This window comes from Rattus norvegicus, chromosome 2 (assembly GCF_036323735.1).
Source record: "Rattus norvegicus strain BN/NHsdMcwi chromosome 2, GRCr8, whole genome shotgun sequence".
Taxonomy (NCBI): Eukaryota; Metazoa; Chordata; class Mammalia; order Rodentia; family Muridae; genus Rattus; species Rattus norvegicus.
In genome coordinates this window covers 6,123,368-6,195,456 of record NC_086020.1, presented here as the reverse complement: position 1 = coordinate 6,195,456, position 72,089 = coordinate 6,123,368, and the positions used below count along the sequence as shown (strand labels likewise).

Below are 72,089 nucleotides of genomic sequence, written 5' to 3'. Positions count from 1 at the left end.
TGTTTCAGGAAGGTAGCTAGGAAACTTGCCCCCGGGCTAAACCCTTGCCATATTAGAATCCACCAATTATATCCCTGTAACCATGCATCTGCTTCTGTATGCTTGCTTCTGCTCCCCAAAATCCTATAAAAGCCCATCCTTGGTTCCGTGGGGCGCGCCAGTCCCCCGAGTGACTGAAGCGCCCGCAGGTGCCTGTGCCTGTGTATCCCGACAATAAACCAAATCCTCTTGCTGATTGCATCCTGTGGTGTCTCGGTCTGGTCTTTAAAGTTGGAGGGTCTCCATCCCGAGGGAAAGTTCTACCTGAGAGCTTTTCATTTGGTGCATTGGCCGGGAAAGGAGATCCTCCACCCAGGGACCACCGACCACCCACTGGGAGGTAAGCCAGCCGGCGTCTGTCTGATTCTGTCTCGTTCTGCCTTATTCTGTCTGTTCTGTGAGCGCTCAGCCAGGTCTGTTCTGTGAGCGCTCAGCCAGGTTGTTTGGAATTTGGGCGGGACGAAGAAGGAGCTGACGAGCTCGGACTTCTCGCCCCGCAGCCCTGGAAGACGTTCCAAGGGTGTTAGGGCCCGACTTTTCGGGGCCCAATCTGGGACTCTGGTTAGAGGAGAAAGATCCGGACTAACGGCACCTCTGTCTGTATTTTTGGCTTTCAGAGGGCCCCGGACCTTTGCCACCTCCATCTGACTTTTTGCTTTCAGTTTGGTACCAAAGCCATGCAGCACGCCTGTCTGTTGTTTGTTTGACTGTTGGTGTTGTTTGTTTTCTCTGTGTTCTAATCTTCCTTAGAACTAACATGGGACAGTCCCTAACAACGCCCCTAACTCTCACTCTTGATCATTGGAAAGACGTCCACGGCCGGGCACATAACCAGTCCGTCGAGGTTAAAAAAGGAAAATGACAGACTCTCTGCACATCCGAGTGGCCCACTTTTGGAGCGGGATGGCCAGTGAATGGCACATTTAATAAGATCATTATTTTACAGGTTAAAGATCGGGTCGTCCACGGACATCCTGACCAGGTTTCTTATATTATCACTTGAGAGAGTCTCACCTTAAACCACCCCCCCTGGGCGGAACCCTTCGTGGACCCGAATTGGCCTCCCCTCAACCCCCAGCCTGTCCCCTCGGCCCCGCCCGGTCCACTGGCCACGTCTTCCTCTCTCTACCTTTGTGAAATCAGAGCCTTCTAAAAAACCTGTCCTCCCGGCAGACCCAAACTCCCCTCTCATAGATCTTCTCTCTGACAGGCCCGGCTGAAACTGAGGAGGCAGAGCCGCTGGCCAGATCAGTTGCCGGGCCACAGTCTGATAAGGGTTTCTCCCCTGTCGCAGGGAGATTGCGCAATAAGCGCGAGGTGATGCCAGATTCAACCTCCCAGGCTTTCCCACTTAGACAGGGAACCGGTGGCCAGACCAAATACTGGCCGTTTCCAGCAGCTGACATTTACAATTGGAAACAACACAACCCTTCTTTCTCCAAAGATCCGGTGGCACTCACCGACCTAATAGAATCTGTTTTACTTACCCACCAGCCTACTTGGGATGACTGCCAACAGCTCTTACAGGCCCTCTTAACCTCAGAAAAAAAACAAAGAGTGTTCCTAGAGGCCAGAAAGCATGTTCTGGGAGATGATGCGCGTCCCACCCAGCTGCCTGAGGACCAAACTGGGATTTTAATACAGCTGAAGGTAAGGGACACCTACGCCTTTATCGCCAGTTGCTTCTAGCGCGTCTCCGAGGGGCTATATGACGCCCTACTAATTTGGCTCAGGTAAAACAGGTATTACAGGAAGCAGGTGAAACTCCCTCCGCCTTTCTAGAGAGATTTAAGGAGGCCTACCGTATGTACACTCCCTATGACCCAGATGACCCAGGACAAATGACGAGTGTCTCTATGTCCTTCATCTGGCAGGCTGCTCCAGATATCAGGACTAAGTTACAGAGGTTAGAAAATTTGCAGGGCTATACATTACAGGATTTACTTAAAGAAGCTGAAACGATTTTTAATAAGAGAGAGATAAAAAAAAAAAACAAAGAATTGAGTCGAATCTTGGCCGCCGTAGTACAGGGCCAAGAAAAGAAGGGAGATAGGGGGGAGCTCGAAAGGGGCTGAAGCTGGATAAAGATCAATGTGCCTATTACAAAGAGAAAGGGCACTGGGCCAGAGAGTGCCCCAAGAAGCCTGGCGGACCCCGAAAGCCTCGACCAAGAACCTCCCTCTTGGCTCTAGATAAAGATTAGGGAGGTCAGGGCCAGGAGCCCCCCCCCCCTGAGCCCAGGGTAACGCTTAAAGTTGGGGGGCAGCCGGTTACTTTCCTGGTAGACACAGGAGCCCAGCATTCAGTCCTCACTCAAGCTTCAGGACAACTCAGCGACCGGACGGCCTGGGTACAAGGAGCTACTGGTGAGAAACAATACCGATGGACTACGGACCGCCGGGTTCAGCTGGCTACTGGTAAGGTGACCCATTCCTTCTTACATGTTCCGGACTGCCCGTACCCTCTGCTGGGCCGTGACCTGCTCACCAAACTAAAAGCACAAATTCATTTTGAGGAAGGAGGGGCCCGAATAACTGGCCCCCACGGAACTCCCCTTCAAGTTCTAACCCTATGAACCAGGACAAGACACTGGCTTGGGCAGAGACTGGTGGGATGGGGTTGGCACTCCAACAGTCCCCCTTAATTATACAGTTAAAGGCCACTACAACTCCAGTCTCCATAAAACAATACCCCCTGTCACATGAAGCTTATCAAGGTATAAGGCCTCACATTACGAGGCTTCTAGATCAAGGCATCCTAGTCCCCTGCCGGTCGCCTTGGAATACGCCTCTTCTGCCTGTTAAGAAACCCAGCACTGGAGATTATAGGCCAATACAAGACTTGAGAAAGGTCAACAAGAGGATAAAAGATATTCATCCGACTGTTCCAAACCCTTACAATTTGCTCAGTAACTGTTCATCGATGAGAAACAGGGGTATGCTAAAGGGGTCCTAACACAAAGGTTGGGACCCTGAAAATGCCCTGTGGCCTAACTGTCTAAGAAATTGGACCCTGTGGCCTCCGGCTGGCCACTGTGTCTAAAGATGGTGGCTGCTATTGCTGTCCTGATCAAGGACGCTGGAAAATTGACTTTGGGACAGCCACTCACCATCCTAGCACCCCACGCAGTGGAGGCCTTGGTAAAGCAGCCCCCAGACCGCTGGCTCTCTAATTCTCGCACCAAGCCTTGTTACTGGATGCAGAACGGGTTCAGTTTGGGCCCGTAGTCGCCCTCAATCCTGCCACCTTGCTTCCTCTACCAGAGGAGACAAAACAGCATGACTGCCTACAAATCCTCGCAGAAGTACATGGAACCAGGCCGGACCTATCGGACCAGCCTCTTCAGAATGCTGACCACACATGGTACACGGATGACAACAGCTTCTTGGCAGAGGGAGAGCGAAAGGCTGGAGCTGCGGTCACTACAGAAGACAAAGTGATTTGGGCGAAAGCCCTGCCTGCTGGTACCTCCGCACAACGGGCTGAACTCATCGCCTTGACTCAGGTGCTCAAGATGACAAAAGGTAAGAGGCTAAATATATATACAGACAGCCGTTATGCCTTTGCCACGGCACACATCCACGGGGAGATCTACCGGAGGCGGGGGCTGCTCACATCTGAGGGTAAAGATATGGCTAAAATTCTGGCCCTCTTAGAAGCCCTATTCTTGCCCAAAAGACTGAGTATTATACATTGTCCAGGACACCAGAAAGGGCACAACCCAGAGGCACAAAAAAACCGGCTGGCCGATGCCACGGCGCGAGAAGCGGCCATGAACAAACAAATCTTGCCCTTAAATAGCCCAGACCAACCCACGCCCCCACCAGTGGTACAAACCAGTTGGATTTATGCCCATGAGGACATAGAGCTCCTAAAAAAATGGGGGCCATCTACCACCCTCAACTAAAACAGTGGGTCTACAAAGGACTTTTGAATTGATCTCCTTTTTACATAAGAAGATAAAAACCTTACTAGATCGAGAAGAGATAAATCTATGTTTTTTTTTTTTGAATTGGGACAAAGCGATACAAAAGGTGACTGAGAGTTACAAAGCGTGCGCTCAGGTTAACCCGGGAAGGACCATGATTGGACAAGGAGTTCGTCCTAGGGGACACCGTCCCGACATCCATTGACAAATTGATTTTACTAAAATTAAACCAGATATATGTGGATACAAGTATCTCCTAGTGTTTGTAGACACCTTCTCAGGATGGGTCAAAGCCTTCCCCACGAAGCACGAGACTACAAAAATGGTCACCAAGAAGCTCCTCGAGGAAATCTTTCCCAGGTATGACATGCTTCAAGCGTTGGGGTCGGACTCCCAAGTAAGTCAGTTGGTGGCCAAATTGCTGGGGATTGATTGGAAATTACATTGTGCCTATAGACCCCAGAGTTCAGGTCAAGTAGAACGCATGAATAGAACAAATAAGGAGACTTTATCCAAACTAACGCTTGCAACTGGCTCAAAGGATTGGGTGGCCCTCCTTCCCCTAGTTCTATATCGGGCCCGGAATACCCCGGGCCCCCATGGTCTAACTCCTTTTAAAATAATATATGGAGCACCACCCCCATTTGTCCATTTCTTTGATTCAAACATTGCTGATTTTGCTGACAGCCCTTCTCTGAGGGCCCATTTACAGGCCCTACAGATTGTGCAGAGAGAGGTCTGGAGACCTTTGGCCGCTGCTTACCAGGACAAGCTTGAACATCCGGTGGTGCCACACCCGTTCCAGATTGGAGACACCGTGTGGGTGCGCAGACACCAGACCAAGAATCTCGAGCCACGGTGGAAAGGACCCTGCACCGTCCTCCTGACTACCCCGACCGCCCTAAAGGTAGACGGATTCGAGGCTTAGATCCACACACCACACGTCAAGGCAGTCCGGTCTGAGGAATTGACTAATCACAACACTACACCCCAGACATGGAGAGTTCAGCGCACTCCAAACCCCTTAAAATTAAAACTCCTACGTGGCTCCTCCTAGTCCTTTTGTGGCCTAGAGTCAGTGGGGGAATAAGCCCCCACCAGACAGAAATTTCTTGACCAAGTCGAGTGAAAGATTTCACTCAAAGTTAGCAAAAAAAAAAATGGGGGAATGAAAGACCCCAGCTTAGCAGCAGTAACGCCATTTTGCAAGGCTGTACTTAAGATGACTGGTTCAGGGAAAGGTTAGAACACTGAGTACACAGCGGCTGCCAAGCAGGATGTGTTTGGTTGAAGGCCTGGCAACAGGACGACTTCGGTTGAGCACCTGACAATGAAAAAAAAGCCCCGGGAGAGGTCCCACACCCTGGTGGGGGGCCGAGTCAGTCGTTATGTTCCAAGAAGGTAGCTAAGAAACTTGCCCCCGGGCTGAACCCTTGGGGGGCCGAGTCAGCCGTTATGTTTCAGGAAGGTAGCTAGGAAAATTGCCCCTGGGCTAAACCCTTGCCATATTAGAATCCACCAATTATATCCCTGTAACCATGCATCTGCTTCTGTATGCTTGCTTCTGCTCCCCAAAATCCTATAAAAGCCCATCCTTGGTTCCGTGGGGCGCGCCAGTCCCCCGAGTGACTGAAGCGCCCGCAGGTGCCTGTGCCTGTGTATCCCGACAATAAACCAAATCCTCTTGCTGATTGCATCCTGTGGTGTCTCGGTCTGGTCTTTAAAGTTGGAGGGTCTCCATCCCGAGGGAAAGTTCTACCTGAGAGCTTTTCAGTATGTCTCATGCATTCACACCTATTAGCTGTGTGGTTTTGATTTTGTGTTATAGTTTCTTTCAGGAGCCTGATGTAGCTCTCAACTAAGAGGCTCTGTCAGAGCATGACAAATACAGAGGCCGATGCTTGCAGCCAACCATTGAACTGAGAGCGGGGTCCCCAATTGAGGAACTAACAAAAGCTGAAGGAGTTTGCAACCCTATAAGAAGAACAATATCAACCAATCAGACCCCCCCCCATATCCCGGGGACTAAACCACCAACACAAGAGTACACATGGAGGGACACATGGCTCCAGCCACATATGTAGCAGAGGATGGTCTTGTCAGGCATCAGTAGGAGGAGAGGCCTTTGGTCCTGTCAAGGCTTGATGCCTCAGTATAGAGGAATGCCAGGGCAGGGAGGAGAGAGGGAGTGAGTGGGTGGATGGGGGAATACCCTTATAGAATCAGGAAGAGGGGGAATGGGATAGGAGGTTTCTGGAGGGAAAACCAGAAAAGGGGATAACATTTGAAATGTAAATAAAAAATCCAATAAAAGAAAAAAAATTTAAAAATTAAAAAATAAAATGCAGACAATACCAAGTGTATCTTTACGACTGATAAAGGACAAGTGACACAGTCCACACAATGCTTCTGCATTCTGCTTACTCCCTTTGAATCTTCTATTAAAATCACCATTGGTATTTGCACACATTAGGGGAAAATAGAAATATGTATTAGTTAATTCAACAAACACACAATTGTTTAATGTCTATTAATTCATTCAGCAATTAAACCAGATAGATACAAACTATAGATCTAAGCTTACTTTGGCTCACCTTGGGAACATATGCTTAGAGCCAGTACTTATATTAAATCCCTAGGAAGAAATGCTCTGCTCAAATTACTAATTCATGCTACTTGAGATGGGTGAATTTTACTTTTAGGTTTCTAATTTACAAAGCAAATTAGCTTTCAGTGTTACGCTAAACAAGTGTTAAGCAAGCATTCTATAAAGTTTTGTTGTGGATTCACCTTTTCATATAAGTTACCTTGCTTTTCTTTATGATATAACAATTCATTTGAGATACAGTAATAGAGTTTGCATGCCAGCCAAACAGTTGTGTTTGTGTGATTAGACCTCTAATAAAGCTTAGATGGAAACATAAAGCAGAGACTCTTATCTAACCTGATCTAAGCTTCTGTAAGGCAAAGGACACAGTCAATAGGACAAAACAGTAACCAAGAGATAGGGAAAAGATCTTTACCAATCCTACATAGGATAGAGGGCTAATATTCAAAATATATAAAGAACTCAAGAAGGTAGACTCCAGAGAACCAATAGCCCTATTAAAAATGGAGTACAGAGCTAAAAAAAGAATTCTCAGCTGAAGAATATCAAATGACAGAGAAGTACCTAAAGAAATGCTCAACATCCTTAGTCATCAGAGAAATGCAAATCAAAACACTGAGATTCAGAACAGGACCCCCATTGAAGGAATCAGAGAAAGGACTGAAAGAGCTGAAGGGGCTTGAGACCACATATGAACAACAATGCCAACCAACCAGAGCTTCCAGGGACTAAGCCACTACCTGAAGACAATACATGGACTGACTCTGGGCTCCAATTGCATAGGTAGCAATGAGTAGCCTAGTAATGGTACCAATTGAAGAGGAAGTCCTTGGTTCTGCCAAAGCTGGACCCCCAGTGAATGGGATTCTTGGAGGGAGGGCGGAAATCGAGGGAGGATTGGGAGAGGAACACCCATATAGAAGGGATGGGGAGGGGCTAGGGGATGTTGGCATGGAAACTGGGAAAGGGAATAACATTTGAAATGTAAATAAGAAATAACCAATTTAATAAAGATGAAAAACAAAACAAAACAAAACAAAACAAAAAAAAAAACCCTGAGATTCTACCTCACACCAGTCAGAATAGCTAAGATCAAAAACTCAGATGATGTCCCCGCCAGCGGGGACCCAGTTATTCAGGATCCCGAAGAGGCCAAATCAGGGTGAAGAGAAGAAGGAGACCAAGCAAGAATCTGGTGTCAAGGTCTTGTTCATTGAGAGAAATGTACAGCATTTAGAGCTCTAGGGCAGGAATAGAAGCAGGAACTGAAGCTTAGGGTGGGGGAGTTTGGGAAGTGCCCAAAGATATAAGGTGAATCACTACACTGCAAGATATCCTCCTGTAGGGATTGGGGATTTAGCTCAGTGGTAGAGTGCTTGCCTAGGAAGCGCAAGGCCCTGGGTTCGGTTCCCAGCTCCAAAAAAAAAAAAAAAAAGAGAACCAAAAAAAAAAAAAAGATATCCTCTTGTAACAAAGAAGCAACAGTCTTCTGGGGACATGTTCTTTGAAAAGGTCAAACCCTTCTCAGGAATCTGCTCAGGGACATCCAGTGTTTTGCTCAGGCTGAAACATCCTGTCATTGCTCCAAGGGTCTTCCTGGGAGAGGCTTTAGTTCAACAATCTCATGTCTGTATGGCAGTCATTTCAAGGTTGAACCTCTGTGGCCATGCAGCCCAGAGTCCGTAGCCACCTTGAGCTATGCAGTCACAAAGCAGCCAGGCCCAAATCCAATATGGCTCACTACAAGATGACAACATATGCTGGCAAGGATGTGGAGAAAGAGGAACACTCCTCCATTGTTGGTGGGATTGCAAACTGGTACAACCACTCTGGAAATCAGTCTGGAGGTTCCTCAGAAAATTGGACATTGCACTACTTGAGGACCCAGCTATACCTCTCCTGGGCACTTACCCAAAAGATGCTCCAACATATAACAAGGACACATGCTCCATTATGTTCATAGCAGCCTTATTTATAATAGCCAGAAGAGCCCAGATCCCTTCAACAGAGGAATGGATACAGAAAATGTGGCACATCTACTCAGCTATTCAAAACAATGACTTCACAAAATTCATAGGAAATTGATTGAACTAGAAAATATCTTCCTGAGTAAGGTAACCTAATCACAGCAAAACACACATGGTATGCACTCACTGACAAGTGGATATTAGCCCAAAAGCTCAAATCACCTAAGATACAATCCACAGACCACATGAAGCTCAAGAAGGATAGCCAAAGTGCAGCTGCTTCACTCCTTTTTAAAAGGGGGAACAAAAATATTCATAGGAGGGGATATGGAGGCAGAGTTTGGAGCATAGACTGAAGGAATGTGCATTCAGAGCCTGCCTCACATGTGCCCCATACATATACAGTCACCAAGACTAGATTGATGAAGCTAAGAAGGGCATGCTGAGAGTAACAGGATATAGATGTCTCCTGAGGCACAGCCTAAGCATGTCAAATACAGAGCCGAATGCTAGCAGCAAACCACTGAAGAGAGAATGGGACCCCACCTGGAGGAGTTAGAGAAAGGATTGAAAGAGCTGAAGGGTCTTGCAACCCCGTAAGAATAACTATACCAACCAACCAGAGCTCTGAGGGACTAAACCACTACCCAAAGAATACATTGACAGACCCACGACTCTAACTGCATACGTAGCACAGGAAGGCTTTGTTGGTCACCAATGGAAAGAGAAGCCCTTAGTCCTGCCAAGGTTGGACCCCCAGTGTAGGGGAATGCTGGGAGGGGGTGGGAAAGGAGGGTGGATAGTGAGGGGAACACTCTTAGAAGAAGTGGAGAAGGATGGGATAGGGAGCTTATGTCCAGGAAACCAGGAAAGGGAATAATATTTAAAATGTAAATTAAAAATACAATTAAAAAACATGAATAGAAAAGAAATATCTAGAAAAATGTTTAACAAAACTGTCGGCAGTGTGTCCCCAAGAATGATATTCTGAGTAGCTGGAAAAAGATTAGTGTGTTAAACCCAAAGAGTGAACTGACTAATAAGAAGCATGAACAGCAGCCAGAATGATCGGCAAATTCTCCAGGGTTCCTAACCCAGATGAATCATTTGGTCTGATTCTAAGTTCATAGGACTTTCAAAAGGAGAGTTATATAATGGGATTGGTAACATCACAGATAAAAGTGGTCAGGAAGAACTTTGTCCGCAATAATGATTCTGAACACACAGTTTGAGCCAAATGATAGCTTTGATAATGGAGAAACTGGCAGGCTTGAAAGATTCATATACTTCATCGTTGAATGCAGAAAGATGAGAGGAAGGATGATCCAGGTTTTATTGGGACCTGAAACATGAAGTTAGGGATCTCTTTCAGAAATGGTTGTTGTCTTCAGTAAGGTCCTAGATGGCTGACATCTCATATAGACACAGAGTGGTAGAGATGAGGAAGAAGCAGTGTTTTCCTGTCTGTACCTCTCTATGAATGAGCAGCATCTCTCTCAAGTGTGAGAAACTTGGTTAAAAAATAGACAATTCTTTTTAATTCTGAGTCTCGATGATTGTAGTATTGACAAAACATTTCAAGAAGTGTTTCATTATCTGCAAGACAAGAAAGCCTCTAATCCTTGTTCTAATAACAGAACATAATTCTGTTATTTGTCAGGTCAGATATATCTGAAATCACAATTATGCTAATGTAACAAAAAATCAAGGATATCCTAAAGACATTGGTATAATACCTACTCTACAATCTCTCTCTCTCTCTCTCTCTCTCTCTCTCTCTCTCTCTCTCTCTCTCTCTCTCTCTCACACACACACACACACACACACACACACACACACACACACACACACACCTGAGCTCTCTCCCCTCAGAAAGCAGATTCCTCTCTCTTTCTCACTCCTGGTGGGCTCTGACTCATGCTCCTTATTGACCATAGTTGGCACCTGCTTTCTGTCAGCTGGTGCTGCATCATTTCTTACTGAGGCAAGGGAATGGCACGAGTTGTAATATCCCAGAAATAATCAGGCATGTGATGGCTGTAAGCCTTACTCACTCTTTGAACCTAGACTCAAGCTTGGGAGTTATTATCTGGACATGGTAGATCATGTCTCAGGTTGAAGGAATTCTGGCAGATGCTCCAAGAAAACTAATTTTGTCTAGAGACATGCTGAGGAAAGCAGTTGCATCTTAAATATTCACAGTGAACACCGGTTTATGAAATGGACTTCTGAGAACTCCTGCAGTGGAATAAAAATAAACAAGCATAAGACAAGAAACAGTGATAACAACAAACCCAGGAATAAAACAATCCCACAGGGCAATAACATAAAATATTCTATAAATGTAAAGAGTCAGTTATGTTCTGTGTGAACTGCACATAAACTGAAACAGAGTTAAGTTGTTCTGATTGTTTTTGTTTTTGTTTTTTGCTGTTGTGACAAGCATTATGACCAAAAGCAACTTGGGGAGAAAAAATTTTAGTTTGGCTCACAGGTTATTATACTCCATCACTAAGTGATGTCAAGGCAGGAGCTCAAGGCAAGAGCTTGAAGTAGAAGCCAAGAGGGAACACAACTTACTGGCTCATGACCACTAGTTTGCTCAACTAGCATTTTATACAATCTAGGCATACCTGCTTCGAGATGTACTGTTCACAGTGGGCTGAACCCTCCTATGCCAAATAACAGTTGAGAAAATGCCCTAGAGATACACTCAGAGGCCATTCCAATGGAGGTAACGAGACATCTGATTTTCTTTTAATTTTACTGAAATTAATAACTTTTGAATTAATGAAACAAGATAAAGTCTACCTAGTTGTTTTTAAAATCATGTAGTTATACACCAAGACAAAAAAGGAGAAGTAAGTCTCAACAGTACAGAGTCAGAGAGATCAGTTTAAATATATTTCCTTAGCTGTATGCTAAGTAACTTAGTCTTTCTCAGTTTCTGTATTTCAAAAACTCTTGTAGGATAGTACAAATGTTTTAAACACTATAACTTATTTTCAGGAATAATATGTAATCATTGTGAAAATGTGGACTTTGCATGCTTAGAACATGGCAAGTTCCATGGCAAATTTCCAAGACAATGTCATAGCTAGAGATATTTTACAATATTTATATTTTTACATTGATTGTGACATTTTATCCTTTGTTGGATTTCATTATCAATTCATTAGAGAAACAACCAAAACAAAACATCTGTGGAAATGCCACAATGTATTTGTGTGCTAACAACAACTACTAAAACAGGGAGCATTTTAAGTTTTCATTGGTTGGTTTATTTTAATCCTCTGAGTCCCGTTTAATACTGCTGACATGCACATGGGTTTGAGGTCATCAATGGTGCATGGGAAGTCTACCAGCAATTTTAATCCTAAATAAAAGTAACTGTCCCTTTCCATAATTAACATAGCTCTTCACGTGAGTCTTAGAGTGTTTGGAGCCCTGCTCCAACCCATGATGGAGGTTTTAACTGGATTGATCTTGTATTGATCTCCTCTCAGAATGCTATCCTCTGGTTGCGTTCATCTTTGCCACCCCCTCTTCCATGATATTTTCTGAGCCTTCAGAGGTGGGAGTTGACATAAATGTTCCACCCATGGCTGAGTACTCATAGGCAAATCTTTTCAGCACTTCAAATACGTCTCAAACATTTATCATTATACACTACAATTAACCACTTTTCTGACTGAGGTTAGTAGCAGCACAAATCTATGCATGTAAACATAAATATTTAGAAGGCAGTTTGACAATATGATCATGTAGAAAAAAATCAATAATTACTGCCTTAGGATTTATGGCTTCCCTAGCTATGGGTTTTGACCATATTTGTAGTATGAGAATTGAATTACCCAGTGGAGTAGGCCTTAAAGCCAATCAAGAGAATTGTTGACTACCCTATAAACAGTTTTGCTGCATCTTTGCTGGCAGGTCATTATTGTAGCATGCTAAATCAAGTACTTGAAAAGATCATTAATATTTTTCTTCCTTAGTAGCCTACAGAGTAAATACCTTCTAGCACTGTGAAAACTAGAAATGAGGGGACTTTCCTAGTCAGTTCAACATTAACTTTTCTGTGACCTGCAGTCAAAATATGTAGTGTCTTCAGAAATAGGGTTTTCCCCTCTAGTTACAGGGAAAAGGAAGAGCAACTGTATAGTTTATATTGTTTCAGCTGCCTCTGGGGCCTCTATAAAAAACATCTCAAAGGGAGGTGATCCATGTTATGCACTTAGATTTTCTTTTGATAACCTGTGTCTTCTGGGAGTTGTACGGTTCAACCATGTAGAGGACTTCTATTCAAACTCCTTTTTAAAAACTTTATATTTTTAATTAGCTTACAAACTGATGGTTTCATAAGACTTCTTCAGAAATGATTAGTGCTGATTAACTTACACCTTATCTTTTTCTTCCTCATGTTTTTCATATCATATTTCTTCTACTATTCATTTTATTGTACTTTTAAACTTGACTTACAAGAGCATAGTCCCCAAATACCTTCATGTACACCTTATTTTTATAAAGATTTATGCTTTTTTAAAAGTCTGTGTTTGTGTACGTGCCCTGTGAGGCCATAAGATTTGTGAGCTGCCTGTTGCAGGTGCTGGGTCAAATTCTGGTCCTCTAATACAACAATAAAACCTCTTAAATTATGAGTTATCTCTTCAACCCTATACTTCATTCTTTTAAGCTTTTACCTAGTCCCTCAGTTTCTCATCACTGTCATTACTCTACTCTCTAGTAGACCCCCTGTGACCATACTCCCAGTCTCTAGTTTCATTTCACTTATATTTTACTATCTTCTATCACATCAAATGCATTTCTCTGCCAATGTGTATTTCTTGATTCCCACCTTCCACATCTACTCCATGTTAAGTACACAATACCAAAAAAATAATAATAATAATTGAAGCTAGAACTGTCATATGAGAAAGAATATGAGACATTTGGCATTAGGGGCCTGGGTGACTTCACTCAGTATAATTTTTTTTCAGTTCCATTTCTACCCACATGAAAATATCATGACTTCAGTTTTGAAGGTGATCAATATCCCAGTTGTCTATAAATATTTTCATGATGCATTTATCAGTTGAAAGGCATCTGAGTTAATGACTAATACATGTCTAAAGACCATATTTACATACCTTATTTCATTTGTATACATAATGTTGTATATTGCAATTTTATTGTATTACTTACCATAGAGAAATTTTATTTAAACTCCTAACTATAGCTGGGAATTGCCTTGAACTGGGTTAGGGGGCTGATATCTGTCAAAGAACTGTCAGTTTTTATTGTTTATACTTCTGTATTTTAAAATTTATATGATAATGTTATGTTCATACATTATTTGTGTAGCTTTGAAAAATTAAATTGTCACTTAAAATTACAAAATATCCCCTAGGGTATAGTAATGGTACAACTGTTATAGGTATAACTAAACTCTTTAAGATAAATTAAGGCCTGCATCATGAGAAAAATACTTATTTGGTACTACAAATATGGTCAAAACTCAAGGTTGGAAGTCACAAATGAAGCACCTATATCATATCCCTCTCTTTAAGATTCAGAGTCATTATGGAAAAGGGGGTAGAAAGATTGTAAGATCCAGATGTTCTGGGGAACTAGAGTAAAACATTGTCTTTTGGACATGACAGGACTATTGCACCTATAAACTTACAGCTTTATGGGTAAACCGATTACTGTTGTTTTGCTAAATAGACATAATGGTATAAAACTCCCTTTAAATTAATATTTCTCTGCTTATATGCAGTACAGATCTTAGACCTCTTCAGAGAAGTGTCTTTGTGCAGTGATGGTGGTTAACATAGAAACTCACAACTGGCTGAGATGCAGAGAGTAAGTGCTTAGCCATAAATGAAATATCTATAATACAACTCTTTTCTTCAAGGTTTAGGAACAATTATGGAAAAAGAAATAAAAAGGTTGTAGGAAGCAAAAGTTAAGCAAGACTGGTGTGAAACAGTGTCTCCTAGATATGAGAGGCTTGTTGTATCCATAAACTCAGAGCAACTTTTGTGGCCTGCTCAGAACCTGCATAAAAATCAAGGCAGCATTATTGCGTGGAAGAAGAAGAAAAAGGAGGAGGAGGAAGGGAAGGAGGAGGAGGAAGGGAAGGAGGAGGAAGGGGAGGAGAGCCCTTATCACTATTTGAGGAACTATAGCTTCAGGGGAAGAGTCAACTTTCTATGAAGGTGTAGCTCCTAGGTAAATCCCACTCAGCGGATGTCTCTACACTAAGAGACACAACACAGATATAAACAACACAGATTGAAATGAATGAATTATTAAATTAAAAATGTAGTTTGGAGACTACAGGTAGAATAATTAATAACATTATTTTAAATATTTTAAATAAAAAACAAAGCTTTAAGTATTCTTACTACTTTTGTTTAGTTAAATTGGCATAATGTCAAACTGTCTTTCTAAGTATCTAAATTTATAATTTATACCCATAAATGAATAGGTATTTGAATGGACCTATTGGCCTCACTGAGAAGCTTCTTTTTTTTTTTTTTTTTTTTTTTTTTGCCGTGACCTGCAATGAATAAAGAGACTCACCCACAGAACTGAGAATAAGTGACATTTCTCAGTCACAAATAAGACATCTGAACAACCCAATCTAAGGTTCAGGAAATAATAATCCAAGAGCTGAAAAATAGGGAGCAAGGCTAAGAAATGTCATCCTTTAGATACACACAGTTCAGCCATTGGGATCTTGAGATGCTGTTGTTATCTGCATTGAGTCTGCACATGACGGGCCCTACCAGTAATCAGTTATTGGTTCTATTCATCTGTGATGGTTTGTATATGTGCCCAGGGAGTGGCACTATTAGAAGGTATTATCCTGCTCAAGTACACATGGCCTTTTTGGAGTAAGCATGGCACTATAGGTATGGGCTTTAAGAACCTCTTCCTAGCTGTCTGGAAGCCAGTATTCTGCTAGCAGCCTTAAAATGAAGATATAGAACTCTCAGCTCTGCCTGTACTGTGCCTGCCTAGAAGCTTCCATGCTTCTGCCTTGATAATGGACTAAACCTTTGAACCTGTAAGCCAGCCCAATTAAATGTTGTCCTTATAAGAGTTGCTTTGGTCATGGTGTCTGTTCACAGCAATAAAAGCTTAACTAAGACATCATCCCTGATGAATTACTCTCTCTGGAGAGGGGAAGTCACTACCTTCACCAAGTTCCAATGGATAATTTCAAACAAATGAGCACAGACAGTTCTGATTAAATACAGTGGATCATGAAACAAAACAAAATTTTATGAATATCAAGAATTTAGAAATAGTAGGGGACAATGGTGGGGTTAGAAAGTAAATAGTAAATAAATAATTCATTAATAAAATACAAACCAAAAATTACTTTCAAGATACAGTTTGTCTTCAGGTAATTGATCCATAGAGATACACCACTGGGCATGTGAAGGCAAACAAAATGTTTCCTGGTATCCCAGGTGTTGTCTGAGAGCTATAGACGTGGTAGAGACACCATGAATGGAGTCTCTCTTGGAAAATGGCATGAAAAATGATGCACATAAAATGTCCATAGTCATGTCCCTGTCTATGCATTGTTCAAGAGTAATGCTTACAAAATGACTTTATATAACAACATATAGGAAATGCACAAATTTCAAGCAAAAACTCAAGGTGAACACAAATTACTTGATATTTTTCACACCAGAATTTTCCCTCTGGTAATGGTTGTCTTTACTGTAAATATTGAGAACTTAGTCACTTTCAATCACATTTATCCCTCTACCTTAAGATTATAGCAAAATCTGACAGAAGCAAATGGAAATGCTAAGACAAGTTTGTTGGTTTAGTGTGTCTGTTCTGAGCTTGGCTACTGTCAGAATCAGCTGAGATATCTGTTCTAGACTTCTGTAAGTTTTATTTGTCTATATGCCTGTTAATCACACATCTGTATTAGTTTGAAGTATGTGTGAATCACTTTACAATGGATATTACATTATAAGTAATATATGCCATTGTCTGAGGTTCTATTTCAAGAAAAACTTAACTTGGATCTTTCTGTTTTTAATGAAAAATTTAAAGTAATGTTGGAGTCTTTGTTTAGCCATGATATAAGCATGGAAGATTTGGCTTTTTTAAAAAATATGTTTTGGGGGTATAGATTCAGCTTGACATGGGTAGCCTTCTGACTGCAAATAATTGTACCAGAGGAAGTCTGACCTGTTTTCTTGAGTAATATCCCTCAAACTATAAAAATCTGAAACCACTAGAATGATATATGGTGCTTCACAACCAAACGTTCACTCCTGGGATGTGCTTTCATATTAATCTAAGATAAATCAGGTACATTTCAGCTATGGCAAAGTCACATTTCTCTTAACTTCTACAGTCTTCACAAGGTTAATCAATATTTATGAAATGGACATTCAAAGAGAAACAAAAATCATTAAGAAAATAGATAAAAATCATAACATTCAAATTATATATAATGTATATAATATTTGACATACTAATGTAATTATGTATATATTAAAAATGAATATATTAAAAATCTTGCAAAAGCAAGATGAAATATTAAAGACAGTCATGCCTATAAGAAGAACACTAAGAGGCTAAGGCAGCAGGATTATGATTTTCAGGCCAGAATGAAGTATGTAGAAAGTATGTCCTTCTGGAGAGAAGAATAGGGTAACTTGATAGTTGAAACAAAATAATTCTAGTAGGAGGAGACCATTACACTAAGGGAAACAACTGAAACAGAAAGTCCAGCAATGACCTCATGTGTAAGCAGAATGTTTACAAAGATTGGAACAACAGTAGTTATAAAGAAGAAGGGAATTAGAACTAGGGAGATGGAAATACAAGATGAAAGGGTACAGAACTGCAGCCATGTAGGATAAACAAGTAAACCAGTATAGTCATATAATTTTTGGCATAAGAGCTACCACCAGTTCCAACTTATTGCCTGCAGTTAAATTAACCCTGTCAAAATCAAGAGAGGGTGATGACTAACTGAAGGGGCTGAGAGTTAATTTACTTCACCTCAGTAATATATATAGCCTCTGGCTCACACTAATGAAAAGACTTTGAGTATTTCTAAAATGAGAGGTCAAAGCCCAATTAGAAAATCCCTGTCGAATACTTGGAATATTATTTTAGTCCAGATGAATGACCACTTAGGAGAAGAAAATTGGTTGTCAGGGAAAACCCACACTCAGGGACATAAGAATCAGATTCTAAGCTGGTAGAAGTTCTAAGGGTGGTAGGTAGCTTGTGTAGTAGCAAGGTGTCCTGAAAATAGAAATTGGCTGTTCAATAAGTGTTCATCTTAGAAGGGGTCAACAGCTTTCTGCTGTACATTGGCTATAGACTGAACAGTCATAAATAATTTCTCTGAGACAGTGAGTCTTTTCCATTTTGCCTGCCCTTTTCGCCTCCTCCACACCTCAGTCAGATAGTTTCTTTGTATTGTCATGACCATGAAAGCCTGGGTTGGGTGGGCAGATCAAACATACCTGTTCAGTTAGGTACTTAATTTGTCTTTAAGGAAGCCTGGCTTCCTGAAAATGAATTACTCAACATTTTAACATAAACATTCTGCCTTTTGAAAGTCCATTGGGAAACATTTTATGAGAAAGAGGGAACCTGTGTTGGTCGGAAACATGAGGTTTTCCTTTTTGACTTAGTGAGGGACCATTTATTCTTCTGATTTATTTACATATTCTGGTTAATACAGCAAGTGTGTAATGTAAGAGTTCCATTAAGAATTCTAAGACCATGTTAGACTGTTAGATTGAGTTGTACATTGTATTAGGATATTAGATAAACATAACTTTTAGTATGACACTCATATGTCATATATATATGCTTTTTCATTTACAGGGGAACATGCCTATTAAAACTATTTTATTAGATGAAAAATTCTTATTCTCATGAAAGCTTTTGATTCTTTAATATAATTTATTATGCTTTTTAAAATTCTGTTGTTAAAAGCATTGGTACATTACAAATACTTGTAAAGAAAATATAGCTTAATATTCCAAGGGAAATATTATATAATTATCCTTTTTTAACATTTTCACAAAAATCCACATAGGCACTAAGAAAGGCTGACAAAAATATTCTTTTTATGTGTAGACAATATATACTCCAGGTTGGAAACATTCAAACATGGTATTGTCTAAATATTAAAGCTTACCCAAGTGAATATTTGGCTATAGCCCATGAATTGGTTAGGGTTCTTAGAGGGGAAATATATATTAGAAAGTGCTGAAGAAAAATCTCCATAAGTTAGAATAAGGACCAGAAAGGGTGGGGTTGACCTCCCACTCTTTCGTTTTTTAAAATCACATATTAATTGTCAGTTACTGATATTATTCTTTAGGTCTTTTCTAAGTAGCTGAAATTTAATGTTTTAACTCTTAAGTCCTTTTCAGTTGTAATGTGCTATAATAGTAAACATTTTATTTAAACCTTATAGTAAACACATTGCAAAACCTTCAAAATCAGAGGGATCAAGGGCAAGGCTCTGGAAAGGGCTTTGTTATGTACAAATGCAAATGATGAAACAGGAGGTGAAAATTTGTGCTACTAATCTCACTCAAAGCAAAGACAAATTAGCTGTCTTAGCAGTGGATGTAGACTGTGTAGGACATTTGCAAACAGAAACTCAGTTGGACAACACAGGCAGAGAGTTAACTAGAGTGTATGTTGGCATATTAAGAGAAGGAAATCTCTAGTTAATGAATAGTACATTTGAACATCCAGGTGAGATAAGATCAAGTGTTCATATTAAAGGAGACTTTAGAGGTATTTTGTGGGTCCGAAGTACTCACTGTTTTACTTATAAATGCAACAATTTAACTAGCTCATATCAAATTCAATTATTAACGGCAAAGACTGCTTGGAAATAATTGCAGGAAATACTTTTCCTAATGTATTTACACCGATATAGATTCACTTAGTATATGAGTAGGCAAAGTTACATGCATAGAAAGACAAACATCACATTTTCTCTTATATGTGGAATCTGAGTTAGATAAAAAGTCCTGAAAGTGGAAGTGGGAATACTTAGAAGAGCAAGAGGACAAGCAAGGAGAGACAGAAGAGATGCTGATGCGGGATGGACATTGTACAAATCATGAAATACGTGTATGAGAATGTCAAAATGAAATCTGACTCCCTGCAACTAATAGATGATAATTAAAAAGGAATAAATGGCTTGGATGCTGAGTAGTAACCAATTAACTGGCTATTGTAAAACAAAAAAATATATGGACCAGGGAAGGCTTGACTTTAAATTTTACTTGGAAGTTGCTATCTCTAGCTAGCTGTTGCTGTGATGGAAGATGGGTCCGAGAATCGGGTTTTATATGAGATCTACACTTCACACTTTCATCAGTCTTTCACACTTCTGAAATATTCTTCATAACTTACAGAGAATAAAAATAAGACCTAAGTGTTGTCTACCTGTTTTTGATTTGAAACATGGAAGCATTTTGTTAAGAATTTGAATACTGTTCTCTGAGACTACAGAAGACCTGTGGTGTCCAGAAATGACCATTCATATAGAGAACCAAAAGAAGCTGTCCTAGGAATACAGCTTGCAAAGGGAGTCTTGCTGCTTCTCTGCTTTGTGAACATTTTCCCTGTTATTATATTGGCTTTCTATATTTTTGAGTGACTCCTTGTTATTAAACAAAATTATGACTAGGAATTTGCCAAAATGAAGTATAACTTTGTTTTGAGAAAATCACATGAATTAGTTCTTTCTTTGAATTTTGAGTTTGCCACACAAAAAAGAAACATACAAGGCACAAAGGGGGAAATAGAAAGCCAGGTCTCATACAGCAAGGGTCACAGCCAACTTTCGACCCACAGAGACCTCTACATGGTACACCAATTGAGAGCAACTATTCTAGCTAATAAAAATCTTAAGCTCTGTTTCTGAATTTAAATAAAGCATTTTATTCCAGCTCCTCCAAAATGGTCAGTTTATCAGTCTCAGCATTAGTAATACATGTTACTTATGATCTGAACCTAGTTGTGAACTTTCTCACTAGATACTTTATAAATGCTTCCTTGTTATCAAAATTCAAAGAACCCCATTGCAAAAATAGGAAACAAGATAAGCTGTAGCCCTCAAACTACCATTGTTGATTACTTTTCTAAATCTCCCACTCTTTTCCTATTCTTGTGAGATATGAAATGGGGAGGCTTTAGGAGCTGTTCTACTGCAGCAAAGGGTTGTGTCCCAACAGCGACTTTAGAAAGAAGTTGCTTCACTTGTATAGACAGGGAAGACATATTCTTAAACACTGAGACCAATTATGAAGTTGGCTTTCATTTTGGAACTCACTCCAAAAGTACAGTTTGAGAAGAAAAAGTAAAATTACAATGAAGGACATTATAATCACAGGAAGCAGGGATACAACAACTCCAGACCCAGGAACATCTAAGGAAAAGGAGGGTACATAAGGATTTCTAACTCAGGCCATATACACTTATTTTAATTCTTCTCATTCAGAATGTCCATGAGTGCTTGCAGCAGCCTGTCATCTCTATGCTTATAAGGTTTTGTGTTATAGAAAACATCAACATAGTCGCTATACAGACTGTCTTCAGAGTCTTCAAGCTGGGAGGGCTTGTTGAGCTTTTCCAGGGCTTCATAGAGACCCTCATAAGGGACACTGAGCTTAGCACTTGGAATCTTTGATGATTGCTTTGAAGGTGTGTTCTTGCTGAAAGCACTTTGTAGGAGCCGTAGCATGGCCTTTGAAGGAGCTCCTTGTACCTGCTCATCTCTTCTGTCTTCCACACTGCTGCTGCTGGAGTTTTTGGGTACCAGGAGATTGCCATTCAGGCTGTTTTGTGTGGGCTTCTCCTGAAATACAAAAATGCCACCAGCAAAGGCAAAAGCTCATTATTTACAGCTGGAAACCCTAGCTGCAGCCTTAACACAATCCTAACAGATCCCCTGAGAAGCAATTTAAAGACTGGAGAAAAAGTAAGTCTTGGAGTTATATGGGTTCATATTTCAACATTTATTTTTCCACTTCCAGATTCAGCTTTGGTATCTTTTTTCATCTCCCAGAATTCCAGCTATAGAAATAGAACTCAGAACACTTTTATTTCTGGTAGTTTTGAAGATCGAGATTATGCAAGTATATACTCAGTGTGCTGTTTTCCTTCACTTTTAAGAGTAACATAATGGAATCCATTTGGAGAAATGACACTAAATATTTAACCACTCATTTGTAAAGCACAAGTTGGTTATTGTATACAAAAACAGCTGACTAGAGAATTCTTGCTTTTGCTCTTGTTAGAGTCTATTGAATTCTGAAAAACTCCTAGGGGAGAGAAGTCATGGGTCAGGAACTGGGAAATCTGAGAAGTTGCTATTTGTTGACCATTATGGTAATACAGTTGTTCTCTAGGATTTTCCATGGTACCAAAATCTATGGATGCCCAAGCCCTTTGTATAGAATGGAAGCTATTGCTAAACGATCCATACATATCCTCCAATATACACTATCATCTCTAAGACATCTGTTAATATTTAACATAATATAAATACTGCATATTTAAGGGAAATAATATATTTATATATTAATTATAGAAAATACATTCTAGATACAGGGAAGTAAGTCTTTACATGTTCAGTACAGAGGCAGTTGTTTCAAACACTTTTGATCCATACTTGACTTAGTGGACTGCAAGGATTTAGAGCCTACCATATAAAGAGATGATCATATTTCAATTCTTTAACAATGAAAAGTCTTGTTAATACTTAGAAAGGAATCTTGGGGAAACATTCATAATGTGGATTTTCCCCAGGCACTGTAGAGAAACTGTACCTGGATTCTGCCTAGTATAAGACAAATAGGACCAAAACCTTAGCTGAAGCTTTCTCAAATCTAGTTTATACATTCCTCATGTAAATGCCATGTCTTGCAACCTCCTCAAACATCTAGTTCAGAGATCTCCCATTTAGGACAGATCATTCCAGAGATCCTAAAATCCCTCCTACAATAGAGGCCCTGTGTTAGATGCTTCTGTGTGGGGAGACAGATACCATTATTTTTATGGCTTCTGAGAGGGACAAAACCAGTAATTCTTGAACCTAGGATCACAATTGGTTTTTCTTAGCTACCCTCTGAAATTTTCCAAGAGAAATATGACAAGGCATGTCACTTAAGCACCAATTTCTAAGCAGAAATTAGTAATTAGTAATAAGCTCACATGATGTGATTGTCTAAAGTTGGTTTCTTTACTTTATATGTCTCTTCTTAGCATCGAAGATTACAATTAAAATGAGGTAAGATTGAACATTGTTAATGTACACTGCATTATAATAATACAATATATATTATAAAATGTATATTGACAATCTAAAAGACAGTTTGATTTGCAATAAGCTGTCATACGCAGATATAATTCAAGTTATAGAATTTATCAATTTTAATTAATAATCTCAAGATTTAAGTACAAAAGAAAAAGAATGGCTAATTCAGTTGGAAACCAACAGTTTTTCTCTTCTAAGGCCTTTCACTCTATGCATATGTGAATTCTTCCCTTCCTAAAAATTAGATGCATTTCTTCTCACTTATTGCCCACTAGTGTCTAAAAAAGAACATGCTACACAAACCTCCACAACATTCACCATCTTTTCCACTCCTCTCCTGTCATTCTGGACAGTATTGTAGGACGTGTATACACGAGGCTGCTTCATGTGTTCTGGCTGAGAAGATGTGCCATGCAAAATCAACTTCCAGTTCACAATCCTTCCTTCATTTTGCATTCTTCCAGACTGGTTAAAACAAACAGTATTTATTTTAGTTCGTGTTTCAAACATAAAACAAACTCATTAAAATTGCCAAAAGAATATCATAGTTAAAATTTAATTTTAAGGCATTGTATATTTCATTTTCAAAGATTTATTTTAAAAGAAACAACTGGATAGATCCACTCCTTGGTTAAAAACCAATACTATAGAAGTCAAACAGTTTAAAAAAATGATTTATTGCCTCACAACCAAGATTCTAGGTTTAAAAAGCAGAGTTCTCTATGTAAGTCTATTGTGTCACATGGAGTCTATTCTTGAAAAGCTCTTAAACATCTATAAGTCAAAGTTCTAAAGGGGTGTAGTCAAATGTGTAGATTTGATATGAAGTGGCTCTGTCTTAGAAAGTAGAGTTATTTAGATTCTTGCAGTTGAAATTGAGCTAAAGAATTAAGGAGGGGCTGGAGAGGTGGCTCAGTGGTTAAAAGTAATGGCTGCTCCTCTAGAGGATCCCGGTTCAATTCCCAGCAGTCAAAACCCTCTGTAACTTCACTTCTAGGGGATCCAATGTCCTCTCTTGTTTACCAGCATAAATGTGGTATACATACATACATACATACATACATACATACATACATACATACAGGCAGAACATTCACCCACATGTAATATCTATGTTTTTTAAGAATTGTGGAAGGTAAAAAGAATAGTGCCAATAAGTAATAATATTACTCTCTTCTTATAACAGGACTTGCTTCAGTTTTCATTTTCTAAGCTATAATCAAGAATTAATTTCAAGTGTATGTCTGAGCATGTGAAATACATATGTGTGGAAGTCAGACACAATTTGTCTATATGGGGTCCAGGATCAAACTCAAGTTAGGCTCAGCTTGAAGGCAAGTGTCCTTACCCATTAAGTCATCTTACCAGCCCTATTTCAATCATCTGTAGAAAGTTATCATCTGAGAAAATGTAGAAAATATGTAATTTGAATTAATTGGTATCTTTAGAATTTAAACTGATTTATATTTTTAAAAAATTTATCAAGGCAACTGAGCAGTGATGCATATCTTTAATCCTAGCACTCTGGAGGCAGAGGTAGACAGAACCCTTGAGTTTAAGGCCAGCCTAGTCTACAAAGTGAGGTCTAGGACAGTCAAGGTCTCATAGACAAACCATGTCTAGAATAAAACAACAACAAAAATTATCTAGGCAATGAGATCTGCACTGATGGTTCTTACAGTTTTCTTACAGAACTCAAAGACAGAGCACTACCATTTATATCCTAACCTCAAAGAAGCAGGGGATTGGTGCACAAAGAGTTGAGCTACTTGACTTCATGTCAGACATAGTCCTGCCACTTCACCCTTGTAGCATTGTCCTTTAAAGCATTCCAGAGAGTGTTAGAACAGATCCAGTGTCTGAAATGCTGGGAATAAGAATTATTTCAGATTTCAAACCTTGCCAGTGTTAGAGTGTTTATACTAGCTTTACCACGTGAATGTCCCTGTTTCCCAAAGACCAGAATGCTTTACAATTTTAAGGTTTTTGAACTCTAGAAATCAAAAATTTTAAAAAAGTAGTGTGGTTTTTGAGTTTTTGTTTGTGTCTTCTCTCTCTCTCTCTCTCTCTCTCTCTCTCTCTCTCTCTCTCTCTCGCTGTCTCTCTCTCCCTCTGTGTGTGTGTGTATGTGTGTGTGTTGTGTGTGTGACTGAAAGTAGAAAAAAAGATATTAAAGAAGATGTCTTGTTTAGACTGAAACAGAAAGCTATTATACTAGTCAATGAGAAGAGTAGAGTAGTAGTAAGAATGTTTTCTTGTGACTCCAGCCAAGTATCATAGCAAATCTGGCCTCACACCTGCCTGTCTGTGAATATGGATATTTCCAGGGATGAAAGGTCATATGGCTGGCTGCATTTAGACTTGGACACTTTATTAGTGTATCTTTTCTCATCTCATATAACATGGCTGAGTTTAGTAGTCTTTTAAAAATTGCTGCCTATATAACGAAGTGTCTGGGCAAGACTACACTTTTATCTTTCTTCTGCTAAAAACTGAAGAGGTCAAGTTCATTAGGCCCTAACTTGTGATACCATCCACATTTTAAAGTACTTACAAGTGTTTGAAAATGATCTTTGTTTTTTATTTCTTTTTATTTATGCTTACCATGTCTGTAACTTTCAATGTCCAGGTGCCTACAGGATTCTCTCCCCATGTATGAACAGACATGAAGTCCCAATTCTTAAAGCCATTGGGGGATGTATCCCTTTCCCTTTCAGCCAACAGTACGGTGCTGGTTCCTATTTTCATACAACAAATATAAGTTAGTGAATATCTTAACATGACAGTCTCGTCATCGGATTCACTCTAGCATCTGATAACTTGTAATGAAAGGGGAGATTAGGTCTGGGAGGGGGTGAAAATCTCAGTAGTATTTTATAAAACTCCAGGGCATCTAGAAAGTATAACCCTGTAATCAATAGAGTCTAATCTAAAACTTCAAGATTTCACATGCTAGATAGAGAACATAAAGTTAGACAGCAGATCTTTCCTTGCCTACTATCAATAGAAACTGAAATTACTCCACTGAATCACTAAAATATTTCGTAGGAAGGTGTTAACTATATTTTCATTTATTCATTTGTATATGCTCATGTACTCATGTGCATGCACATGTGTGTTTCATGGCACATAGTGGAGTTAAGAGGATAACTTATGGGAGTCAATTATCTCCTATCACTTGGTCCTGGGGAAGGAACTCAGGCAATTAGGTTTAGCAGCAGATGCCTTTATCTGTTGCTTATCTTACTGCCCCATTATCATACTTACATATAGTAGGACAACTTCTGGTGGGTTGTAGTTTATGGCTCAATATTCCTTAACTCATCTTAACTAGAACTCTCTCAGCAAAATCTATACTATCATATATCTTTACTCATATGGCTGTGAACCATATGAATAACAACTATTCTCAACTTTGTGGATCACAATTCCTAACTTTTCCATCGATTTCTTTCAGTGTTCCAGACATATCAATAAGTTTTGAGAATTATTCAAAAGATTTTACTGTCACCTAAGAGAATCTTTTATTTTGGGAAATGAACAAAGATTGAAAATAGGTGATTTTAGAAAAGTTTATTAATCAGTATCATAATCATAATCATTAAGCAAAGAACCCTCGTCTATCTAGAAACCAGTGGAAATGAACAGGAAGAAGAAATATATCATCAACAAAAAGATCATGTTTTAAATACATGTAAATGCCTCTGAGGAAACTTAGTTCTATGATCATTGAGTGGTTGTTCAAGTTTACCAGCAGCAGAGGTAAGTGTGACATGAAGGTCTCCTCTACGAGAATATTCGATTGTTGCTTCAAATTGCACATGTTCCAGGGAATTGATAGCATTTTCTTGTCCTTCACAAGCTCTTGTAGGGATTTCAACAATCACTTCTCCATTAGCTTTCAGGGCTCTACATACATTAGAGAAGCAGAATTTTTTTTTAAGAAAGGTATTTCTCCTGCCATCCTTTTGTTTGTTTGTCACAGTTGCACATGGATGTCTTGGCCAGATAATCAGAAAGGCTTGCTATCACTAGAGTTCAATTCATAATTATCTATAGATGAATTTAATGTATAAGAAATTGATAAGAAACAAATATATAAGTATGATGCTATTTTCTATAGAATCAAATTCCTACAGCTTTGTCTGCAATCTAATAAAAGTGGTCCATGAAAAGGATATCAATAAGGTGCTCATGAAAAAAATAATTTTGTGTATAAGGACTTCCTGAGGCATGTTCCTGGGCTATTCAGGCTCTGGGGTTGTGTGGGAGTAGATTTTTAACACCATTATGGTTGCTTTGATAAAACTATAATAGTCATAGCAGATTCTGCTTTCATGACTATCTATGATGAGCCTGAATCCATTCAATGCTCAACTTAGAAGAAAATTTATCCTGCCCAGGCATAGAGAGACAGCCACAGAGAATACTGTTAATCTCTGTCTCCATCTATATAAGAAGAGCAAGTATATGAGAAAAATTTGGCTGACAATACTTACCTAGGCTCAAAGTTGTTGTCTTTTATGATACATTCTTTCTTCTCAGGCACGTTTCTCCAAGTTCTAGGATCAGCCAAATCCACCAGAGCTTTGGCATTTAGCAAGCCAAATCCAAATCGGCTGTTCACCATCAAGCCCGCTCCATTCTTTTTCCAACCTGGGTTATTGGCCAATGGGTCATACTCAGAGGTCCAGACAACCAGATGCTGCATATCTCGCCAGGTGAGATTTGGGCTAGAGGGAAAGTGACCCAAAGTATCTTTTAGGAACAAATTAAGTGTTAAAAGTAAGCATTCCCTTTCAGGGGTTATTAAGTGCGGCTTGTAAATATGTACTTTATTGCTTAATGTTATGTTCTTTTATTTAGAACTAACAATACAATATTAAAGTTTCTCACCTATAGCATATAAGTGAAACTCTTGTTATCAGTAAATCCGGCCTCAGCACTGTTGAAGTGTGAAATTTCATCCCTGACTCTAATTTTTATATTTATCTAAAGTCAGTTTTAAAAAACATAACATTTTGTTCGTGTCTCTAGTTCTGTTTATAGAATGCTTTAGCACCATTTATGAAACTTCACTGAAGCTTCGTTTTTATTATAGGAAATATCAGATGTGAAAGACAAGGATTTGTAACCTACTCACCACATCTTGCCTTTTTAAAAAAAATGTAGTCAGAGCTCCATATTCACAGGTTGCATATACTTAAGATTTAAGCAAATATAGATAAAGAATATTTGAAAGGAAAAATTTGCATCTATACCAGTGAGTATATACTTTTTCTTGTTACCATTCCTTAAGCAGTGCAATGTAACAAAATTTACATTGCATTATGTATTTTAAGTAATGTGTATATTACTACACCATTTCATATAAGAGACCTGGGCATCCACAGAACCTGGCCCTGGACCTGATTATTGGCAAATATTAAGGAAGGACAATAAACCACAGATCTCAAATTTTTGGCTTCATTGGTTTTCTCTTGAAAGACACTATGCTAAGTATTACTAGAATATTCAAGAAGGTGGCTCTGGTTCTTAAGGAACTTATGGTACAGTTAAAAATCTTTTATATAACTATATGTACTGAATGTTGCATTTTTAACTTAATATACTATGAAAGTCTGGGGAATGTCTTTACTGGGAAGATATGCATGAGGTGAATTTAAACAATTAGTAAAACTTCTAAAAGGGAGTATATAGCAACCAGAGCAGCAGATGCATGGGGGAGGAACATCTGGAGCTAGTTTACAATGTGTATGCTAGGGCCAGAAAGAGACAATGAAGAGAACCGAGCCATAAGTCTGAAGATGCTCAATATCACAAAATGAGCTTGACCTGTACTGTTTGGGCAGTGGAAATTGTTCTGGACTTTTGATTCAGAAAATTGTCTGAACCAGTTTTCTCCAACTTCTGAGCTCACATACTGCTCTGATCATTCTCTTTTCTCCACCTTATTAAATAACAGACGTGTGTGTGTGTGTGTGTGTGTGTGTGTGTGTGTGTGTGTTACTGTTTGCTTCTTAAACTAGAATTTAGCTACAAGGAATGAAAACTAACCTCACTCCCTAATGCTTAGCAAACATACAAGCACAAGATTATACAAGAGTATATATAAGTGGCTAGCAAGTAAAGGGGACCTTACATCAAGTCTGATGATTTGACTGCTATCCATAGCATTTTCTTGGTAGAAAGAGAGAACTGACTCTTGCAAGGTGTCCTCAAATATCTACATGTGTATCTTCTGTGACTCATATATGAACACAAACACACAAATGCCTTCTAAATGAATATAATATAAGTATTATCAATATTGCCTAAGCTATACTTATGTCTCACCAACATGACTACCTAAACATGAGCTGGACAAGGACAATAGACATGTCAAAGTGGACTAAAGAAAATTTGTAAGGCATCAGTCCTATATGAAGAACTGCAGGCAACTAAGGAATATTGAGAGTGAGAGAAAGAGTCCACCAATTCTGTATGTAATAGTAAATCATTTGCCTTAAAAACATGTAAAAGTGACATTATACAGACTGAAGAGGTTATATGTATATATACAGGAAGGGTTTATGTAAATAATGCTGATGAGTGATTGAAGGTTCCAGTGCATATACTTTTGAAGCTTACTGTTTTAGTCATTAGATTAATAACAGATTAAGTACATTTGTGATCTACTAATTTGTATAAAGAAATCATTAATTTAATAAGAAAGATCTTAAGCTTTTTATTGCTTTTTGAGATATGCATTATTTCTCTCTAGTCAAACCAAGCATTATTTAATAAACAATGCATATTTCTCAAATTTTCTACCTTACCATGAGACTGCAGAATCATGGAAATCTAGGTCAATTTCATGCCTTCTCCCCAGAGCTAAAAATATATCAGTTAATCAATTCCCTCTGCACTTGTTAAAGACCTGTGGGTGATTATACATATGTCCTCAAAGGCCTCCATTGATAAGATTTCTAAGGAATGTTAACTGTGTTTGAACCAGCTCCAATAAAGTGCCATTGTGCTATTGCCTTTGAAGGGAGCTGAAGTCAAGTCTTCAGCCCCCTTACCCCTCCCACACTTTCCATATGTTAATTCATAGCCCCTGAAGGCAAGGGCTTTAACTCCCAAGTTTCTCTGTTGGAGACCTTGTTCAGAAAATGTTTTTCAGGCACTCATGTCAGTATTTCCTATGGAAGAAGCAGGTAGAAAGCCTAAAGGCACTTTCATAATTTTATTTTTTATCAAGCTCCCAGTACACATGTAACTGCAAGGTTCATAAAACTGCTGGAACCTATTGTTTGGGCACCCCCAGAAATGATACAAGCCCATTTCTATGCTGGCCCACCTGACTGCTGGAATTAAAAAAACAGGAAAACCCGTTGAAGGAATCAGAGAAAGAACTGGAAGAGCTTGAAGGTGCTCGAGACCCCAAAAGTACAACAATGTCAAGCAACCAGAGCTTCCAGGGACTAAGCCACTACCTAAAGACTATACATAGACTGACCCTGGACTCTGTCCCCATAGGTAGCAATGAATATCCTAGTAAGAGCACCAGTGGAAGGGGAAGCCCTGGTTCCTGCTAAGACTGAACTCCCAGTGAACTAGACTATGCGGGGAGGGTGGCAATGGGGGGAGGTTTGGGAGGGGAACACCCACAAGGAAGGGGAGGGGGGAGGGTGATGTCTGTCCGGAAACCGGGAAAGGGAATAACACTTGAAATGTATATAAGAAATACTCAAGATAATAAAAAAAATAAAATAAAATAAAATAAAAAAAAACAGGAAAAAATCATTAAACCTTAATGTTTCATTTTGACTTGCTGTAATGGTCTACTCCATCAACACCTGACAGTTCCACTTATTCTCACTCTGCTGACTCAAGTTCTTGCCAGATATACTGTTAAACACCAGAGTGACAGGTGGAGGCTGGAAAAGGAGTCTAGTCTAGTGACTTCCAGTGTATCCCAGAATAGATACATCATAATCACTCACATACTGATTTCTGAGAAATACCCAACTCTCTCAATAAAAGTAGGTCAAGATGTTTATTTTTTAAAACCTTATCTATCCGGATTTCTATTTCACAAAAAAATAACAAAATAAGCATATGAACATTTAAGTCAATTACAAGACATTTTGAATCATGGCAACAAAGAGGGAGGAATAGAAAACGCATTATATAGTATTATGTTCCAATAAGTGTTTTGTACTCAGTCTGACTACTTTCTTTACTTAAGGCCTGCGTTGTCTCATCTGTCAAATAAGAAAGTTGTATATGATAATTTTCAGAATGCCTTATTATTCAGATCTTTTGTCAGTTTAACCTCTTGGCACTCATTGTCTTCTGCTTGTTTTTGTGACCATTACATATTCAGGAATCATTAGTCAGTTGAGCAGAAATGACTGTATTCTCAAGTACAAACTTCTGTCCTTAAAGCTTATTATTAAAATGTCTGCTTCATTCTGGTCTTCAAAATAAAATATCTTAAAGTAAAAACCACCTATCAAGGTGTCCAATGGGCAATGAGCAAATTTCCTGTTTGGGTGATCAGTGTTTGCAGGTATGTGCAAGGAAGAGAAAGATGGAGAATAAGGGGAATAAGGAATGTTTTGGTGATCACATTCAATGTATACATTGTTTACAGTCATATGACAGAGCATTTATTTTACATATAATTTTAGTGCTCTCTGTATTTTCAGATTTATACAAAATGTTTAGGAAATATTTAAGGAATTTCATTGTTAAGCAAATAAGAAAATTAAGTCTTATTTCTTAACAATTATTCCTCAGTTGTGTGCTTACATTGTATAAATGAAAAGGAGCTGCTAACAATAAAACTAATTCTGGACATCCTTCCTTTATTAATTAGTGCACAGCAACATCTGCACTAATTTAAAATATCAAGACTTCATTGTGGTACTAACCAGAAATATGTGTTCAAAAATTAGAGCTACAGAACTAAACATTGAAATTAAGCATTCTTTAATTAGAAAATGTGAGGATAAAAAAGTCTTGATACAAAATTATGTAGTGAAAATTCTTAGAGTATAAGTGGTTTACTCTCTATCTATTTGAATTTAAATGTTGAACAGTTTCTAACTTGAACTTTTCAAAAAAAAAAAAAACCTTTCTAAGAATTTTGTGGGAGGTTGTTCCCCTGAGGAGTTTGTGCAACACTGATGGCTTATCTGGACTTTATTATTATTTATTAGAAAGCCTACGGCTCATCTGTTTGTTGAATATCTCCACAGGTGTCATTGAATCCAATGGTTCACTTGAGAATTTTTTCCTTATTAAAAATTACCTGATTCTTCTGATCTTACCACTGAAGAGAGAGGTGATCTTCTGTAAGCTTCCTTAGATATACTTAATGCACACTTATGGTGCCACTGGTGTTTATGCAGAAAATTTCTTTCTCCAGAATTTGCCTATGTGGTACCCTATAGAACAGTCTCATAATGACAGCTGGGTGAATTTGTAAAAAACAGATTTTAAGGTTAATTGATTAAAGTGCTCCTAGCATTGAAATGCCTTGGATGCCAGCTTAAAAACTAGCTTTTAGGGCAGATACCTCAGAATCTGAGTCCTTAGCAATGGGATCTGGGAATATACATGGAAATCACCTCCCCTGGACCTTTACTGTATTCAACAGTTACTGACTATGATGGTTTGCATATGTTTGGTCCAGAGAGTTGCACTATTAGGAGGTATGGCTTTGTATAATAGGTGTGTCACTGTGGGCATGGGATTAAGACCTTCACCCTAGCTGCCTGGAAGTCAGTTTTCCATTAGCAGCCTTCAAATGAAAATGTAGAACTCTCAGCTCTGCCTGCATCATGCCTGCCTAGATGCTACCCTGCTTCCACCTTGATGCTGATGGACTGAACCCCTGAACCTGTAAGCAATCCCCAAGTAAATGTTGTCCTTATGAGAGTTCACAGTCATAAAAATCTAACTAAGACACTGGATAAGGGAGGAAACTTTTACTTTGTAGATGTTGCAGCCAGAAACTACTCATTCTCCTTCTCTTTGTTCATTCCAGTTTCCTACCCCCATCTCTTAGAAGCACTGTAAGGAATATGCCAGTGCAGTCTTTTCTGGAAAACTAGATGATATTTATATCAGTCTCAGTCTCTGGCCTCCTTTGTTTGGTGGGATGATTGATTGCTTCCATTCAGTAGCAACTCTTCTCCCTGTCAGAACTGTGGAGGCTGCACAAGGTAGCACCATTTCAGGGCAGACAGACCTGAATTTATATCTTTTTTTTTTTGAGATATTGGTCACACTTTTTGACCCCTCCACCCCTCACTTTCTTCATTTATAAAATGCAGTGTAACTACTACTTCAATATTATAAATCTGTCATAAGGATTAGAATTAATGTTGTATGTGAATATCTAGCACACTGTTTGGTCCAAAGTAAGAACATGATAAACACTGAATGTCATTCTTGACAAGTTTAGTCAAAGGTCCTTCAGTCTCTGTTGTTCTATAGCGAGAGAGGAGTGAATGATTCAGTTAAGTCTGGGGCAATTAGGCGTGAAGCTTAGGCTCCTATTTAGAAATTCTAGCATTCAGATGTCCTGATATATAATCTTAGTATAGAGCATTTTGAATAGGGTACAGAAAGCCATCCAACTGAGAACAAACATCTCAATAATTGTTATATATTTACTAGGATGGATATAAAGCTTTAGACGGGTTCAGTCCATTGTATTGGAAACAGATTAAGTCCATTGTATTGGAACCAGGCAACCAAGTGAGGTCTCTGGAGGAGTGATGAGCTGTGTCTGCTTCTATAGACAGACAGTCAGAGGTGTTTAGCTGGAATTAGATTCAACTAATTGACTAAAGTTAGGGCAGAAGGGAGGACTGGAGCTAGGAACAATCATAACAACACGTTTTCAAGCAGAAGATAGTAGTGCCCAGCAATTGTGCCAGAAAGGTAAGTTGAAAATGAACACCTGTGTGTGTCTCTCTCTTATCCATGGATTCAAGGGGTGCTGGAAAGGACCTGGCAGCAAGGCAACTTCCTGGAGCTAAGTTGGGTAGCATAAAGCTACATACAACAAACTATTAATTTAGTTTAAAATCATAAATAGGATAAGGGTCTTCTAGAACCCATAAGGCTGTCTCCAGAAAAAAATTTCATAAGTACTCCCTTAAGCAAGTCTTCATTTAGGAGCAAAAACATTCACTGACCTACTTAGAAATTTCACAGCAATAAGTCCTCTCCTTTAGATAAAGTTCATTAAGACAAACAAGATTAATTAGGCTACAACATTCTTAGATAATATCCCTCCTATGGAGGTACAAAGGGTCAGACTTTAAAATGTCTGTTCTGGGATTGGAGAGATGGCTATATGGGAGAATATGCTCAGGGAGAATATGTACATTTGATTGTCCACACCCCTGATCAGGCAGCTTGTAATTGCCTGTCACTCCAGTTCAATATGATTTGATGTTCTCTTTTGGCCCTTGGAAGCATTGCAGGCATGTAGTGTACATACAAGCAGGTACACATGAATATATATATATATATATATATATATATATATATATATATAAATTCTTAGATAACATTAACATTATGAATACTCCACTTAGTGGATACCTCTGATGTATTTGGTCACTAAACCAAAATGGCCCTGGCCTGGTTTCTTATGTTTATATGCATCTTACAGATAGTGAGAAGAAGCAAAAAGAAGCCCAACTTATTCAAACATCTCTGTAGTTCTTCTCAATAGGTAGACACTAGGTGAGAGCCTGGACAGGGGTTATGCAGGATCTCATTACTGATTTTCAAAAATCTCACCCTCATCTCTTCAGGGTACCCTAGAAATCTTAGGGCTTCACTGGACAAAGAGGTTAAGCCTCTCAGGACTTTTCCATAGGGCACAAAGAATAACATGTTCTGTTCTGTTCTGTTCTGTTCCAGTGAGTCTAGTCTACCATATATGTGGGAGGGCTTTATGCTGTCTTCCAGCTAGGTTAGCTTCTTGTCACCAAACATCAAAAGACAAAATTAAGAAAAGTGAGCTATGGAAGCAGGTGTGGGATACATGGGCTTTTTCCCCTTCTGTGTTGAGTGTTAGAATGTTGAACAGCTATTATGAAGTAAAAATGTTGCTAAATCCATTTTTAACATCATATACTAAAATAAAGCCCAGAGGTATTTAGAATTTAAGCATAGTAAGGAGCTACAGGAAAAACAAACAAACAAACAAAACAAAAACTCACAAAATTTAATCTAAATTACTTTGGGAGAATTTTCGAGAAAGAAGCTCTAGAGAAACAGAGTGGCAAACATTGCTGTATTCTTATTAGCTTCATTACACTAAAGTTACCTGTGAGTAAAACTGAAGGTAAATGTCAAACTGATAAAATTAATACATCTTTGAATCCAAGATTATAAAACTAGACCAGGCCCATAAAGAGGCTGTATCAGAGGGCAACTTGCCAAAGGACATAAATTCTGAGCCTCATCAGTAATGATCCCAAGTATTAATGAGACACCATTTCCTTCACACAGCAAACACTATAAAGGTAAACAGTGTCAGTACTTATTGTCAAAACTGGAGTTTTCACACATTTACTCCTGGTGAGAATATAACATGATGTGGCCTTCAAGGAAACAACTTGTCAATATGTGTCAAAATCATTAAAACACACCTCTCTTTGGCTCAGAACTCCCAATTCTGGGTGTTCATCCTGAGGAACATATAAGAGTTGTCAATACTTATAAGCAACATGATTTGATGACTTTTCCAAAATTTGAATTTATAATTTGAAATTGTGTGAAAAGATAAAAGTTCTGTTTTCAATTATCATGACTTATCTAGTTATATCCAATAATAAGTATCTAGTTAGCTCCAATATGAAGTTTTTATTTTTTGAAGAAAGCACATTTATTCTCAGCATCACTCTGGCTGATGTGTCAGGCTTGGTGCCCAGAAAGAGGACTGGAAGAGAACATGTATTTAGAAAGCTAAGGAGCATTGACTGAGATATGAGACAATATTTCTAACACATTATAAAATATTAGAAAATATGTGCAAGAGATATATGCTTCTTAAGTCTACATTGAAGCATCAATAATAATAATTTCAGAGTGGCAGGATTTATTTGGATTATGCTGTTTTTGTTGTTATTTTTGAAGTTGTTGAAATTTTCTCTTAAAAATCACATAGTCAGACAACAATGTGAGAAGCTGTTTCAGTCAAGTTGACCAGATTTTTGGGCCTTACTTTGCTTCCAAGGCTAGAGCAAAGATGCCAGCAGCCAGAGGTGCAGAAGCTGAGGTGCCTGTGTGGGTCTCTGTGCAGTCATTGTGCAGGTCCGCACTAGTCTAGAATGAAGGAGAGAAAGGTAGAGACATGAGGAACATGGATACCAAAGCCTGCATCTGCTATGACCAGGAAGCACAAGATTTGATTTTCTACTTCCTGTTCTCAAGCACCAACAGCGGATATTTGCCATCTGCTGTTATTTTAGTTTGCTCTCCTCCATGTGCAACTTGTCTATAATTCTGGTATCAAGCTGCCTTTTCTGGGGATGAAGTACTCCCACTATGAATATTTTCTCTTTTGAGATTTCCAAATGAAATTTGTCTATAAAAAAAGGAACTGTTTCTAAGTCACTGTGAATCATGCCAGTCTATTAATCATCAGGTCCATTGTGCATGGTTGAGCATATTTAGAAATTCTAACTCAAATAGCATTCCCTTTGGCCTTTAGATTGACATCTGTCTGCCTCTGTAATAGAGGAACATAATGACATTTTGATCAGAGACATTTGAACAAAACTTACTTAGAATAGATTTCACATTGACTGTTGACTTTATTGGAGAGCTACAAGTTTGTGTCTTCGGTCCTTAGATGGGACTCATCAGGTTTAAAAATTTAATGCACACTTAGTTCTGGGTTACAATTTTAAAACTACTGTGTATTAGATATGACTCACAGTCACATTATGTGGTCTTCACAGAATGGAATTTATATTTCCTGATAAATTCTATACATAACTGAGAACCTACCTTGTGAATGTATTTGGAATACTTAGTGCATGCAAGGAATTATGTAAGCTAGCTTTAGGATAATAATGAGGCTATGGAGATATATCATAGGTAGATCTGCAGATATGCAGAAATACCACAAAAACTTCCATCAGTTGGCCAGCTAAATAACAGGAGGACCAAATATTCCTAAGCAGACCCCACCGAGATTTCAGGGCTTCCATTCCTAAGCAGACCCCTACCTAGACTTCAGGGCTTCAGTCCCTAAGAAGACACCCATCCAGACTTCAGGGCTTCAGTTTTAACTGGAGATTTCAATGTGTGGGAGGGAGGTGTAAAAAAATGTTCTATTATCACTTCCTTTGGTTTTCCACTTAGCATCCTTGGATTTCTCAAGTTATGGTGGCTCTGCTTCTCAGAGTGCTGTGCAAGTCAAGCTGCCCTTTATACCTGTTGACACAAATAAACCCCTAAAGATGACTATGCTGAGGAAAAGGTTTATGTAAGAAAAAGCATGTTCCTTCAACTGTCTCAAATAGAATCTACCAGCTGTCTTTCCCAAGACTGCTAAGGATGAATCTCTACAAAGGTGAAAATCTCTTCCCTACTTCAGTGCAAGGGGTTCCAGATGATGGGGAGTCTATGCTGTGGCAATATTAAAATGCTTAACAGGCCATTTTCTGAAGTCAGCTCTGTATGCCACAGGAATAGAACCAGCCAGGGACTCTGACACCCATGTAGAGAAGTCTGCTAAAGCTACAAAGTGTCCCTACCACAAAGAACCCTTGATTAGAATGTCACAGTCTGTTTGTATTCAAGTAACTGAGCATATAGCATGAGAGGAAGGCCAGCACCTTCCAGTGAATACTACACAGCTCTGCTGCCTAAAGTAGGCACAGAAGGAGCTATAAAAACTGATACTGTGCAAACCATATATTGGTGCTTCTTAGTTTTTAGGATTGTTAATGAGAATTATGCATATATTCCAGAACTCCCATTTTCAGAAGACCAGACAATGATGAGGCCCTTGCTGTTCCACAAAGAACAAAATGTATAACATCCTATCATAATTTATTGGGGTTACTGGCAAACTCCAGACCCTGTTAATTATTAACTGGGTCACAGCCTACACTTTTATTGAGATTAAGATATGAATAGAATATAGTTGATTCTATGACCAGAGTAAAATTTAAGGCTTTTTACTCTGTTCTCAAAGCCTCCAGTTTTTCATTATGTCCTTGAAGGGAAATCCAATAATTGTTCATGACTCATGGAAGTGAAGGCACAGGCAGGCGTGGGCTGGAGGAGATTGAAGCATATAACTTCTCAAGCTACTTTCGCCAGAGGCTGAGGAGTTCACCCCAGGCAAAATTGAGACTATTATTATTTTCATGTAGGTTATCTGTTCTTGGGAGATATTACTGGTGTAGAGTCTACACTTTTATCATTTGCTAATGATCAAGCCACACTACATCCCTGTTATTAGAGGATCAGTAAGCACAGGGTGATGAAGCCCTATGACCCTGAAATCTCCTTTCATGCTGTTTTTTGGGTGGCATCAGACAAGCAGAAAAGGCATTTGGAGTGTTTGCTGCATGTAATGACAGGTTTCATGACTTCTCAGAGCTGAGTTAAAGAATGACAGGGAAAATCATCTTGGCAGAAGTGCCCATATCCTGAAAGAAACATTCCAATATATGCCAGTCTTTTAAGAGAGTAAGCAGGAATCTCCCCAACTGATACATCAAGCTGAAACAAATCATTTCCCTCAAAGGTCAGGGAAGAGGATCATTCTGAAAGTGTGCCTTGTTCTTCTCTACCTCAGCAGAGACACAGAAACAAAGAAACCTACTATTCGTTGGTCTGTGTAATCACCACTGCTGTAGGAGGTGGCCAGTGTGGAGGAACACTTCTCTGCATACCAGGGTGACAGGCCCTGCTGGGAGGCACTGCTGATAGAGATGGTGTAAATGCTGTCTGTGTAGCCATCACAGTCACAGTTATCTCCTTGACGACCCCCATTCCCTGAAGCCCAGACAAAAATGGAGCCTTTTCCTTGTCTCCCCTGAAAGAAAAGACAGAATGTATAACAATCTATCATCAATTATGGTTACTAGCAAGCCCCCCAAAAGCTGTCAGAAAATATATGCACAGTATTTTCAAAGACAATCCTTTGGAATTTGTCTTTAATTTCAAGGTTTCAAGGGTTGTCAAATTGTATATTAGAGACCAGAAGCAGAGTATCCCTGCCTGCTTCCTGTTTTCAGGACCCTCTCTGCAGTGGGGTTGTGCTGGGCTTTTCCTTTCTTCTTTATTCAGAGGTTCATAATCCAGCCTTTAGCACATGGACTATAATTCTGTTCACTCTTCTCTTCATTATTGAATCTTTGAACTTCCTCTGTTCCTGCTTGAATTGTCTGGCTGACTGACAGAATGACAAAATCAGGCATTATTCATATCTGCCTCACAGCTGCATCAAAAAAACGACTCTTGGTTTGAATGGAACTCGTCAAGGCCACTCTTTTTGTGATATTTCAATTGGGTCCCTCAAAAGCCTGTACTTTTGTCTCAATCCTGCATAGTTCAAGGTCTTAGAATCTGTTCAACAATGTAGTTAGCTCAAGGGAAAGAGCAACATATGAGGGGTGGAAGGATTCCAGGTACTCGTGTAGTGTAGAAGGCAGGGTGTTGCTACATTTAAGAATGAACTCTCACAGCAATTGGAAGAAGGCTAGGTGGTAGACTACCTACTTAAAAACTCTGAAGAAAAATGAGAAATATGTTCAAAAGCAGTGTTGTGTGTGTGTGTGTGTGTGTGTGTGTGTGTGTATGTGTGCATGTTTCCATGTGTGTATTGCATGTACGTGTGTGTGTGCTAGTATATATGTATATGTGTGGAGTCTTGAGATCAGCCTTGACTGCCACTCCTGAGGCTCTATCCACTTAGTCTATAAAAAATGCCATCTTGTTTATTTGAGTCCAAGTCTCTCATCAAAGACTGGCTAGCCAGAGAACTTCAGGGATCTTTTCTTGCCTCAGTACTGGAAATGTAAGCACCATCATTCCTGGTTTCATATTAAGATGCTGAGGCTCAACCTCAAGTTTTTATGATAAGCAGCCAGGACATTTTGACTGAGCTATCTTCCTAGCCTCAACAAATATATTAAATATAAATATTCTAAAAGTAGTGAATCTTTGCATTATGTTGGAACCACGTATGGAAATGTTCTTAATTTTGAACATTCATCTCTCTGAAGAATGATTTAGTTGTTTAAGTGCATTTAAAGTTGTGAAAGGCTTTTTCACAGTTTACTATCTTTTCCTATAACCTAAATGTTTTCCCCCATCCTTACTGTTTCATGTGAGGCTGTGCTAAGCATCTCACCTGTTTGACACCGTATTCAAATGCCTTCTGGGCTAGTCTGCCAGGCCCCTCCACAGTTTTTCCATCATCATTAGGGCCCCAGCTTGCACTGTAAATATCCACATGGCCAGGGTTGAATCCAATTGAACTAGCCTCAATGGCATCAGTTACAATGCCATCCAGCATTCTTATGCCTAAGCAAAACAAAGAAGCAACACAACAGGAATATAACAGGAATTTCAGTGTTTCAGAGAAAAATAAAACACTCTTACCAATCACAGTCTTAATGTATTTTCTGAAACAACAAAACAACAACAAAAATACCAAAAGTAGTCACTGGATGTTCAACACTTGTTGTGAGGTGGTTCCTAATAGCACCGAAGGGATGAAATCCTGTCTCTTTGAGTTTTCTTGTGTGAACTTTAGAGCTAATATTATGTACTATAAAGAAGCTGTGATTTGTTGCTGTTGTTGATGTTTTAAAGCTGTTGCCAGTAATATTGAGATCCAAAGTACCACCAGAGGAAATGCCAGAACATTTGTTATATTATAACTATAGTATATGCTATACCATTATAATGTTATAGTAGTTTTAAAAGTGTCTCCTTTCCTTCTAGCATCTGAACAAAGTGACAGATAACAGAACTTTTAGAAGGAAAAATAAAACCCGAAAGCCCCCTGTCAACACACGTGCTCCTGCCTGTGCTATGATGGCTGTGGCCCAACCTGTTATAGAAGAACTCTGAAAAGAAACTGTATCCCTGATCAGAAAAAATCCATCTACAATAGGAAACCAACAAGGAGGAGGAACTGCTGTTTCTAAGCTTGGATTAAACATAACCCAGGGGCTATTCTTTTATATGCTTGCTGAGAAGTATTTTCAAAGAATATGCTTTCTTTTCTTATAAATAATCTTAAGGATGAAATCATTGTGACAGATTTCCTTATTGAAGGAGAACATTTTTCACCTGGAGAGAGCTTTCTGCACCTTCCAACACCCTTTCACCTATCATCAGACTCATAAAATCTAAAAGCCAAAAAAGAAAAGGTAATTTGAACAAAACAGACAGATACCTGGTTATTCCCAGCTTTGGGTTAATAATTCAATGGACTCTGCAGCCTCATGCTTTCACACTATTATTTACTAGAAAACAGATGGGATGTATACATAATTTACATGATCCAAGAAAGTCATGTAGATTTGCTTTGCTAAATGAGGTAGTATCTACAAGCCTACCAACAGGATGATGAGGCAAGCAGGAATCCAAGATCATCCTTGGCTACACAGTAAGTTCAAGATCAACCTGGGCTACAGACTCTGTTGGAAGAAAAACATTTCAGCTCTCATTTTTTATAACTGTATTGACACTGAAGAAACTATTTCACTTCTCAACTATAAAATGGAGATGATGATAACAGCTCACATGAATTACATGTAGTCATTATTTCATACATATCACACACAGAAACTTATCTCTTTATAACTATTATTTCAGATAGATACTGTAATTCTTGTATTTTATAGGTGGACAGCTACAATGCCTGAGAAACATAGTAACTTGTTTAAGACCACACAGCTTGGAAGCCAGGATTCAAACTCCAGAAATACGGCACCCAAATCTACCTTGCCTACTACAGGGACATATTCTATAATATACTGTATGATATTCAATTGCTGTACAGTGGATACCTCATACATTAAATAGTTCTTCAAATGGGGACTGGACCACCAAATGCTGGAGTGATGAAAAAGCACAATAGGTTTAGGATCAGAAGTTTTATATTTTAGTTTAATGTTGCTACTGTCTGTTATTGGTTACCTTAAGAACCTGATTTTAATTCTTCTACAAAATATGAAGATCAGATCATTTCTTCACAATCTATAGCTCTTTGGTTTACAGGTACTTAAAAAGTGAATTCTGGGTTTTTTGTTTTTGTTTGAGTTGATTACATCTGTACCTGCATTTCTTTAAATTAGGACAACATTTTGAAGTTGATAGTATCAAACAAACAAAGAAAAAATCAGGAGTGATGCTTGAAAATCTGAGTGTCCTCTATTGGTGACAATGCACATATATCCATGTCACAATGTATATTTATTTGGTTTCTGAAAAGAAACCCATAGCCAAACTTAAACTGTAACCATGTAGGGTTTAATGTGGTTTTATTGTAAAGGCACGACATACAAATGTTCTCTTTGTTTCAAACCAAATTAAGCTCAACCTTTACTACACAGCTATGAAAGTCCAAGGTAGGGAGTACAATGAAAGAGACAATATTTGGTTTTCTTTCTACATCCTAACAGACTTGTTCTCCAGTGGTCTTCATTGGAACATGAAATCTGCCAGTGGGCTCTCTTGCCTTCCCAGTGGCTTCTGTGAAGTGCAGCCCAGGTATGAGGGTGGTCATGGAAGCTGAGTGAAGTGCTGTGTTCATCCTCCCAACCCCATCTTGCCTCAGTTCTGTTTGGAAGCAGCCCCTTTTACAGGTATGAAGTCAGAGCTCCTGCCCAGGAATTCTCTTGGCTATAGATTCCTTTCTTTACTTTCCACTGACCTCCCTTTTTCTTTGCTACTATGAGCCTAGAGGGGTAATCTCTGCTTGTTCTAATTAGTTACCTGTTGGTCCCTTCTAATGTACATAAATGGCTTTTTTATTTAAATGTCCTCTACCGTATACTATATAAAGCAACTAATGATTCTCTTTTTTTGGCATTTAAGGTAGCATTGCCTACTTCATATAACAAGAATCTATTTTTTAAAAAATAATTTTAAAAACTATTCTTTGCATATAGGCAAAGAATGTAGACTAAGAAGCAAGGAATATCTACCTAAATTTGTCTATTCCTTCTTAGCAAGAGATTAATAGTGATCCCTTCTGAAGCAGAGTACAGAGAATATTAGATTTTATTCAAGTGCAATTCACCATGTCATTATTTTTCTGGGAATGTCTCGGCTATATTCAGCTATCCATATTCAAGAAATCTAGGTCTACTGATTTACTTGCAAGCCACACTCAAGTTTGCAGCAAATTTTGTAAGGAACTCATTTTTTTTTAGGTTGGAGAAAGTGCCCCCCCCCAATCTTATAGCAGGGAACACAAGCCTCCAATTAAAGTGCTAAATTACAGGATAAGACTGCATTACCTCCAACTTTGGAATTATATGCAACTCCAACTCCACATTTGTGATTATTTGCTTGCATGGCAATTTCTCCTGCACATCTTGTTCCATGTCTAAAAATTAAAGGAATAAAATTTATAACAGAAATAAAGATTTGTGCTTTCCCATAAAGCCATGGTATTCTCTCCTAATGAAGTTAAATAAAATGTGTCGAGATGAAGGCTATAGATAGCAGGGTCCAAACATGTGAGTTCAAATTCTGATTTCTGCCAGTAACCGAAGGTGTGGTGTTGGATCAGTGACTTATCCTCAAAGGATTGTTGTGAAGGTCATGTGAGCTGATTGGGCAAAGCACTTAAAACATATATTAAGAGCTCAGCCACTATAGCCACTGAGCCGATGTAACTTCTGACATTATTGTGAATATGTCAACACCCAAGGACAGTGTCATTAATATGTCTTCTGATCCTTGCACACTGGCCATGGAATTGTTCTCAGAATGGCCTTGGATTAAGTTCTCAGTCAGCCCTAATAAGTAGAGTAGACTAGGCACCCCTTGTTAGCTCTTTTCTATTCTTCTTACCATGTGTCACACTGTGATAGCCAAAGACTTCCTATGACTAAGAATATGTGATTTTCTAGGGATACTACTGACTAATTGAGAGATGAGACATTCTCATAACATGGTTGAGGCCTGAACAAGACTGCTTTCTAATCAGCCAAAGAGAGGAATTGATTATTTCAGGGTACTTGGTGGGATTTATTCACTCTTGAGCACACTAATTTCTACCACTGAAGCACCAGTTCTAAAATTCTGGTACAAGATAAAACAAGACCTGTCATTGGAGAGAAGGAAGAATGGGTGGGAGAAAAGTTTGAGAGAAGGGGAGGAGACTGGAACAGAAAGGGATGGGAGAGAGGAAGCCGGGAGAGAACATGGAGGCTGATGTCAAGATTCTACTCTGTTTTTACAGGTTGTTATGAATATTCTTAATAGATGTGTACAGGACTTTGCATGTCTAGGTGGGAAATTATATCTTATGAATTGGATCAGAGGTTATTGTGTTGTGTGTTCTTTCTTGTGGTGAATTATGTTTAAGAGAATATATGATGGCTGGGACACTAAGCCACCACAGAATTAAGATATATATTTCTGGCATGGTGGCAGCCTGCCTTGAGAACTGGATGGGCAGAGAAATTGTTGCTAGGCTCAGAGAGAGGCCATCAGCAGTGTGATATAAGATGAAGCAAAGTGGGTGAGAGGCTTTGCTGACTGAGATTAAGATATCTACCAGATATCTTGGGGCACTGCGGTGCCGGACCTAGTGGGGGTAATGGACACCTTTTTTTTTTTTTAACAATTTTGTAACAACACACTGATGCTGATTTGGGGGAAGAAAATACTGCCTTTCTTGTAAACCTTGAACATGAGGGAGCACTTAAGTCAAGTCTTGCTGCCACTCAAGACCCCATGGAGAATGAAGCTAAGTGGGCAAGCAGCACTAACAGTAGATAGTGGTGTGGGAGCACATTACATACCTTCCAAGGTCTTATAACACCTGCTGATGATTATTAAAACCCCATTTTACATTTTACCTTTGAGTTAGGATCAACTCAAATGCAAGTGAAGCTGTCCCGAAATGTTCCAAAGAATGTGTACAAATCAGAACATATAAAAGATACTTCAAAATAGCCAAGGGCAAAACTCAGAACTTTTATTATTGTGTCACATGTCTGTTCAAATTCAGCAAGATTCAACCTACACTTGTCACTGAAGATTCTACTTGGTAACATAAGATGTCTGGTTGAGGTATTCTCTCCCCTATTATATGGTAATTTCATTTAAATTTCTTTCATAGAGAATATACTTAAGAAAGCTTCTACAGTAATAGGTTTCCATATGGTTTTTCACAGGACTTTAATGTTTAATGTCTCTCCACATATTCCCTACTTTACTCATCTCCATCACCCTCTTCTTATTTAATTCTATTCTAGTTTCCCCTTTATATCTTTACAGCATGATGTTCTATTTCCCCTTCCCTGAAATATCTGCCCCCCTCAGCTGGTCTCTAATTGGGTCCCTAACATTTGTGGTTATTTGGATTGAAGTGTATATATTTAAAGCATAAAGGCTAGCTTCCACAGATAAAAGAAAATATGCAGTCTTTTTGTCTAGTGGTCTAGATTACCTCAGGATGATTATTTCTAGTTCCATCCATTTACCAGCAATTTTTGAAGTTTTATTTTCTTTAATAGCTGAATAATATTTCATTGTAAAAGTGCACCACATTGTCATTATCCATTCCAGTTGATAAACATCTAGGCTGTTCTTAATTTCTGGCTATTATGAATAAAGCAGCAATAAACATGGATGGACAAGTAAGTAACTCTGTTGCTGTGGTAGTAAGAAGTAGAGATATTGGGTATATGCCTAAAAGTGGTACAAGTTGACCTTGAGATAAATCCATTTTCAGCTCTTGGGGAAACCTCCACACTAATTTCTGTAGTGGCTATACCATCTTGCTTCCTTACTAGCAATGAATAATCAAAATGTGGCTGGTTACTTAAACAAACAACTTCTACTAACTTAGAATAGTGGTAGTAACTGGCATTTTAAAAACTGATTTAAAAATTCAAACGGTAATGAGTATTATTTTGCTTAAGACATTCTTGTCTTATTTTGACTAGAAAAATAATTTGTAATTGTTATTGAAATACTGAATTCATGCTGTCTTAATAGTAAGTGTTGCTGCAATTTTAAGATTTATATTTGGTAGGGGTTGGGGATTTAGCTCAGTGGTAGAGCTCTTGCCTAGCAAGCACAAGACACTGGGTTCGGTCCTCAGCTCCGGAAAAAAAAAGATTTATATTTGGTGATTCCTCCGTTGATTGGCAGAGGGATAACCTCTGTGCCTCTATGTGGTTCTTTATGTAGTGATGATGAAGTACAGTGATAGGATAATTTAGGGAGATAATGCTCATAGAATTGGGGACTATAGATCTCCAATTGTTGAATAGGCTAATGAAATGGGGCCACTCATTTTCTAAACTTAAAAGATGTTATCTGGCAATGTACTAGAAGATATTTCTCTATATTGTAGCTTCTAATAAACAATCGGGATACTATTTTTCTGGCTGATAGCCAAGAGCGATCTAAGAAATATTTTCATTGTTTCATTTGAAAATTCAGAATTCAGAATTGGCTGAGAAAATTAAAATGTTTCTTCTTCTGCTCCTATCAAATGATGCCATTCTTGTCATTCTGATTTCTTAATACATTGCAGTCCATCTCAGTTGCTAAGTGAGAAACCATGATGACCATCATTGTCAACACCACTACTATTGTCATTATCATCCATTGTCATTATCATCAAAATCATTTCAGTAAACAATTATTTACATTTCTTTGTATTAATGTCCACAAATATATGCATATTTGTGTAATCTCCATAATAATATGGCTATAAAATTTTTCCTTTCAAACCTGCTGAGATATAAACATACAAATACACACACACACACACACACACACACACACACTAGAATAGCTAAGGTTTAATCTAAACCTTTTAACTCTTGAACTGATTGCATGTTAACTTCACACCAAATGGAAGGACCATGATGGCTAATGCTCTGGAAACCCAGGTTTTTCAGGATGCGCATAATCAATACTATTATATGGGTCTTTGAAACACACTATGAGGGTAACATAGTTACCTCTTAGAAAAAGAAAGAAGATCATCTTGGAAATGGAATATTTCCCAAAGGTCCCTACCTTGGCCCTATTTGAAGAGATTGGAACATTTAAAATGTGCATTTTCTGTAACTAGGGACATATTCTAAGAAGTTGATTGTGAGATATTGTTTTTTCCTCTCTGGTTGCTTCCTGCTGCTGTAAGGTGAGCAGTTTGTTCCCCCACAGTGATGTAGCACCTTACCACAAATCCAAAGAGCAGCAGAGACAACTGACAGTGGAATTAATCTAATACTATGAGCTAAGGAAAACATTTTCTCTTTGTGAGTTGAGTTAATTTTATTTGTTAGAGTAGTACAAATGCGGTTCATATAAGGATTGAGTTCTCAATCAGGGAAATGACAGAGTATCATTATACAAATTGTCACTCAGGATAACTATAGTTACTCTATAGCCTGACCCTAAGATCTACATAGGATGAATGTGCACTGCCTGCTCTTACTATGTCTCCCCAGACTCACCATTTGTTTACAGGCTGATTGTCCTTTGCCTTAATGAGGGGGACAATGAATGTTGTTTTATACCATTTAAATAAAGTAATGCCTATTCCCAAGTACCTAATACTCACTTCCTCAGGAACTTTTAGAAATACAGATAACAGGTAGCCAGTTTTAGGTGATAAGTAGAAAAAAGGAGAGGCATTGAGAAGTGGGTAGTTTCCCTAAGGTTACCCTTATTCCATACAGTAATTGGCAAAGCAACCACTGCCAGCTAGCTCACCCCATATAGTAGTGCTCCAAGAGAACTGGTATTCCTTTTGGACAAGGGCTCTCTCCTTTTCTCCCCTTAACTGAGAAATATATCTGAAGGCTTGTCTGTGAGCCCTGCTGTCAATACCAAGATGTCTATGTTACTTCCCAGGAGGCTCCAGGAGCATTTCTACTTTATTGTTACTGGAATGCTCTGTTTCTAAGATGTATTTGTGGTTATCTCCATTACTCAAATCCACATAAATAGTACTAAAGAATAGTTTATGAATCCTATACTGCTTTCCTTTTTCTTCAAGGAAGAAACAGACATCTGAAAGGAGAAGCCAAGTCTATATGGCTCAGTTTCTTTTTTCTTTCTGTGTTGGTCTTCTAGAAGTTGGGTGTCAGGGATCAGCAGGCCAGAAAAAGACATTTTGTACATTTGTAGGATCCTCACAGTCAATCTTCATGGAGCTGAATGAAGCATTGGGCCCTTCTCTTAGGTAATAGGTGCTAAGATAGGCACTGCTTGTCTGAGATCTTTACCCGAAGAGGACGTGTTGGAGTGGAAGACATGTGGTTCATACTCAAGTCAAGAGTGAATACAACTGATAACTTTGTTCGAGTGCCCCTTGTTTGTGGTTTGCTACCTGAATCTGACATCTGCCTAGAGAAGGGACCAGGTACCCAAATACAACTAATGACACTGCGCAGAGCTAGTTGGAGTGAGTGGAGTAGAGTTGGGGAAAAATTCTAGGTTTCTGAAATAAGGATGGGGCAAGAAAGAGTTCTCATCAGAGGTAAGATTGAGGTAGAAAGGGATATAATATGAGTTGGAGCTCCTTTACATGAAAAAAAGTATGCCAGACATGTCACAAGAAGTCAGACAGGGCATGTGTTCCTTAGGCAAGTCAAAGAAAAATAACCTTAAATTAACCTTACTACCCTAGACATATGGGCCCCAGAGAAAAGAGAACCACTTCATGTTTCATGTGGACTGTTTTACACAGCAAGATCTTTCAAGATTGTTCCTATACTCACAGCAACAAGCCCCAATTTTGACTCCAATTTCATCTCTTTTGATTAAAGTCTCTTCTATGTGGGGAAAATGTAAAGTGAATGTCGAAGCTTTTAAGAAAAATTACTCTGAGATAAAGGCAATGCTCAAATAGGCATAGATGCTTTGAGACTAAGTCTCTAAAGGAAAGTTTCTCTAGGGTTAGGAGAGGTTGAAAGTCTTTGGTTTCTGACATTCTTTGGCTTCTGGTTTTGGAAAGACTGACTAGTTTTTATCTTCCCTTATACTTAAGCTAACAGCTTAAGAGTCAAGAGCTCTCCACTTGAAGGTTCCTGACTGCTTCAATGTCTTAAAGATTGTGATAGATGTAGAAAGCAAGCCTCAGTTGCATATTCTTATCTACTGTCTGGTCGTGACCTTCTGGTGGAACTAGATTATGAAACACATTTGCTACAACAGTGGAGACTTGTTGGGTGTTGGATGGAGTTGTGGATATTTCATTTTGTTCCTTTTTCATGAAAAAGGAAGAACACAAATTATATCAATTACATCACTAATACTTTCCATAAAGCTACAAATTCTCAGTTACATTTGATGAGCAAAGTTTATAATATAAGAAGGATAATTTTATAAAATAAGAAATTTAACTAAATATTTTCTATAAACTAGGAGGACATGAAGACAGGTTTTTGTCCCTGCTTTAAAAACAATGAAATATAACCATTTACCAAATGGGTTTACATATACCAAGACTTGAAATTGAACCAAATTTAGAGCATAAGTCTCCAAAACAAGCTGACAGCATTGTATATAATTTTATTTCTCCAGAATGCACACTTACTCACTTGTTTTCATTTGTGGGATCATATCGGGGAAATGGATCATGATCATTATCATTAAAATCATAGCTAGCCTCTGGGTCCTAAAGAAACAACAACAAAAAAACCCAATAATAGCATAATGTCATAAAAGACAGTACTTTTAGAGCCTGGCTCATCCTGAATGACTATCTAGCCTGACTGAACATTGATTATAAACCCAAACCAGCAGCAATAATGAGCAAGGTACTCAATGACTATATCAGACTCATATTTCACAGATGCTCATAAAAGATCGGCATTCCAAGGTTCAGCTATCTCATTTTTTGGTAACAAATAGGCTCCAAGACATTGAATGACTTTTATGGTCACAGAGTCTTGATGTGTGTCATACATCACTTTATAACCAAAATGCAAAGAATTGGCTATGTGGTGGGTTAAAATCTGCAATTTTTTTAAGTTTTCTTAGGTATAGTAAGAAGCCATGAAATTTAATTACTAAAAACTTACTTGAAATTCAAGAAAGTACTCCTTACCCATCTTCTTTTTCAGCCTTATTGCTGCATTTAAGCATCTCTGACTTAGCTACTCTGTCACCACTGTTTCTATTCCCCTATATTTTAATACTTCTTCATTTCTACTCTGAGCTATTTTTTTTAAATCTCTTCCCTGCTGTCCCCTCTCCTTTTCTGTTTAGCTGTGAATTATAGCTTAGGCACTTTGGATGGGTGAAAAGAACTAAAGAAAGAGAAAGGATAATTTGATAGAACATTCAACCTCTGGAGTCCATGTTCTATTATGAACTTAATTGACAATCTTCCCTCTTCTAGTAAACTCTTCCATTCTTGGTTGCCATTTTTGTTGTGCTGCTCATCTTGATTTTGCATACTATGAATTACATCTATGTAACTCTAGGATGAAGGGATACTGAGCCATAAAGAATTTTGGAAAGTAACCAATGGTTTCAGGCATTAAGCTTGGTCTGACTGATTTCAGCTCTAAAAACAGTGTGGCTCTTGGTCCAAAGGATTTTTAACAATTTCACTGGTGTAAGAACCCCTCATCCCACTTCCTAATGCACATTGTCATGTGTAATACTTGAATTTGTTGGACTCTTCTTATGCTTACTAATACAAAACAAGTTTAGACAGACTAATAATAGGCCCAGAAACTGACTCTAGGGCAGCAGCCATTCTCTCTTTAAGGAAGAAAAACCCTGCATGTCTACAGAGATAGCTCCCTAAGTGACAGACATAGGACAGCTCAGACTCACATAATTGGCATAAATATCTGTGTGATTCCACTCCAAGCCATCGTCCAGTACAGTAATAACAACTCCTTTGCCAGTAATACCCTTTTGCCAAACAGGTATTACATGCAAGTCCAGCTTGGGCAGAGATGCAGTCATTCTGGTGTCTTGCTAGTGAAGAAAAACAAGAAACATCGAGAAAATTATGATCTCTCTTGCTTAATCATGAACTTAAGACCATTTTTTTCTTTTTCCTTGGGTAATGAGAAGGGAATTGGGTAAAGTAAAAGCATAAAGTTGAGGGTATAAGCCAAGTAACCCATTTTATGCTAGTCTTCTAGTTGTCCTAAGGAAAAAAAAAATCATGAGACATGAATTATCCTCTTATCTTAACTACACATATTGGTTTTTTTTCTAGTTGTTTAACAAGCTCAAGCTTTCCTGGTACTAAAGCTTTATTTCATCTCACTGAAGTTCTAAGTCTTCATTGCCACACTGAGGACTCTTTTTTTTTTTTTTTTTTGGTTTTACGGTTCTTGGAGAAATATTGTCCTAAGAGAGAACTATGGATGTGGAATGGCTAGGAGACTGTAGTCTTACTAGAAATTGAAATTTAATAGTCTTTTCTACATATATGCCATTTAAGTAATTTTTTTCCTTTTCAGGTAATTTTCCTGATATTTAGTGGGTCAAGCTATACAGAAGAGCTGGGAAACAGAATAACACATTCATAAGCATGTAAGACAAGTAGTAAACTCCTTCCTTGGTGAAAGAGTCAGCAAGCAGTGCTTAAATAACCACAATAAAAATCCCATAAATGGGCTGTCACCTTGTCAATGTTCTGCATAAAAATGTAGTAATGAGGAAGATTCTTCAGGTGATTGTGAGGCTGCATCAGGCAAGTTGGAAATCCACAGCATTTTGATGGGCCCATGGTAGAGAAGAAGGTCTCCATGTAAGTTTCAACAGTAATTATAGTGTATAGTTGTTAAGGATATGGCCTCTAAAACCATGAATTTTGGCTCTACTAGTACTAGCCATGAGATTTAAGTAAATTATTCAATTTGGCAATGTCTCTGTTTTTTTGTTGCCGAAATAGTTAAAATTAGTAATTCTATCTATCTTAGCAATGTAAGAATTGAAAGAGAAAATGAGTTAGTGATATCAAACACTTAGAATGCAACTTAGATTTTCTTTTAGTCAATACACAAAATGTGTTAGTGGACACAGGTCTTCTGCTGGGATCAGCAAGTATTGCTTAATTTAAACAAAAGGAATGAGGAACTTATGGTCTTCCATATCTAATATAGAATCAAAAACCTTAGTTTGTGGCTATGAAAATTATCTTTACTCTATTCCCAGCAGCAAGTCCATTTACTAGTAGTCTATGCCTCTACTGTAGAGGCTTGATATTACAACATCAGAGAACATGTTAAAGACATGTTCATACACCAGTCAAGACCTTGTAAATACCTTAAAGGAACCATGATTTGAAAACCTAAGTATTTGTAAATAGTTTCCTAGTATTTCTTCTTTCTGCCTGATTTAAAGATTCTTATTTGAATTATGTCAAAAAACTGTTGGTTTTGGACTGCATATTGTTATGACTATTGTCTATAAGTGATCTAGAGAATTCTCTAGAGAAAATTCTACCACCATAGTGGTCATAATATGAGTTGTGTACCTAAAAATTACTTCTGGCTAGGACATTATTCCTCTGCACTTACACCAGCTACACTTAAGAAGACACACAGACAATGAGCATTAACAGATGGATTTGTTTTAGCCACCCATTCAGCAAAACAAAAGATTCATGCCATGAATTTTCCATCAGCGCTGCTTTTTAGATAGTATAAGCTTCTGCCAAATTCTATATTAGATATTGTGATGACTATTCTTGGTTGTCAACTAAACTACATTTGGATTAATTAAAACACAAATGGCTGGGCATACCTATGACAGATTTTCTTCTTAATTAGATAATTTGAAATGAGAAGATCTACTTCTAATCCAGATCTTTTGAGGTACAAAGATACACCTTTAATCTGGGCCATACCCTTGGCAGATATCCTATATGAAGGACATAGAAGAAAGAAGCTAGCTCTTTCTTTGCCGTCGTGCTCTCATTTGTAAGTCTACTCATTACCTGGCATTAATGATTTCAGTATATAAAGAAGACCAGTTGAGACTTCCAGACTCAGGGACTGAACAACTAATGTGTTCTTGGACCTTCCATTGGTAGATGGCCATTGTTGGAATAGCTGGAACACAGCCCATAGCCATTCTAATAAATCCCCTTTATAGATGATAAATATAGACAGATGTAGATGATATGTAGATAGTTTTTCTATAAATTCTGTTTTCTAAAAACGCTAATACTGATACATGGATAGACAAACAGATCCACCATGAAGATGATATAGCAGTATAAAGATCCTAGATCCTAAATGTTCCTTTCAGTACTTACCAAGTACCACTGCTGATTCCACATTGGATCATTGAAGAGATTCAATGCTGAGTCTCTTGGAACTGAACGTTTTCTTCTCTCTTTTTCATATTGTTGTTCCGCCCATATCACCTACAAATATTTCATAATAAAATTAAAATCATGCTTCTACCTAGATATATTTATCTTCCCTCTGTGTCCAAAATCCTCTTCCCCAAAGTGCACATATCATAGTGATATTTTTACCTGACCTCAAACTGCCAGCCCAGGGAGAAGAAAAGATTTCCAACTGAGGAGACAATTGTTTCCTCCATTACAATAAAAGTGCACTCCTAGCAGGAGGAGAAGCAGCAAGTGCAGCACTTAGACCTTTAGATTATTCTCACCTTGCTTACAGTGGGAATAGACCTGCAGAAAGTTGTCATCAGGAAATAGGCCATAATGCAAATTTGTCCATTTTAATGGGTAAGTCAACAAGCCAGGGCCCTCAGAGACTATTACAGCACTCTTTTTCTTTTTCATCTTTATTAAATTGGGTATTTCTTATTTACATTTAGATTGTTATTCCCTTTCCCCATTTCCAGGCAAACATCCCCCTAACTGCTCCCCCTTCTCTATGGGTGTTACCCTCCCCATCCTCCCCACATTACCACCCTCCCCCCAACAATCATGTTCACTGAGGGTTCAGTCTTGGCAGGACCAAGGACTGCCCCTTCGACTGGTGCTCTTACTAGGCTATTCATTGCTACCTATGAGGTTGGAGCCCAGGGTCAGTTCATGTATCATCTTTGGGTAGTGGTTTAGTCTCTGGAAGCTCTGGTTGGTTGACATTGTTGTTCATATGGGGTCTCAAGCCCCTTCAAGCTCTTTCAGTACTTTCTAAGATTCCTTCAATGGGGGTTGCATTCTCAGTTCAGTCGTTTAATGATGGCATTCGCCTATGTATTTGCTGTATTCTGGCTGTATCTCTCCAGAGACGTCTACATCCTGTTCCTGTCGGGCTTCATTTCTTTGCTTCATCCATCTTATCTATTTTGTTGACTGTATGTGTATGAGCCAAATGTGGGGCAGGCTCTAAATGGGTGTTCCTTCAGCCTCTGTTCTAAACTTTGCTTCCCTATTCCCTCCCAAGGGTATTCTTGTTCCCTTTTAAAGAAGGACTGAAGCACTCACACTTTGGTCATCCTTCTTGAGTTTCATGTGTTCTGTTTATCTAGGGTAATTCGAGTATTTGGGCTAATAGCCACTTATCAATGAGTGCATACCACGTATGCTTTTCTGTGATTGGGTTACCTCACTCAGGATGATATTTTCCACTTCCATCCATTTGCCTATGAATTTCATAAAGTTATTGTTTTGATAGCTGAGTAGTATTCCACTGTGTAGATGTACCACATTTTCTGTATCCATTCCTCAGTTGAAGGGCATCTGGGTCCTTTCCAGCTTCTGGCTATTATAAATAAGGCTGCAATGAACATAGTGGAGCATGTGTCTTTGTTATATGTTGGGACATCTTTTGGGTATATGCCCAAGAGAGATATAGCTGGGTCCTCAGGTAGTTCAATGTCCAATTTTATGAGGAAACTCAAGACTGATTTCCAGAATGGTTGTACCAGTCTGCAATCCCACCAACAATGGAGGAGTGTTCCTCTTTCTTCACATCCTCACGAGCATTTGCTGTCATCTGAATTTTTGATCTTAGCCATTCTCACTGGTGTAAGGTGAAATCTCAGGTTTGTTTTGATTTGTATTTCCCTTATGACTAAAGATGTTTAACATTTCTTTAGGTGTTTCACAGCCATTCGGCGTTCCTCAGCTGTGAATTCTTTGTTTAGCTCTGAACCCCATTTTTTTTATTTTTTTTTTATTTTTTTTTTATTAACTTGAGTATTTCTTATATACATTTCGAGTGTTATTCCCTTTCCCGGTATCCGGGCAAACATCCCCCTCTCCCCTCCCCTTCCTTATGGGTGTTCCCCTCCCGACCCTCCCCCCATTGCCACCCTCCCCCCAACAGTCTAGTTCACTGGGGGTTCAGTCTTAGCAGGACCCAGGGCTTCTCCTTCCACTGGTGCTCTTACTAGGATATTCATTGCTACCTATGAGGTCAGAGTCGAGGGTCAGTCCATGTATAGTCTTTAGGTAGTGGCTTAGTCCCTGGAAGCTCTGGTTGCTTAGCATTGTTGTACATATGGGGTCTCGAGCCCCTTCAAGATCTTCCAGTTCTTTCTCTGATTCCTTCAACGGCGGTCCTATTCTCAGTTCAGTGGTTTGCTGCTGGCATTCGCCTCTGTATTTGCTGTATTCTGGCTGTGTCTCTCAGGAGCGATCTACATCCGGCTCTTGTAGGTCTGCACTTCTTTGCTTCATCCATCTTGTCTAATTGGGTGGCTGTATATGTATGGGCCACATGTGGGGCAGGCTCTGAATGGGTGTTCCTTCAGTCTCTGTTTTAATCTTTGCCTCTCTCTTCCCTGCCAAGGGTATTCTTGTTCCCCTTTTAAAGAAGGAGTGAAGCGTTCACATTTTGATCATCCGTCTTGAGTTTCATTTGTTCTAGGCATCTAGGGTAATTCAAGCATTTGGGCTAATATTATTTGTCTCCTTGCAGTCTAACTTCATGAGTTCTTTGTATATTTTAGATATAAGCCCTCTATAAGTTGTAAGATTAGTAAAAATCTTTTCCCAATCTGTTGGTTGCCATTTTGTCCCAACAACAGTGTCCTTTGCCTTACAGAAGCTTTGCAGTTTTATGAGATCCCATTTGTCGATTCTTGATCTTAGAGCATAAGCCATTGGTGTTTTGTTCAGGAAATTTACTCCAGTGCCCATGTGTTCAAGATGCTTCCCTACTTTTTCTTCTATTAGTTTGAGTGTATCTGGTTTGATGTGGAGGTCCTTGATCCACTTGAACGGAAGCTTTGTACATGGTGATAAGCATCGATTGATCTGCATTCTTCTACATGCTGACCTCCAGTTGAACAAGCACCATTTACTGAAAAATGCTATCTTTTTTCCATTGGATGGTTTTGGCTCCTTTGTCAAAAATCAAGTGACCATAGGTGTGTGGGTTCATTTCTGGGTCTTCTATTCTATTCCACTGGTCTAGCTGTCTGTCTCTGTACCAATACCATGCTGTTTTTATCACTATTTCCCTGTAATACGGCTTGAGTTCAGGGATAGTGATTCCCCTGGAAATCATTTTATTGTTGAGGATAGTTTTAGCTATCCTGGGTTTTTTGTTATTCCAGATAAATTTGCAAATTGTTCTGTCTAACTCTCTGAAGAATTGGATTGGTATTTAGATGGGGATTGCACTGAATCTGAGGATCGCTTTGGGTAAATTGACCATTTTTACTATATTAACCCTGCCAATCCATGAGCATGGGAGATCCTTCAATCTTCTGAGATTTTCTTCTATTTCTTTCTTCAGAGACATGAAGTTCTTATCATACATATCTTTCACTTGCTTGGTTAAAGTCACAGCGAGGTATTTTATATTATTTGGGACTATTGTGAAGGGTGTCATTTCCCTAATTTCTTTCTCAGCTTGTTTCTCTTTTGTGTAGAGGAAGGCTACTGATTTATTTGAGTCAATTTTATACCCTGCCACTTTGCTGAATGTGTTTATCAGATTTAGTAGTTCTCTGGTGGAACTTTTGGGATCACTTAAATATACAATCATATCATCTGCAAATAGTGACTTTTTCTTTCCCAATCTTTATCCCTTTGATCTCCTTTTGTTGTCTGATTTCTCTACCTAGAACTTCAAGAACTATATTGCATAAGTAGGGGGAGAGTGGGCAGCCTTGTCTAGTCCCTGATTTCAGTGGGATTGCTTCAAGTTTCTCTCCATTTAGTTTAATGTTAGCAACTGGTTTGCTGTATATGGCTTTTACTATGTTTAGGTATGGGCCTTGAATTCCTGTTCTTTCCAGGACTTTTATCATGAAGGGGCATTGAATTTTGTCAAATGCTTTCTCAGCATGTAATGAAATGATCATGTGGTTTTTATCTTTCAGTTTGTTTATATAGTGGATTACATTGATGGTTTTCCATATATTAAACCATTCCTGCATGCCTGGGATGAAGCCTACTTGACCATGATGGATGATTGTTTTGACATGTTCTTGGATTCGGTTTGCCAGAATTTTATTGAGTATTTTTGTGTCGATATTCGTAAGGGAAACTGTTCTGAAGTTATTTTTCTTTGTTGGGTCTTTGTGTGGTTTAGGTATAAGAGTAATTGTGGGTTCATAGAAGGAATTCGGTAGCTTTCCATCTGTTTCAATTTTGTGGAATAGTTTGGATACTATTGGTATGAGGTCTTCTATGAAGGTCTGATAGAATTCTCCACTGAACCCATCTGGACCTGGGCTCTTTTTGGTTGGGAGACCTTTAATTACTTCTTCTATTTCTGTAGGAGTTATGGGGTGTGTAAATGGTTTATCTGTTCCTGATTTAACTCTGGTACCTGGTATCTCTCTAGGAAATTGTCCATTTCCTGCAGATTTTCATGTTTTGTTGAATATAGGCTTTTGTAGTAGGATCTGATGATTTTTTTTTTAATTTCCTCTGATTCTGTAGTTATCGCCCCCTTTTCATTTCTGATTTTGTTAATTTGGATACACTCTCTGTGTCCTCTGGTTATTCTAGCTAAGGGTTTATCTATTTAGTTGGTTTTCTCAAAGAACCAGCTTTTGGTTCTGTTGATTCTTTCTATGGTCCTTTTTGTTTCTACTTGGTTGATTTCAGCCCTGAGTTTGATTATTTCCTGCCTTCTACTCCTCCTGGGTATATTTGCTTCTTTTTGTGCTAGAGCTTTTAGGTGTGCTGTCAAGCTGCTGATATATGGTCTTTCCTGTTTCTTTCTGCAGGCACTCAGAGCTATGAGATTTCCTCTTAGCACAGCTTTCATTGTGTCCCATAAGTTTGGGTATGTTTTGCCTTCATTTTCATTAAATTCTAAGAAGTTTTTAATTTCTTTCTTTATTTCTTCCTTGACCAGGTTATCATTGAGTAGAGCATTGTTCAATTTCCATATATATGTGGGTGTTCTTGCAGCACTCTTGTTGCTTCATTTCTCTCTCCAAATACAAAGGTAAAAATTATGAGTGCTATACAAGAATGGTGCTATGTGTGTAAATTTGAAATTTTGGCTCCCCTGTGTTTTACATCCTGCCCAAGAGTATTTAATATAAGAAACAGATTGAAAACCTGAGGTGATAAATGTGCATTACTGACTAGGCAAACTTGTCATTAGTTCACCCTCATGCATTACACAAGCAGATCTGACAATACAAAAATTACATGGCCCACATCTCTGGCATAATCTTATTATACTTGAGGCCTGGAGAAAATACAAGACTGTCTTGTGTTATTGTCATTATGAGATAATACTATAATTCTTATTTTGCTGGAAAATATGACTCTTTCCTGCTCCTGAAACAGTCTTTCTGTTATGTATGTAGTGAGAGTCCACTGTGAGCTAGGATATGTTTAATATAAGAATGTCCACGTATCAAATCCAAAAATAAAACTGAAAAACAATATTCAGCTGAAGGCCAAAGATATCCACTAGGAATGTCTTGAATTTTCAATTGAAATTATATTGGAAGCTAATTATAAATATGAGGACAGACTGGAGTTTCAGCAATTAATCACTATAATTTATTTTAAAGTGCTTGCATTTTCAAACTCAATTGTTTCATCTTAAAATAACACGCTACCTGAAATACATTTTCTGTTGTCTAGCTGGGTCTTTAAAAGCTGGCTACTAAACGACACATGTAAGTCTTTGTGGGAGGGGATCACTTAAAGTTGGGAATTTCATCAGTCTGGTGCGTTTCATGGAATGTATTTAAAAGAATATTTTCCTCCATTATAAAAATCCAGCTAAGTGAAAATCAAGAGCAGTTCATAAAAAAAGTGGTATTACCATTTGATCAGATAAACATTCAATTGTACCAAACCATGCTGTGATTAATGTCATTAACCCGAATTGCATATTAATCTCTACAAAAGCAGACTAAATGGAATGGAGAAAATTGTCCATGCCTTCTGATTATGCATAATGATTTCCATGGGTTTGTAAATAATACTTTGATCTGTAAAAAGTACTAAATATCATCTTGTCCTGTGTAACTTTTAAGACTCCTAAGTATTTCCTAAAGTAAATTTATCTTGAGGTAAAATTTTCATAAGATTTATAACCTACATGGAAAAAATTTTTATTGATGAATAATTATTAACCTTTTGTTGTATCTTGAGATTTCACAAAAATTTACTGAAATAACTGAAGGGGAGAATTAATCAATATGTTCACTTGCATGAGATATTTTGAATAAGAATAGCTGGCACACTCTACTTTGTGCAGGTTTTTCCTTGAAAATGACAAGGGATTTCATTTCATCATTGAGTTTCTCATACATCTATTTAGGCAGAGGAGTAAATTTTTCTGCCATATCCAAGGATTAAAAACCTAGTCAGGATACTGGAAGCTGGTCAGCTTCTTAGGGCACATATACAAGAAGCCATCTACTTTGTTCGGGGATGTAAGAGACAATATCACTAGACTAAAGAACTTTTCAAATAAGGTTGCTGGTTTCCAGTTTGGCCTGCTATATCTAGCAGGTTGACATAAAGAATTAGCAATAGGCCAGTATGAGCTGCAGGATTGTGGTCATACTGATAAAATAACATTAATATGGTAGGTTCTACTACTTTTGAACTCTGCAGCCCAAATTCCAACAATTTTCTCTCTTCACAATTTGTTTTCTTATTTAAAGAAAATCAAGGAGCAAGCCAAACCATGAAGTAATTCACAGGCTTCCTATATCCATGTACTTTCAACTGTTGTTATTTCCTTTCTTCATTTTCTCCTTCCTCCCAAAGTTAAGAGATTGCTTTGTATTTCTCACTGATATTGTCTTGGTGTTCTTGTACATAGACATTTGTCCAACTAGCATGCATTTCTCCAGGAATGCCAGGAAAGACAGCATTGTCATATAGTATTCCAATACTCCTAATGTATTTATTCTTTCCTAGTAGCATAGCTGCTGATCTCGAAATTAGACCCCCAAATCAATAGGTATATTAAATATGTAATCAAATTTTCTTTACCCTATTTATGTATATATACCCTAGACATGTCTTGCTGTTGCCAAATAATTATGACTTGGTTCACAAACCAGTATGAAAAAAAAACTGATATCAACAAAACGTAACATGTTTGAAACACCTCATAAAGAAGTGGAGTAGAAGCTTTCTTATAAATACTAATATTTTTCCTGAGTGAGGTAACCAACATGGTATGCACTCATTGATAAGTGGCTATTAGCCCAAATACTTGAATTACCCTAGATCCACAGAACACATGAATCTCAAGAAGGATGACCAAAATGTGAATGCTTCACTCCTTCTTTAAAGGGAGAACAACAATACCCTTGGGAGGGAATGGGGAGGCAAAGTTTAGAACGGAGGCAGAAGGAACACCCATTCAGAGCCTGCCCCACATGTGGCCCATACATATACAGCCACCCAATTAGATAAGGTGAATGAAGCAAAGAAGTGCAGACCAACAGGAACCGGATGTAGATCTCTCCTGAGAGACACAACTAGAATACAGCAAATACATAGGCAAATGCCAGCAGCGAACCACTGAAATGAGAATGGGACCCCCGTTGAAGGATTCAGAGAAATGACTGAAAGAGCTTGAAGGGGCTTGAGACCCCATATGAACAACAATGCCAACCAATCAGAGCTTCCAGAGACTAAGCCACTACCCAAAGACTATACATGGACTGACCCTGGGCTCCAACCTCATAGGTAGCAATGAATAACCTAGTAAGATCACCAGTGGAAGGGGAAGCCCTTGGTCCTGCCAAGACTGAACCCCCAGTGAATTGGGGGTGATTGTTGGGGGGAGGACGGTAATGGGGGGAGGATGGGGAGGGGAACACCTATAGAGAAGGGGAGGGGGAGCAGTTAGGGGGATATTGGCCTGGAAACCAGGAAAGGGAATAACAATCGAAATGTAAATAAGAAATACTCAAGTTAATAAAGAAGAAAAAAAAGAAATACTCAAGTTAATAAAGATGGAAAAAATACTAATATTTTTTATCAGTGCAAATGGTAAAAAGCTTTTCATTTACATGTCAGTGTTATTAAAATCAGGGGTGGACATTACATGTTACAATTACACATAATTGAATAAATATTAAAATTATATTTACATATTCTGAGTTCAAGGATGTCAAGAAGGAACATTTCTTATTTGCCACATAACATATGAAAGGCTTTTGACTGACAATAGTCAATTATTTCATCAATGCCTCTCTCTGATCTGCACTCAAAACTCAAGTTTATACATGTAAATCTTTACCACACATAACTAAGCATATGTATAAAATTAACATTTGTTAGCTTATTATAATCCAAACATATCATGAGCTCAATTTCACAGAAAGAAAATAATAAGTAATTATAAATTAGTAATCATTGTCACAATACAAAAGAATCAAATGCTTCTGTTGGGAGTCATAGAAAACAGTCGGTTAGGCTGAGAATTTGAGAACAAATGCGAACTTACACGATCATCATCAGATAACCTCTTAGTGATATGAAGAGCACTTCTTCGGGATCTTCGAGGATGATTTTTGTGTTTGAATAAATAGTGATTTTCAAGTGATCCAATCTATTAAAAAATCAAAATATCAATACACTTTCTTCAGAATGTGTATATGGACAATTTAAAATGGTCAACTCATGCTAACTAAAGTTGTCTTTTATTAATAAACATATATTCCATTAAATCCACTGAAGTTGACTTTATGAGGAAGGCATAGAAGTTTTGAGATGATCTTTGGAATGTATCTTGCTCTGGCTTCATACTTGAGAATAGTGATGCTTCTATTTCATGTAATTTAGAGAAAGTACCTTGTATTTTCTTGCATGAAAAAATATTTCTCAATGCCTATTTAAACAAACATATCCTGCCAGGAAACAATGATTTGTGGTATACAAGAAAATCTATTCAGATTTTAAAAAATTTAATAAAATAAATTTAACATTCAGTTAAAATAAGATATTGTAGATATAAAGTGTTTGAATCAATTGTGATTAATGTCATCAGCCATTATTGGTGATTCTGGTTTTTAGAAGTTCAATGCTTTCAGGAAGTGTACTGTATTCAGACAGGGGCCTCACCTTAGGCTATGTATACTTCTTTGGTGATTATATCCTCTGGTTCATTTAGAACTATTGCTTGTTTTTTACACAAAACAGTATAAAATGTTAATTGACTAAATCTTTTAATGCTTTTTTTAATTAAGAGATTAATGATTGTACTGTTTCAAAGAAAATAGATGTTCTCTAAGTTGCTAGTTTTCATAACTGAGAAAATCACTTTCTGTAGAAATGCTGAGGCTCGTTTCCAAAACAGAGCCTTGGGCTGAGAATCTCCTGAGAGCTGTAGCTGGATCTGGGAGGACAAGTCAAAAGCCATGAGACAAGGTTAGGATTGCACAGCTCTGTTTCTACCACCAGCTACCTCTGCTCCTTGTCTCTGTCCTCTTCCTAGCTTTGTCATGAGGCTATAATGTTAGGATGCTTGCCATAGTGTGATTTTAGAATGCTGGACAAAATGGGAAGGAAGCCAAACCGGGAAAGCACCATTAGTCATTTACAAATCATTATTCTTTGAAATTATTATTTTGTTATTGAATATGGCATTTTAACAAAAAATGACTAGAGGGAAGCTAGTTTATTTTGAAAAAAAATATACATAGCGGTCTAGGTTTAGATGTGTGTGTGATGCTAATGTGTGACATGTGGAGGAGGAGAATCTTATATTTTCTTTTCCAGTCACACATACCAGGCTGTTGACTAGATATCACCTCTCCCACTCAGAACAAACAAATTTCCATGGTGCTTATATTACCCACCAAGAAAATTCCAACAGCTATTCTCTCTCTCTTTGGTCCCCAAATGCTCAAGAAATGCAAACAATAACCAAATAATACAAAGCAGCTTTGTTTCTGTTTCCCCTATAACCTGTTTTCTATATCTAAAGGGCCTTCTCCAATCCCACTCACCATATTATTCTGACAGCCCCAGACTTTTCTCCTCAATTCTTGTGTATTAGATAAGATATCTAATAGCTTTAGATTAGATAAGATATCTAGTAGCTTTCTTTCAGGCCTCCCAAATTCCCTTCTACCCTTTTCTCCTTCTATCAAAAAATAAAAAATAAAAAAATAAAAGCTGACTTAAACCACCAACTACAACATCTCTTACAGAAATTTCATTCGGTTGCAATTATTTATTTCTAATCCACCATCCTTAGCATTTCTTTTCCTCCTTTTATTCTTTAGTCCCTAAGGCACAGCCTGAAAGTGTTCAGAAAGACTCTGGGAATTTTATTGAGTTTCATGCTGGGCCTTTCAAGATCATTTAGCTCACGGAGTTAGAGAATGAAGCCTCTGGCTAGAGAAGGCTTATTTCCTAGTGGATTTGATGTATGGAATAGACACCGCCTACACAGATTACTCATCCATGACTTCAGAGTCTCAATCACCACCTCCAGAATAGAAAAGGCGCCAAAATGTTTTACAACTCTTTATTCCCTCCTTCCCTGCTTAACTGTGGACAATCTCCCTGGCAAGGGTCAGGGCTTTAATGGAAAGAAATGCCCAGATTAGAACTCGCACCCTCTAGGATTCCCCTTTGGGACCACTCTGCCCAAGCAGGCTCCCACTTCTGTGCGCCCTCCCCACCTGCCTGTTAATTCAGCATACACTTGGACAAATATCAGTTTATTTCATAACCCGAACACCCCAGGATATATTTGCTCACTTGGCTGAAGAACAAGAAGGAAAGAGATCCTTTCCTCACAGTCATTTCTGCAACCAGACCCTGCTAAGACACTGGCCATGCAAAGTTAGGAAGCTCAGACTTCCCAAGTAAGAAGGAAAAAGCCTGAATTCCCCCATTGGCGATGCTTTCCCTTACCTAACCCTCTTCCTGTTTCCGCTACAGACTCTGAACCACCACCACCACCACCACCACCACCACCACCACCACCACCACCACCACCACCACCACCAACTGATCTCTGAGTTACTAATCCCAGCAGCTGGGCGTGCCCTCACATACAGGCATCTCAGAGGCTGCTTGGCTGGCCCCTGTTTTCAGAACTGGGAGCTGGTGCTGCCATATTGAAAAGAAGGAAAGCGCCGGCTCTGGACACAAGCTGCCTGTGTCCCAGGGGGACCGAGCGCACTCCCTTTTCCAAGGTAGGTGAGACTCCCGTGTGCACCTCAAGTTCCCTGAACAAACGCAGAGGGATTTTTATTTTATTTTCCAAACCTCGAGGAAGCAGATTTCAAATTTAGAGACGACAACAGAGAGAACTGGGTCGGCTGAGCTGGGGTAGCTTCCTCTTGTTTAGTGGCGCCCAGCCCAAACAATAAATAATGCAAGCATTTCCCCTGTAAAAGCGCGCGCGCGGAGGGGAGGGGGATTGAGGGAGATTCTCCTAGCTGCTTGCGACACTGGGCGCGGGGTAGTGCAATCTGAGGCTCCTTCTCGGGAGTCTGCACTTCGTCCCTACCAGCGTCCTTAAGCCCCAGAAAGTTTCTCAAAAGTGAAAACTCTTACCTGACCCAAGAGGTCATAGCCCAGCTCTTCGGCAATGGCAGAAGCAGCTTCTGGCCCTCCATGTATCTCCGCCGCCCATTCATTGACAAACTGCCTCTTCGCTTTTACACTGTTCAGTGCACACCAAACGCAAAAGAGGGTGAAAGCAGTACACTGCAGAGTCCAACCTCTTTGCTTCATGGCTCGCACAAGTAGGAAGGGCTGAGAGAAAAGAAGCAAGATCAGAAACACACCAGCTAGGCTAGACCTTTCCACCCTGCACACTGCTCCTGGCTCTGGGTTGCTTTACTAGAGCTAGGAGGCTCCCTGGGAGAGGCTGGGCGGCGATGAGCCAGCGCTCACTGAAGCACTTCAGTCTCCTGGCTGAGAGGAGCCCCAGCCTTCCCAGCCAGAATAGAAATGAATGTTTACACGTCAAATCGACGAAAGCCATCTCTTGACGTCAGATCTACCTAGACTGGGAACTGGATGGTATTCGCGGCGGGGTGGAGAAGTGACTAAAATAGGCAGGGAAGGATTAAGAAAAGGAAAAAAACAAAACAAAAACAAAACAAAACAAAATTAATCAATCAAACAAACAAACAAAAAAAAGCACAAAACTGATCAGTCAGTTCTGCTATCTGTTCTTAAATGAGAAACATCTCCATTCTTCAAAGAGAACCGCCTCATTTGAATTTAACTACCAAGACTCTAAGGCAGAAAGCACTTATCCCTCACTCCCTTCTTCCCACCCCCACCTTCCATTAATTTTCTCTATTACTTTATATCTCCTATGAACATACCTGGTGATGATGAATAAGGATAGGATTCTTATAATGGCCCTTGAGTATCAGCATTTGCTATAAAACAGACAAAAACTAGAGTTGAGCTTTAATCTTTCAATCTGCCAGGCTGGGGGCAGAGGAGGAAAGTTACCTGATGCATTGTTTCAAATCACCTAAGAAAATAAGTATTTCCTCGTTTTAAGTACTACACAACGTTTTCATAGTGTGTTTTAAATCCCTCGTAAATCCTCTTCTCTTGCTTCTGAACACCACTAAAACAATTTCTAAAATTCAACTCAGTAAGGGGATTGATTGATTGATTAGCAACACGAGTTTTTAAAATAGAGACGTGTTTTAAGTTTTCAACCAGAAGGTTTGAAGCCCCAAAGGCTTTTATATTGACTCAGGGAAGAGAGGGGCAAGTTTCATTAACCCAGAACTTTCTATTTTTCCCTCACTGGAGATTTCAGCTTTGGCGTTGACTTAAAGTTGTGCCAGCACTTTCACATTAAACCTTTGTGAAATAGAGATTGCTCTTAGAAGGAGAATAAGAAAATGTCCCTATGCCCACCTTCGAGACAGCATTCACACTGCCTTGATGGGCTCTATCTGGATTTGGAGGGATTGAACAGGCTAGAGACTTTAATATTCAGCACCGAGGTCTGAACAGCGACAGCCTCAGTGCCTCTGTGCAAGAGTCTTTGCTGCCCTGGCCAGCTCTCAGCAGCTTTATGTTTGACCTGGGTCTTTCCTACTTTTGAACAGCAAAATAGGAAGCCTTGATGGGAGTATAATGGGGTCCATGGTGGTTACTATGTGCATCTTGTTCACCGGACTGCTTTGGCAAGGAAAAGAAATGGAGAGATGTATTTTTTTCTGAAAAAAAAAAAATCTTTAACCTTCTAAGAGGGAAGGGAAGGAGTTGGAGTATGGGGGAAGATGGGATAGAGCGAGAAAAGGAAGGTCACTGGAAAGGGCACTAGGATAAACAGAGAAAAGAATTAAGAGATGTTTTCCACTATATGTAAACAAGACAAGACATGATAGAGGTTCAGTAGTGCTAAGGTGTATGTGTGTATGGAGGGGAGTGGGAGTCATTAGTGCTAAGGCATATGTGTGTGTGGGAAGGTTGTGCCCACTTGTATTTGTGTATACCTTCATGTATGCTCAGAGACCAGAAAACAAAGCTGGGTATCCTATTCTATCACTTTTTGCCTTATTTCTCTTGAGACAAGGTCTCTCACTGAACCTGTGTTAGACTGTCAGTCAGCAAACCCTAGCGATCCCCTTGTTTCTGTTCTTCATAGTCCTGATGTTAAACTGGGCCCTTTCAAGAAACTGTTTCTGGGATCTAAACTCAGATTTTTATTTGTGCTACAGCTGTCTCTCTAGCCCTTAATTCTTTTAGTAACATCTTAATCTTGCTGGTTTTTATAGAGAAGGGAATAATTCGGATACTGAATAGAACCGTGTTTCTACTGTGGCATGCCCATTGTGACTGCTCCCAATGCTCAGAGATTCAGTTAACAACTTATTGGATATTTGGAAAAGTAACAAGTGCAAGGTTAGTGTGAAAGAAGAAATACGTTCCCGTAGATCACAACATCTATTTGGCCTCAGAAAGCAAATTTATAAAGACTTTTGCTACTATAAAGTTAAATATGCAGCCTGACATAATATGCAGTTTGTTTAGTACAAACTGGACAGCCAAAAATAACATCTGCAGCCTTGGAATAATAGTATTCCAAGATTTTCAGAAATAACTAAGAATGTTGAGGGAGGAGGATGGCTTCAGTTAAGGCTGGGTAGCAAAACACAATATTATTTATAAATAAAAGGAATGGCAATAGAATAATTTAATATTTCCTAATACTGTGTAGGTTTAAACATTTGCTATGGGTAATAACTATAACTATGGGTGCTAACTCTATAATTAAAGCAGAAGGTGTTTTGGAACAAAATATATTTTAGAAGTAATATTTCATTAGTGGGTTTTTAGCCTAGAAAATAATATTTATGTGGTACACTGGGACAGACTGGAGAAATTTGGGTACTTCTTGTGTAGAACTTTTGGAAGATAATTTCCTTATAGGATGCAGTTATAATAAGAATATATTTTAATAATTGAAATAATTAATAATAATTGCAATATTTTAATAATATGAAAATTGAATGTAGATAACTTAAAATCAATAAATGAGTATAATCCTATCAAGACAACTTATCTTGAGTTTTATATTTGAAGTTAATATGCCATTTTTCAAGAAAATACTTTAATAAAATTTTGAGCTTATTAGTTTGTATAGAAAAGAGAATAATTCAGACACTATACCAAACTGTATCTCTATTATGGTATGCTTTAATAGCAAATAAATTTTTCATACTTTTGATGCTAAAAGAATGAAATATATTTATAAAGTAGAGAATGAAATGATTCTAAAACTAGCCAAAAATTGTAGCCTTTGGTTGATTTAAAATAATATAATGTTCCGTTGTCAAATTAACTATCATAATTCCATGTGAGGAAATTTAGAGATTCAGTATCCACCTGATTTTATATAGAGAGTAGTATAAAATAATATTGAATGCATAAATTGAAAAAGTATGGAGATTACCAGCTTTATCACAAATAGCAGAATTAGAAGCATTTAACATATGAGAAGACTGATATTGGAAACACCAAGTGATACTGTGCCTGGTGGGATTGTTGCTACATGACAGAAAGGGGTATGCTTAGAGTAAGTTGCTAAATTAATATCTGTGTGGTAGAACTCTTTTCTGCTTGTTTTAGTTACAGACACTGCTTCCCTGCCATTCCCCAAGGAAGAGAGATACTGATGATTCAGCCAGTTGGAAAGAACTGGTCTGTATAAATGGTAGAATAACAAGGCAAAGCTTGTGCAGGAAAAGGTTTAGAGTAGGTTAATAATTCTGAAGGACTTTTGTTGAATAAATTAGACCAATACTTATACTCTTGAATTTAATGTATAATTATTAAAATGGAACTAATAAGCACTCTTAAGTTCTATTGTTGAAAAATAATGGACCTTTTCTAATGAGAATGGATTATTCTATTTATTTTATATACAAACATTTAGTAAAACTTTTTCTTTCTTTAGAACAGATTCTTCAAAGATGTGCATTTACTGACTGTATTTTCATCATATCCCTTCCTTCCAGGAAGTGCTCCTGACACCTTTGTTCTCAAGTACTAGTGTGAACAAGTAAAACTCTTACCTTTCTCTTTTCTCAGTTCCTCTCAGAGAACTATTGGCTATTATCTCTGAAAATCAGTTAAAAGGTTCTTTGCGTCCCAAAGTGTGGTCTACACATCAGCATTACAGGTATCACTTGGGAGCTTAATTAAACATCCAGGCCTTTACCAGAACCCCAGAAACTACTGTACTTTTATCTAGCTCTTGATGTTTCTAACATAATTAGAGTTTGAAAAGCACTGGTAGTAGTTAACAAAACTTTTTCCAAATGACACTCCTGTGTGAGCCTCCTAACAAGTCTCCCATCTTTGGTTTGAATTGGTGCAAATAGTTACAAAGCTTTTCTTTTCTTTTACTTCTTTTCTTTTTTTTTTTCTTTCTCGGTGGGGACACAGATTTTAATATTGCCTTGTAGGACAATACTGACAAATTCAGTAGGACTTCTTTTGATAACTCAAGGTCTTCATTGTTTAAACATAGATTATTATGTCTTGATGACTTCTTTTCTATTCTATATTAAACATTCCTTGCCTTTTTATTGTTCTTACATTCCTGTTAATCAGGAATGGGCTACTTCTGATATAATTTTTAAAAATACATATGCAGAATGAAATATGACATGCATAACTGGCAAAATTTTGTGCTGGTCAAAGCAGGAATTTTGCCTTTATTCTGTTTTGTCACAGGAGTTTAAGTAGAATTTATTTTCTTTTTTCTTACTCAACTAATGGTCGACTAGATTCTTTATGTTCATTGTGCTGCTTTCAAATTATATTTTTGATCTGAGTATATAAGAGAAGGGTTAAGAGTGAATTTAAGATTTTTTCCTTTACTGAGTTTCAACATTATAAAATATTTAATTTTTTTATTTTATTACCAAGTGATTTGCTCCTAGTTTTATGTTATATTTAAATATCAGTTACACATTTGCATCTTCACTCAGTCTTCTAGATTACTTCTCTGTGGCTGTGATATAATATTTACCAAAAGCAGCTTGGAGGAGGAAAGGATTTATTTGGCATACCAGTTATAATCTAGCATCAACAGAAGCCAAGGCGGAATCTGAAGCAGAGACCACATATATGCCAGCAATGAATCCTCTTGTTCTCACTTTGCCTCTCATTTGCAATCATTCTTTTTTTCTGTTTCTTTCTCCTTCCCTCTACCTTTGAAATCCTGTACTTCTACAGCTGTTTTCAAGCTCTTCTAGAGAGTAAAGTATACATATGTCCAGTACTTTTAGGATCACATTTTTGACTTAATAACACAAACATGTTAGACGTTCAGGCCTTTTACCCTAACCCCAGAAAACCTCCTTCCACATTCAATACTGCAGACCTAGAGAAAAATGAAATGTCTGTCCTTGAGTGGGGCATTTTAGAATTGTTATTTGTCAGGTATAGATCATGTGACCAACACTGAATTTTTTTGTTTGTTTGTTTTTAGATGAGAGGAGAGAATTCTTTACTGACTTGAAGATACAGCACTAGATAAGGTAAGGTCAATTACTCAAAGGAATTGGGTGGGTCCCTGTAATAATAAAAGAAAACATGTTTAGAAATGTAAATAACCCGGGAAAGGGAATAACAGTCGAAATGTAAATAAGAAATACGTTAATAAAAATAAATAAATAAATAAATAAATAAATAAATAAATAGAAATGTAAATAATAATCACAATGCTCTTTAATGAGAAAAAGAGAATTAAAAATTTTCACAAACCACTTTACCATTTTTAATATCTTCCTTCCTACATTTCACACATTTACACATCGTTTAATATTCATATTTTTGATTGTGAGGCTAGCTGATCTCTCCAGAGCAATCATTTGATATTTAAAAGACATTATTAGTGTCAAAATAATTAACTTGCATGATATAATATGAATTTTATTTTTAACAGATTTAAACCATTTTAAGAAGACCTGGACTTTGGTGTAAAACATGTGTTTGTGAATAAAATATTTTCTTTTTTTATTTTATTTTTCTTGGATATTTTATGTATTTACATTTCCTTTCTTCCCTCTCCCATACCGACTTACCCCTCTCCCTTCTTCTATGAGGATGCTCTCACTCCACCCACCCACTCCCATCTCAATGCCCTGGCATCCCCTACATTGGGGAACAAGCTTTCACAGGACCAAGGGCTTTTCCTCCTGTTGTTGCTGGACAACGCCATCCTCTGCTACATATGTGGCTGGAGCCATGGGTCCCTCAATGTGTACTCATTGGTTGGTGGTTTAGTCCTTGCGAGCTCTGGTAGTGGTATCTGGTTGATTGATATTGTTGTTCTTCCTATGGTGTTGCAAACCACTTCAGCTCTGTCAGTCTTTTCTCCAACTCCTCCATTGGGGTCCCTTTGTTCAGTCCAATGGTTAGCTTCAAGCACCCTCATCTGTATCAGTAGGGTTCTGGCAGAGCCTCTCAGGAGACACTCATATCTAGGTGAGTTGGTTTTCAGACACTTTTATTTGTTCTATTCTCTTGAGACTCACTAATCATTAAAAATCAATAAAGAAAATAACAGTTCTAGGGCTGAGTCAATCCACTGAACAATAACTTTAAAAATTCTAAGTTAGTTCATGCTTAAATTAAGCAGGACTCACCAAATTCTGGTTTTCTGAATTTTCTTTAAAAGCTCAGGTAATATATAAAAAACCAAATATATGAGAATTGTTTTTCTTTCATACTTGACCTATCCATTTCATTATGGTGTCCCTCTTTCACCTGTGAGCATCTATGTATACAGACATCTCCTAGACTCTTTCCTATACTATTCCTATCAAGCCACTGTAGCCTTAGCTCTTTACTCACAGCAAGGAAGAGAGAAAAATAGCAGTCCAAACAAGCACACGTATGTCCAAAGTGAATGAAAAAGAGATGGATTTGCTTATGGAGCAGGGAGAGATGGTAGTGGAATAGACAGGGCAGGTTAAAGCTATTTATAGTCTTCTGGCAATCTGGCCTCAACTAGCTGTCCAGGTTGAGTCTATACCAACACATGGCAGAAATATTACTTGCCATTGAAACCACAGGAAACAAGTGGGTGTGAAGCACATGTGGAATGCAATGGCTGATGATTCAGCTTCTTTTCTATT

The 72,089-nt window shown here is 38.4% G+C and overlaps 1 protein-coding gene across 1 annotated transcript; it reads right to left on the bottom strand.

Annotated features, from left to right (window-relative positions):
• Positions 1 to 18,482: 18,482 nt before the first annotated feature.
• On the bottom strand, positions 18,483 to 65,412 carry Pcsk1 (proprotein convertase subtilisin/kexin type 1). The gene is made up of 14 exons (NM_017091.2): positions 65,014 to 65,412; positions 61,946 to 62,050; positions 53,377 to 53,487; positions 50,934 to 51,080; positions 49,688 to 49,764; positions 43,406 to 43,494; positions 40,282 to 40,454; positions 38,749 to 38,961; positions 36,130 to 36,230; positions 27,386 to 27,619; positions 26,638 to 26,795; positions 25,491 to 25,624; positions 23,190 to 23,351; positions 18,483 to 21,425 (listed from the first exon to the last, which is right to left on the bottom strand). The coding sequence occupies exons 1-14, from the start codon at positions 65,191 to 65,193 to the stop codon at positions 21,051 to 21,053; spliced, it is 2,259 nt and encodes a 752-aa protein (NP_058787.1). The 5' UTR covers positions 65,194 to 65,412; the 3' UTR covers positions 18,483 to 21,050.
• Positions 65,413 to 72,089: the final 6,677 nt, after the last annotated feature.

What these genes read in the sequence shown, in the direction of transcription:
- Pcsk1 (NM_017091.2), bottom strand. Translation starts at nt 65,193, where the DNA reads ATGAAGCAAAGAGGTTGGACTCTGCAGTGTACTGCTTTCACCCTCTTT. An exon ending in ATTACACAGACCAACGAATA is followed by an intron (nt 36,231 to 38,748) that starts GTAGGTTTCTTT and finishes CCTTCATTCTAG; the next exon opens with ACTAGTGCGGACCTGCACAA. An exon ending in CATTGAAAGTTACAGACATG is followed by an intron (nt 23,352 to 25,490) that starts GTAAGCATAAAT and finishes TGTTTTAACCAG; the next exon opens with TCTGGAAGAATGCAAAATGA.